We start from the raw sequence: 72,089 nt of genomic DNA on the forward strand, positions 1-72,089 counted from the left end.
TACAACGACGAAATTTCATCGGCAATAGAAAGAAAAGGAAAACATTTGTTTACCGCGCCCTACTTTACATCTTTTCCCTCAGACACCACGATCAAATTGGATTTCATCCTTTTCCGCCTGGCCCTCCATAATGTCACTATGACAGCTTCAGAAAAGAATTGTTTCCTGGTAAGCCCCGTAATGCTAGATGACCGCAAGTTAGGGGTTTTCTACGTGCAACACTACTTAAAAGTTTGGGACTTCAACTTAGGAACGACGACTAATGGCCCTCACGTTGTCATGGATTTGTTTGGATCTCACTTCTTAAATATAAAGGAAGAGGGACTAGAATTTGTCACGTGTTTTCAGAAGGGTTCATTTTGGTCGGCAAATTTCGGAAGATTGGTCAGTGCTTTGGATAATACAACGTGGACGCTTTTAATCATATTTGGGATAATTATTTGCGCAATATTCGCGTTGGGTTCGTCCCTCCCAATGATCGACGAGGAACATAACTTGTATTCTCTTAAATCAGCAGTTTTTGTAAACAACGTAATACATCTGGCCTACGGAACTTTAATGGAACAGAGCAATGCGTACTCGCGAAATGCAACGAAATACTCTGCGATGTATCTAAAATTCCCTTACATTTTATGCGCGGTTTGGATTCTTGGAGCCATAGTCTTGTCCAACTGCTACAAAGGGGAATACGTCAAAACTCTCACGGTGCCCCTTGAACCTCCAAAGTTTTCTTTGTTTGAAGATCTTATCTACTCGGGCTTCACATTTTTAACCACACCCTACGACATATCCGTTTATGTGGACGTCATGAACAGCAAAAATCACCCGAACATGTCATCCTTCTATTATATCGACTATGAGAAGTATCTTTCAGTGATCTACCTCAATTCTTCATCTTGAAGAGTAATAATGCCATCGAAAATCCCAATGCCAGACAGTATCAAACTCTACAGAAACTCGTCAACACCTCCAGCATTCCTGCAGGCTACACTAACGTCGTCCACGGGAAGCAGGCTTTTTCTTCGCTGATCTCGAATGGCGACGACAAAATTGCTTTGGCCTCATGGTCTGATGATATTGACCTAACATTCTATGAACTAAAGGCGAAACTCCCAAGTTCAGCAGTAATTAGTAAGAGTGTAAAACCCTTTGCGAGGATTGCCAAGGGTTGGGCAATCTATAATTGGGGGCCAGACCAAGTTCTACAACGGATTGGGGCTCTGTTAACCTCAGGGCTGGTGGAGAAGTGGTATAAAGTCGTGAAGGGTATAACGCACGAGAAATTCATCAAGGCAGCGGAAACCATGAAAGAAGGCTGGAGGCCGCTGGATTTCAGGGGGAACTTCTTCGGAATATTTTCTATTTGGGGGTGTGGCTTAAGTGCTACATGGATTATGCTTGGTTACGAATGTTTAAAGGTGACAATTTATAATTGGAAGAAATGATTCATTAACTGCTTGCGATGGTGTGAAGTGTAACCCTCCGATTTGGGTGAAATTTTAAAATTAGGTGGTCCAAGTCAATATAACCAGTTTCTAGAGGCAGTTTGTGCCATGGTGGGAAATAGTAAAAATATGTGAGATCAAAGTTGACAAATGACGATTTCTCAATTGGAAGAGAATATGAGTAGCGCTGGCTTCCTCCGTTTGGGTAAAAATCGTTCATTCTTCAACTTCGACTTCGACCTCAAATATTTTGACTACATAATTCCCACCATCGCACAAACTGCTTCATGAAACGTTTGTTATATTGACTTTTACCATCTGTGTATGTGTAAAGTTTCGGCCAAATCGAAGTGTCAATTCTTGAAGTGATTACCGAAAATTCGCCTTATTAAAAAATTTACTTCTTCTAAAACATCGTACAGAAGTGTGCAAGATATTAAAATGTTCATATCGAGTTGAGTTATCGATAATAAATAAAGCGTTTTTTTATAAAATAAAGGCCTACATACCATTATTATTTATTGCCCGAAACACCACACATTAATATAAATAAATAAAATGGTTAAATTCAATCGAGATGAAAATCTCTATTACAAGTATTATTCTTATCAAGTAAATATTTCGAAATTTATTTGGATCAAATTCTCCTTAGTTCTTACAGATCTTCAAAATTAAAAACCCCATACGGATCATATTTGTCAAACGTGGCGCTGGCCCTTTCAAAATCCCGCCCCAACTCTCTAGTAAGAGCTACATCCTTAAACTCATCCTCCACCATGTGCTTCATCCCATCTAGCACTTGGCCCATACACTCGGGCTCTTCTCCTTCAGGGGTGAGTACTTCAACCCAGATCGTTTTAGCATAGTCGGGATGTCCCTCATCCCCTCTAGCCATGGAGAGGGCGGGGGCCTCATGGTGCACTCCATCATCAATCGGGGTCACTCTGATCAACAGTTTGCTCCCTGGGCTACATTTATCTGCAAACTTTTCCCTATAAATGGCCTCGATTCGGTCCTTAATAAGGGTAACCTTATCCTCACTCGTTATCAAGGTTAAATGATGCATGGAGCTAAATCCTGCGGAGGTGTCGACGTGTCTATTTCGCATTTCGTAAGCTTCTGGGTATACATAAATGGTGGCCGAGATTATGAAAGTTCGTCCTTCGTGGCCTCCTAAAAGGGGGGAGATTTCAGCGGCAGAAGTGTTCCGAGCTAGAGTCATCATCTCATATTTCCCTGAGGTGGGGTTATACCCGATAAAATTCAGTTCCATAATGAGGTTCGAAATCGTTCCACTCGTCCCGGCGGAGGTATCCCCATGACCCCCGGTGCCAGCCAGAAGACCCCCCATCGTTACGTTGTGAATGTTTGGAACGGAAAAGAGGCCCAGTTGGTGATCAGCCAGCGAGGACAGCAATTCCCCTGAATAGAAAAATACATAATTAATGGGGGGAGGTTACGCAGTAAATTCGGAGGGAAATAAATTTGAAAATTTTAGTATTTAAAGGAGTTAAACATTATGTAATCCCAGTTTGGTCGTTGAATCGGAGATTCTTTTGGTAAAATTTAAAAAATACAAAATACATTTGTTATCAAATATTTCATTGCATTAATCTACGAACGGGTCTTCGCAATTTTTAATTTTAATTATGGTCGGAAAATTTCAAAATAAAAAAAGTCTCTAATTCAAGTGACCAAATTGTAGAAAAATTCTCAAGTAGATGCAAAATATTCCAGAACCTGCAAACATTTCTGATGGGCACAAAAACCAAGATAAATTGTTACCATTTTCGTATATTTACCTACCTAAGGTAGCGCCAGATTCGAATTTAACCGTACTCTCTGCTCTATTGACATTAATTTTAGTCGCAAATTCCATCGGAGAAACCATCAGGATACGGCTTCGGGCCCCTCTTCTTCTTTCAACGATCGCTTCCTTCTTTCAAAATGGCGTTTCCCCCTAACAAAAACCTTGGTGTTTTCTTCTGCCGCCCAGTTTACGAGGTCTAAGACATTTCCCCAACTTTTAGGAAGGGCTTTGCATAACTCTGTAACTTCGCCAGTAACGGGATGTTTCTCAAGGGATATTTCTGTTGCCACACCATCCACAAATTTTGGTGGAGGACATTCAAGCCCATTCGTAACTGAGAGGGCTAGATAACAAAAACTTAAAAATTGTGTTTTAAAAAAATCTAAATGTGTTTTAATAAAACTTACCAATGCCCAATGACAACACGGTAATAAGGCAATGATGCACAGCCATTATGTCTGCATTACTTTCAAATAATGACAAGAAAAAAGTTCCATTTAAATGAAAAAATTAATTAAAAAACACTTATTGCAATTATCCCCTTAATGGGCAATTAGGGAAATCCAATTTCTTAAAGCATGCAACAGTTAAAAGTTTGGAATATTTGTTGTAATCTGCATATTTAAATAAATAATTTCATAAGTGTTTTTTAATTAATTTTCAACTTAAAAAGAACTTATTTTTCGTCGTTATTTGAAAGTCATACATAATGGGGAAACACTATCCACGAATAATTTGAGTTCATGAGAAATTAGTAATGGATGATTTTGTGTGAATGATCGTGGTTGAGTTTTGGGGATTATTACAATGGGGACAGAGAGGTTAATATTATTAACAATATGACGATGAGTTTTATTTATTGTGGTAAAATCAATACACAACGTCTGCTTATATTAGTCACTTAATTATTTCTTGGGGTAATTTAATACATAATTTAATTTGAAGTTCCTTTCCCAATTTGCGACAAGTTGAGACATGAGTCACAATCTTGTGCAGAGTGTGCAGAATTAAAACTTTTCTCGAAAAATACCGTAATTTTCTTTCGTTTTTAAGACAATTTGTTTATTCCTCCAATAGCAACAATCGAGCCGTATTCTTAGCACAAAAGCATATGATTACGAGTGGAGTCGAACTGTCGATAAAATTAGTGCCAAACTTAATTTTTAAAGGATGACACGATTTCGCCATCCTACTTTTATCGCGTCCTAAGAGCAGGACGCACTTTTTCGAACGCTTATGTATCAACCCTCCAACTCTTCCCAGGACTAAAATTGTGAGCCCTGTCTCGACTGCAAATAGGGGAAATACAGCATTTCGCAATTCTTCGAATATTCCAGAGTTTATCGATACGGTCAAATAAGTTCCGAGCACGTTACAGGAAATTGCATAGAGTAGAATGGCTGGTAGAATTAGTCCCCGGAAGAGAAAATTTAATCGAGAAGTTAATATTTTCAGTCCTCTGTATAACCGGAAGTGTTCCTGTATACTGAGTTGTCGACCCTTGATGGACCTGTGAATTACAGGATTGGGATGACTTTAGTACATAAACTTACAGAGATTGTATATGTATAAGGGGACGTTCATAAATTATGTGTGTAAATGTGAGAGAGGGGAAGTATAAGGTCCCCTTGCATCGTGCATATTTGACACAGTTTAAGTGGGGGAGAGTATTCAGATTTATAAAATTGCGACTTTTGCGTTACATAATTTATGAACGGCCCCAAATACACGGACGCAATGTTGAATATCTAAGAATGCTAAACTAATATGGTCAAAAAATAATCTGGGCTGAACATGGTTTGCGCCTCCATTGCAGAATAAAATATATACCTTGTCAAAGCTGATAAAAATGCGGCAATAAAGATCAGCATGCCAAAAAATATTTGGACCACCATAATACAAAATATGTTTGTAATTATCATGAAATCCCATCCCTGGAGGAGTAGAAGGGCCACGTGTATGATTGTTTTCACTATCCGGCACGAATTTGTACTAGTCCTAACCAACGAGCCCAGGTAAGGAGCGTGGGTGGGGTCATACAACGCGAAAACGGTTACTGCCGCAGGAACTGCGATGGACGATATGACAGCCGAGATGTGACATATTTCGAGGCAGAATTTCCATATGGGAGGAACTTCTGTAATACATAGTCAAGAAAACAAAGTATCGCTTTAGAAGTTACAAGTATTCATTTAGGAAAAACATTTACCTACTGGTTTCTGTTCCTTAAAAATTGGGAAAGCTATTTTGAAACACATTGTGCGAACTTATACATTTTTAAAGCTACATAATTTTCAAAATCTCTGGATGTTTTTGGAATGAAAAAGCTCAATAAAAATATTTATCTCTGAAAAGTTACTTACTGAGTTTCGCGACAAAGTAAATCTCACAACATTTTTGTTCTGTATTTTTAATCGCAACATAAATTTGATAAAATAATTTGAATGGCGTTGTTCTGTAGTATTGATTTTGCTACATTTTTACGAATTACTCGGTCGATTAGAATCTCTACATATTTCGCGAGATATAAAAAAAATAAAAAAAACATCTTCTACAAATGTCTTGATAATGAATGGCAGATAGCATTCGAAATATTGACAAATAAATCAAAACTTTTTCTACGAGTTTCCAGTATAACTCCGTGTAATCCAATTATAAAAAAAATATGAACTCACCTAATTTTTTGAATAACCCAGCCTCCATTTTTAGCTGGATATTGAGCAGAGAAATATAATTCAATGGGCGTAACAATAACGGAACCACGACACACATGCCCGTCGTAAATGCAGAGATGAACATGAGTATAAAAATCTTATGGGAAATTCCATCCACTGGGAGGAAAACCAATGTGTACCCTCCATTCAGCACGATTCCACCCGTTGTGGCAAAAACTAGGAATATTTTCAAGTTAAGAAAACGTGAAGCCTTTCGAACCGGTTGGAATTCAGAGAGGTCAGAATTGTAGCAAGCCAGATCTAATCCAAACAGCGAGAGGGAGTTTAGTTGAACTTTTACGTATCGAATGCTTCTAGAAAAGAGCATTTTTTCCTTTAATTTTTTGAACTCATGGGAATAAACAAGTGCATGGAACGAAAGGAATAAGATAAATATTCACAAGTGGGGTTAAGAACAGAATGGACGCCAATTTTCACAAAAAGTCAATACTACCGAGAGAAATATTGTCCACTCAATAATTATCTATGTATGAGGATGGGAGGACAGGAATCAGCCTTCTTTCAAATTATTGAGTTATTGCATGTGCTGACGGAAAAGGTTGAGTGTCGAGTTGTGTTATGTATTAAATATAGCCAGTTCCTTGAACAACATCGTATCTACGTATGTACATACACTCATAAATAGAATAATTTTGACCAAAGATTTCTGCCTACCGAGGGACTTCTTCACATCTTTTTAGCCCGAGTCAGGGCTTATGGAACCGTCATGTCTGTCTGTCCGTCCGTCTGTCCGTTCGCACGATAACGTTAGAACGCATTGACCGATCGACTTGAAACTTTGCACACACTTAGAACATGCCAAATTAGGAATCAAGTTCGAAGATGAGCAAAATCGGTCCAGTGGTTGACCGGTGGGGGTCATAGGTCGGGTGGGGTCAAATATCAAAATCGTCGTAGAAAGCTGAAATTTGCTAATGGCTTCTAATACACAAAAATTCATTCAAGTTGGAAAAATTTTCATCTTGAGGGACCCTATGGGGTGACCCATACTGGTTTTTCAAAATCGCCATATCGAGCTGAAATTTGGTAGAGAGGTTGCCAATGGGTCCTATTGGAAGAATATGAAATGAAATTGATAAAATTCTTATCTAGAGCCACCCTATGGGGTGACCCATACCGTTTTTTAAAAGTCGTGAATACCATCTGAAATTTGGTATGTGGGCTAAAAACCACTTCTTGATAGCACATATAGCTTGTTAAAGATGCCCACTAAGGAGGTTCGCATTATTACGTCGGTCAATTCGGAGAAAAATCTAGAAACGGGCTAGGAGTCAAGGAGTCAGGACCCTGTCCCTGACTCGGGCTATATGAAGTTTGCACTGCAGGTTTTTTGCTGTAATAATTACCTCTCCCTTAATGTAGGTATACGTTGGGTGGGCGGGTACTAAAATCGAGAATGCTTGATGACGTAATATGTAACTTTCTCTACCGGTTTTATCATAATTTATCACCCAAAGGTTCGGAGAAAGACTAAATCCTCCACTGTCAACGCTTATGTAGGTAATACATAAAAATATCACCAACGCGTTTGTCACTTTTCGTATTAATTGTCCCATATGCATTTCGAGTGGCATAGTATCTTGGTAATAAGGCTTTCCCCAAATTATTAAGAGTGTGAAGCTATTGACACAATAATTATTCTTCGTATTTATTAACACGCCCCCGCAGGTGCAAATTATTGGCTTCCAGAACATCTCCCCAAGCAGTGGTGGGGATACCACGTTAATTACATATTTTGTAAATGTTAGGGGCGGTTTAATGCATGTGCTTAGAATAGAATTCTATTTATTCGTGGACAATATACATATGTAGTAGACAATATACACAATATGTATGTAGTATTGACATTGACAACAAAATTGTCCAATTTTACAGGATACCCCACAAATGTGCAACTGAAAGTACATGTCTAGTGCCGTTCGCACAATGAGCTTTAATGTAATCCACTTCCCGATAAAGCAGCGTCCTCGCGATGGGATGCAGTTGGGAACGTCCTGATTTGGACTAAATATTTGAATCTAGGATAGTTAACCCGACTGACCTGAAGAATCGTTAAAATTTTCGGGGAAATATTTATGACTGCACTTCTCAAATAGTACCGAAGTTATGGTATCCAAGGAAACGAGGTCCATTAAATTCCTTGGCTCGTAAAAGAGACTGGACCGAATTGACACAAGCTCGTAGCGGACGCCCAATAAATATGACACATAAATACTCAAACATGCGAAAATTAAATATACGTTTTGATAATATCTGGTAACAGGAGTTAACAAAATGTTTTTTGTTTCCGAAGGCATCCAACCATCGATATGCGTTAAGATCCAATCAGTTAGATTGGCACCTTCCCTATAAAATTCAACTGTTTGTTTATCTTTGCACATTAAATCTTGAAAAGTTGTCTGGACATTTGTCCCTAGGAGTGGGGAATTTAGGTCGGTGATCATTAGCCCACTGTAGCAGTTGGTTAGTATTACAACCATCAGAATCCATCCACTAACCACAATTCGGAAGAATTCTTGCTTTTCTAGCCGCCCCGGGATGTGTGTAGCTTCATCGAAAATATTTGATAAAATAAACCACCAAGGTGAAAAGTGCTTAACGTTTTTTAACTTTTGATACAAGCCGAGTGAAATAAAGACGGAGACAATGGCAATACAAAATCCTCCCCAAACGGCCGGTTGAAACGGGACTAGATCAAACTTGAACGATATAAATGACTCCGACTTACAAGTTATAAACTGGTAGCCGTGAAATTTATATACCAATTGTCGCATAGCTCTCCAATATGGATTGTACGTGGTAGACAAAGTGGTAACAATTTTTTGTACACGTAGAGTCGCACCATATTTGAGGTTCGAGTTGCAAAGGAAACCTATATTGACTTTTCGAAAAACAATTCCGATTACGCGTTGGTACATAGAATCAATATACCTATTTTCATTCCTTTCGTACGTCCGAAGTTGGGTTGCGACGTTGCCACGTTCCCTTTCGCTCGCTCGCTCCCTCTATCTTCCTGATGAACATATTCCTGATGAACATATTCACCTTAATCTTTTTTTAAAGAATTTATATAACCACGCTATCGTTTCGCTAATTAAAATTATTAAGATCATGGTATATCATGCCTTGCCTACATAGATATGCCTTGACATTTACAGATGCCAGTAGGCACGTAGTCAGAATTCGAATACTTTGTGTAATAAGGCCTCAGCCACATATGCGTTTTTTGCTGCGTGATGCGGCATTTTTTGATGTTGATGTTGATTTCCACATCATCCACATCAAAAAATGCAAAATCGTTCATATTTGCGTCATTTTTTTGCTGCATCATTTTAACGCCACATCTAAGATGCGGCAGTTTTTCACACTGCATTAATTTTGTCAAATGTGAATAGTTTTGCAACTCTTTCACAATATTCTCAACTCAATGGCATACGCACTTGGTGGGAAACTTAAGCTATACACATGAAAATTTTCACTTCTAGTCAAATCTTCAAGGCAATTAATAATTTTAATTAAAGAACGTCCGGGAATGAATGGGAATGGTCTGAAAATGTGGTCATAAAATCACAATGAGTTATCGGAATTTTAAACTTTTTGCATATGTATAATACCAAATACGTACCTACATAATTTAATTAATAGCTAAGGCCGCCACACCCCCGTTGGCGACTAGTTCGATTTTCTTGCGAAGATTTTTCATTAAATTTTTTCCCGAAGTTTTTGCCACTTCCGAGGTGATTTTCTTCCATCGTCCTTTGAATTTTCGAAAGGTGTCAGGCACATCTTGAAGCCGGGAGTATACTGACTTAGAACGTGCCCAGAATTTTTCGATTGGGCGGAGTTGGGGTACATTAGGTGGGTTGATATCTTTTGGTACGAAATCAATATTTTTCTTTCTGAGGTACTCGGTCACTTTCTTTGCATAGTGACAAGTGGCGAGGTCAGGCCAAAACAAAACTTTATCATTTTTGTGAAACCTATTAATAAATGCTTCCAATCCAGCCTTGACGCAATTTTTCAGATAAATATCTTGATTGATATTCCCTTCGAGAACTACCGGGTCTGATACATGTCCGTGACTGGAGATGCATTGCCAAATGCAATATTTCTTTGGAAATTTGTCTTTTTTTCGTACTTTTTCTTCATAAGCCACTTCAGAGGGATCCGAGCTATGAAAAAAATGACGCCCTGGAAGGTTTGAAGGGTCAACCGGAACATACGTTTCGTCACCCAGGATCACTACTTTTCCACGCATTTTCTTCAACAATTTTTGACAGCAATCCTTGATCCGACTTTCTTGTACGGGCTTGTAATTTGGTGCAGGTTTTTTGGTCCTTGCTTTGATTCCTAATTTATGGACCTTAATTTCCCCCAGGTAGCTTTTGGAAATTTTGACTTTCCTGGCAGCTACAGCTACTGACGTTGATGGCTTGGTTTTGAAAATTTTTTCAATTCTATTTTTCACTCGAGTGGTCGCTAGCTTCGCCGGACGACCAGCTGGCTTCTTGAATTGCACATTTTCGGAATCCTTGAACTTTTTTATGTAGGAATACACATTTGAACTTGGAATTCCTTCCTGCTTAAAAAAGTTCCAGGTCACCTTGGAGTCTCGGTTGGCTGTCGTGTTGTAGAACTCCATCACTCGTTTTGCTAACAGCTCCCTTTCAAACAAGCTTCTTCTACCCTTATCCATTTTTGAAATTTAAGAGTGATATACCAAATTGACCCTAATGAAGTGGGCTTTCAGAAATTTAAATTATTATAGTTCGCGGGTTTATTGATTTGTCAATATACTCGCTAGAGCGCGCATTCCCATTCATTCCCGGACGTTCTTTATTTCAAGTCTTAAGTGCCAAAAAATAGAAAAATATTTTAAAATTAGATACATCAGCATACATACATAAATGTGTCCTCATCCGTCCTCATCATGTGTTTAAATCCTGCCGACAGGATGTGCAAGAGAATATAACAAGTGTGCATGTCGTCTAAAAATCTACACGTACAATCGTCTAATATCAAGGGAGGCAATTAATGTGCCTGGAAGATGCAGCGTGTGACTTGCCAACTAATGGTGCTCTATTGGTACTCATAAATTGTGTGTAACTTATCAGCAGTAACGTCCGCGGTTGTGATAAAAGTGCTACATTTAGATGTTTGTACCACAATACGTCGTGGTCGTCATCCAAGCTTCCTCAAGTATGGGATCAGGTCGACCTGAAGTGATTTCAAGAAACTCCAAGCTCCAATAAGCATGGTGACAAATGAATCAATTGAAGATAAGTATAATCGATATAAATTTGTATTTGAATTAAATATAATTGTCAATCTTCTTAATATCGTTGTACTGTTTAACAGGTCGAGAGTGTCATTTGGGCAGAAGCGGTCTCCACTGCAATATCGTGCTATTTGAAAACGCCACAATCCCATTACTCAGCAATCAATTTATAGTTGACAGCAAATGTAATATAATTGAGTCGACTCAAATAATATCATAATAATATTCGTTAAGTTTGCTTTAGTAAATTCAATGTGAACATATTTGTCTTCGAAATTCAAAATAAAAAGTGCTTTTGTATCCGACATGGGATGTTTGTTACTTTTTTTCATTTTGATTTCCTTCATTTACTTGTTCGCTTCAGCTTTTATGTCGACATAATAAATCCAAAGATTGAAAAAGAAATTTTTGAAAACTATTTTGGCTAGTTATAGTGCATATTCATCAAAATCAATGAAAAACAAGCGAACTAACGTTTTTAAACAGATTTTATAACGATTTGACTAAAAGATGCACAATATTCTACTTTGCTGCTTCTCTGGGAGAAGCCGCAAGATTTTGAGATGCGCAGGAGGAAAATGAGTTGCGGCAGTAATTTGATGTTGCTGCAAAATTATATGTGAACAGGCGAGCAGCAAAAGATGCGACAGCAAAAACTGCGCGCAGCAAAAGTTTTGCTGCCGCATTTTTTGGCGCAAATGTGAACGATGGTGATGCGTGATGTGGCATCAAAAAATGCCGCATCACGCAGCAAAAAACGCATATGTGGCTGGGCCCTAAAAGACCTTACTGCTGGTTTTTACATGGACACACATCTACACGAAATTAAAGTTAAAATTATCCAGCCTTGTGTCAACTACCATTTATTATTTAACGGAAATGCAAAGCAGGAACGTGTGCGAGTTGCGTGCATGACCTTTCATGCTTTTTGACCATTTAAAATATTGATAACTACCTACATATGCACATCAATGGCCGTGCAAGCCGTGCGGACATCTGGGGACATTAACATTGCAGGGTAGGGGAAGGATGTGTTTATATAACGTGGGCAGCTGATGGGGACATCGATTAACAGTTTTAGACATTGTCCCTCTGTTCACACACTTCCGCGGCCACCGTATACCAGGACCTCCGAGGACGAGGGAAATATAAACATATTACTTCTGGTTTCATTTCAAATTTAATGCATTGTACAATGTACATTCCACTCCACTTATACTATTTGGATCTTAGCTCTAAAATTCTTCATTTTATTTGCTACAAATATGATTATTTATCCCTTGTTATTCTTAGTAGCATTTTTACCTCCACAAATTTTCACAACAGGGATGTCATCCCACATAAAAAAGTCATGGCTAAACTTTCCCACCAATGATGAGATCCTCGTATTTATTCGACACTCGAACCACTCCCGTCTCCACGCGAAGATATATTTTGCAGTTCAACAACATCAAATGTCTGGGTTTGTTCTAACAAATGATTATAATCCAAATCTGTACAAATTTAAGGCCACAAGTCAAAAGTACATTGTGGCCAAGTGTGTCGCCATTATTTCACAACTTGACATATCCTTGCGGTCAAAGTCCTTGTGCAATGTTGTCGGACTGCAGCAGATTTCGTCACATTGCGGTGAAAAATCGACCCTAATTTTGTCCGTGGCTTCCTCCCAAAGCGATATGGTCAAGCCCTTAGAAACAAAGCAATTGATTCCACCATTTATAATTCAGTCATCATTCAGGATTCTTATAATTACTCATTCTGCCGCTACGAGTGGTTATTTGGAATGGAATATATTAGCCGATTCTGCAAATGATAAGGCGAAGCAACTCGGGGTTCGCCTTAGTTCTGGGGACACCCTTTTCACCATAATTCCAAATCCAGACCAATTACATACCTGCATTGATTCCATATGGATTCTTGAATCAGACCAATATTGCAGTTTTCTCATCTCACTTACACAAATATTAGGACACAAACTTAACTTTACGTCAGTCTATGGTATCTCGCATGAAAGCTTTCGTGACGGGTATATCCGACACCACAAGTTTATTACGGATCCGGAATCGGTAGAGATGAATTCTCTTCATTTCATCCAAGCTTCGGGATATCATGTGGTATTTTGTGAAAATGGGAAGACCGCTGATTGGGAAAAATCCTTCTATTTTCAATTGAAAACATGGACTCAACCACTCCATTTGTGGGTTTGGTTGACAATCTTTTTCTCCTTGATTTTTGTGGCAGTGATACATGCAGTTTTGCTGAAAAGAACTTTTGCAAAAAGTTTATTTACAAGTTTTAGAATGATGGTAAAACAAGAGAACGATGGTTATCAAGGTGGAGGAAAAGTTCTCGTAATGTTTTCGATTTCCTCGTTTTTCCTTGCCGTGATGTACGAGTTTACTTGTGCAGAGTTTACTTGTTCTATATTAGTACCAGCCCCGTCGTATGTACCGGCCTCGTTACGTGAGTAAATACAGAATGGCTACACTGTAAATAAAAATGAGTAAAATTTACTCAATGTTGAGTACGATTTACTCAAGGTTGAGTAAAATTTACTCAAGGTTGAGTAAAATTTACTCAAGGTTGAGTAAAATTTACTCAAGGTTGAGTAAAATTTACTCAAGGTTGAGTAGAAAGGAGGATAACACAACCAAACGAAAAAAATTGTCCAACATTGTGCAAAATTTATCCACTCGTTGGCAAAATTGTACACAATGTTTGACAAATTTTGCGCATGGTTGGACACACACAATTTACCTTTTGGTTGTATCATCCGTTTTACGCAACTTTGAGTAAATTTTACTCATTTTTACTTAAAGTGTACTTTTAAATAAGTAATTAAATTTTAATTGATAATACAATATTTTCCACAGCTGAACTGATCAACCTCAACTATAAAATCGTCGTACCCAAGGATGCCGACCCTGTCCGGCATAGACTTCCAGAGCTTCAGCGACGCAAGATTTTTCAAACTAGTCATGCCGTCCTAAGATCATATTTCGTTGTCGTACCTCGTCTCGAGAACGCGGAGTCGCTATTCTTAAATAAAACAGAGAATCACGCCTTCATGGGCGTTTATATTCGAGGGTTGGATAAAAGCAATAAAAATGGTTTGAGCGGTTACATCGACAAGATTCGGCATCAGACAGGCAAACTTTGCCACCAATTTGAGGAACATTTCGCTGAAACGATGCTCTTCTGGGTGGTCGTTAACCCTCTGAGACATGCTATAATTAAAAATATTAAGTGGTTGGAGGCATTTGGAATTCCTGCCTTGTTTCGAAAGTATTACGCTTTGTGTAATGAAAGACGCGTGAGAGGGTTACACAAAAACGTGGAAGAATCGGAGACAGAGAATACTGTTTTTGTTGGCTTGAAACATTTAATGCCATTAAAAGTGTTATTTCTACTAGCTTTTTGTTCGGAACTTGTAATGTGGTTGGTTTTGGAGAGAATATGCAAGCATAGGAAGAATATATGAATCAATTTCGGAGCAGCCGAACCCTTGATGCTAGAGGGTTGTAATTTCTACACGATTTTTATATGAAAGTTAGATGAGTATCACAAGGAAATTACCCGTGTTCCGGGTGCAAGTAACCACCTCCAAGAAATAACCGCAAGAAACTGGTTTCTTGCAAATATTTTTACCCGCAAGAAATGCAAAGTGCAAGAAACTCCTTCCCGCCTCCATAGCGCTGTGTTTCTTGCACTTTCTTGCATTTCTTGCACCTTGCATTTCTTGCATTTCTTGCTTTGCAGTGCAAAAAATGAGAAAAACCCGCAAGAAACGAAACACTGGAAATTACTGAGACATTACTGAGAATTACTGAGACTCACATAGTGTCGACGGCGGAACCCCTTGAATGTGCGGCTATTCAATTTTGAATATTCTGTTCGAGCTTGCTTCATCAAGCTAAGAAAAACGATATTTTGCGCGCCATATTTTAACTGACGCGGAGAACGACACCCACTAAGCGTGTGGTTGTTAAGGTTCTAATCTTCTGGTGGGACTAGCCTCAGCGTGTGTCTCATCAAATATTCTGCTTCCGAACACTGATTTAATCCAAACTTAGAAATCGACGGGGGAAACTATTCATCGAAGCAAGAATGGCTTTCGATTTTTGCCTACACGACAGAATGTGGAAAGTTCTAAGCAAGCGAGGAGTAAGCTCCAAGTACTTGAGAGTCTTTACGTCAATATATAATAATGTAAGTGGACAAGTTCTCACTCCTAATGAGCTAACAGATTCCTTCCAACTTTAAAAATTTGTGCATGATCCCTGGGTGGCACAAGGTCTGTAATTGGTGAGCACCGTGGAAGAAAGTTAAGTTAAATGTATTTGCTCCAAATATTTTATTACTTTCCTGGTGAAAATTACTTTTAAGCATTCATAGTTAATAACATGACAATCAATGCAATGGGAATTGGAATCAATTCATTGGAATCAATGCAATGGGAATGGATTAATGCAGTATAAACAATTTTAAATTTTTATTAACTTAAACGGCCCGGGGTTTTCCTCCAAATTTTGAAATGTGTTCATTGATGAGGAATATATGTAGCCCACTTATTTTTAATTAGATACTGGAACATTCTTCCTTGTATAGAAATTCGTAAGGTTGGCTTCGTTTAAAACAAACATACTTATTTCCTGTTAAGCTATTAAAAGTGCACACTTAATTGCTAATAAAATCAATGCTATCGTCATAAGTAGTTTAATTCGATGGAAATTTGAACACATTTATGAACTGGTAAAAGTGACGCAAGGTTCTAAAAATAAGTATTTGTATTAAAAGCATGTGAAGAAGTAAGAGGCGTTCATTCGTTTAGGACGGCGCACTGGCGCACATATTTATTTTGTTTCAAGATAGGCGATAAAGTGGCAAAGGCGATCGCAAGGCGGGAATTTCATCGCTTCGTACAGTCGTACTCAATTACAAATTAGTGTGTGTTCGTTGTCATGCATTAAATGTGAGTGTGATCCTTGAACGGTGCATTTTAATGAGTGGCTTTCGCAAGTGCTGAAAAGGACGTTCTTAAATTATGTAACGGGAGATGGAGATAAAAGCTGCTATGATATTGTGCATTTTTCACATATGTTAAAGGTGGAGGGGGAGCGGGTTAGGAAATCGTGAATTCTTCATTGGATAATAAATGAACGTCAACTTAACTATACAAACATACTTGGTTGATTACATTTTTATTTTTATTATAATTTACTCACGTTACTCTTCTAGTGTTATGATTACATATTTCAAGGAGCAGAACTCAGTGTTAGTATAGCACTGTACAGTTACACATTACGCACATCGAGACAGATATCATAAATTATTAGATATGTAAGATTGGACTTCGTTTACATTCGTTGTATCCTTGCCATGCTTTTGATGCATCCTTTCACCATCAAGTTCCTGAATTTTTAAAATTATTTTCTGAGACTATGAAATTGAATTTTGAAATTCTGTCCAGTGCTTAGACCTGTTTAATGAGAGGTTCATGAAATTTTGCAATTATCAAGAGTCAATTCTACGGAGCGACCAATTGTATATAACTGATTCAATATATGTATGCTGACCTCTATGGAAAGCAGAAGTAGTAGATAAAAATAACACTTTGAGGAGCATACACATGTATTCACTTTTTGAATATTTTTGAAGAACTTATAACCACGATATCATTTCGCCAATTAAAATTATTAAGACCGCACCGTAGTCAGAATTCCGGAATACTTTGTGTAATAAAAAACCTTGCTGCTGGTTTCATGTATGTACATAAATATATACAAGTAATAAAGGCAAAAATTAAAACCCAGCCTTTTGTCAAATACCATTTATTATTTAACGGAAATGCAAAGCAGCAACGTGTGTCGAGGTGCCTGACATTTCATGTTTTTTGTCAATTTAAAATTTAATATAGGTCATTCAAATATAGAATTGTGTTCGCAGAGAAACCCCCTCCCTCGTCTTGCGTGACATGATTTATGGACGTCCCATTATTTTGGTTGGGTGGATTTGGGTGGGGGTAGAATTATAAATGCCGTCGATATGAGAACACGATTATCGTCTGCCTTTCATATCGAATAAACCAACCACTAATCCTAAAGTAGATACAAATTGATATATTTGAATTAATATATATGTATTCAAATTGTCTTTTTCTCATGCTTAATTCAATATTGTTTTTCAAGAAAACTGTTTATTGTAAGGCGACTTAAACAAATATGTGTGCATCATAAATCACTACTTCTTAATCTACATATTGAGCTGCTTACATAAATTTAGTATGCAATTTAAAAGTTTAAAACCAAATTTTGAAACAATTACTGCTTTGTATAAAAACATTGACTGTATCTCATTCCAATAAGTAATGTTAAACAAATTCTCCTTCTTTTTAAAAAATAATCATTTCAGTCAACCAAGAAGATACGAATAAGTACGGCACAGGGTGGTTAAAATGACACGTTACAATGGGAAAAATTCGCAAATTTCCATTAGTAATTCGAAATTTTGCTTCTGCAATTAAGCATTTTAATAATTTAGTCATTAGTTTTCCATAGATTTGACAGTAATTAACAAAATTATCAATCCCAAATTTTGTAACTATTGGAGATTTAGGGACTTTCCACTTAGCAAAATTTTCCCTTGCAGCGTGACATTTAAGCCACCCTGTACATACAGGGTGGTTTAAATGTCAGGCTACAATGGAAAATTTTTCAATGAGAAAAATTCGTAAATTTCCATTAGTTACGAATTTGGTATTGAGATTTTTATTAATTTTTATCAAAACTGATGACAAAATTTTTCAAATATTGAATTTCAGAGGAAAAATTTCGGCAACTAATGGAGATTTGCGATTTTTTCCCATTGAAAAATTTTCCATTGTAGGCTGACTTTTAAACCACCCTGTATATAAATGATTAATAATTTCTTCTAAAATGTCAACCACTCCTTCGGTATTAATTTGATCCATTGGTCAGAAATCATGGCAGATTCTAGAGAACTCTTGGCCAGAAAATTGTACCATGTAGCACCACAGCAAATCACTACCATGGGACTGACTGCACTAATTACACTAATTTCCTGACTGCCATCGTAAATCTCATTTTTGCAAACAATAATATTCGCGTCCGCCTTTCGGCTGTTGTATTCTGTTGTAATTAACACCTTTCTCGCGTCCATATCAAAATCGATGTAAATACATGGAGTGTCCCGAATAACTTAAGAACTTCGGGGAAGAATCGGAAATTTGGTAACACTGTTTGAGTTTAAAACGTTCAGGCACAGCCGGTGTTGAGGGGACAGACCAACTAACCGTCGATAAGCTCCTCACTAGAAATTGCCGAGTACGAATGCGGTGTATGAATTAAAACTCTTTCTCGTGACTTGATTCTTGCGATTCGTCCCTTAAAATCAAAGCTGGAACTAGTAAAGTCAATTACATTTACTTTACCACTTTATTTAATTAGAATCAATTAATTTGTTGGAACATAAATTTTACAACTTGTCATGACCAACTCAAATCCAAGAATAACTCATAAAAAATATTCACTCACACAAGAGAAAGAAATAGTGGCCCAAACCCAAAAAAGAAGTGGAAAACTCAAAATTACGGGGCTAAGAGACACTCAGTTACAATACAAATAAAATATGCATTTTCATACAACTACAAAGCATAATTACTTATGAAACCATATACTAAATTCAACATCCTCCACCTTTTCTTTCGTGAGGAAACGAACAAAAGAAAACCAGATAATTTTACAAACACATACATGAGTTAATACTGTAACTTAAGACACTAATTCACTGGTCTTCTCACTTTACGTCCAAATCGAGTAACAATCTCCGGCTCAGTTTCTTTCAACTTTTCCCGTGTCGACTCCTTGTCCAACTTTTCCCGTGTCGACTCCTTGTCCAATTTAGCAGTCTTCGTCACCTCTGGCGTCACTGCTGGCAACTCCCTCGATGATGAGATCTCCAATGGATAAAGACGCTGAACGGGTCGCAGGAACATTCCTCCCATAGTCTTCACTTTCGCCACCCGGGCTTGATCCTTTCCGAGGAACTCCACAATTCTTCCCATCGGCCAATCCAAACGCTTCTTATTATCCGCACCGATGAGAACCAGATCCCCAACTTCCAAATTATGTTCTTTCTTCATCTTGCCTTTATGGACCAAAAGCGCAAGATATTCCTTTCGGAATCGATTACGTAGTTGTACTCGCAACATCTTCAGTTTTGCATACTGCCTCCTCAGACCAGTCCCATCCAATACCGCTACTTCTGGAAATTCCGTCACGGTTATATCTTGAATAAACATAGCCGGCGTTAGAGGGATGAGGTCGTCTTGATCCTCATTTACAAAGGTTAAGGGTCGTCCGTTCACGACAGCTTCCACTTCACACAGACAGGTAAAAAGCTGCTCGTAGTTGTGAGCAGGGGCGACAGCATGTATAATTCCTTCATTACGGAAAAAGGTTTGCAGTTCTTCTCCAATGAATTCGCCACCACTATCGGTTTTAAACTTCTTTATATTGCAACCAGTTTGGTTTTTGAAGAAGCGGAAGAAGTGGATGATGGCACGACCTGCATCAGATTTCTTCTTTAAAAATGTTACGTAGCGAAAACCCGTTCTGTCATCTTTCAGCACCATGAAGTATTCTTCTCCATCAATGGACCTAACGGGGATGCGACCTGACAAATCAGCGTGAATTACTTCTCTAGGAGCAGTTGTACGTTTGGGTTGAGCAGGAAATGGGAGTTTTGTTGCTTTTCCCATGCAGCAGTCATGGCATTCGATATGTTCATCCTTCAATTCTGCAGCATTAATTCCCAGGACGGCTCCTTTTTGGACCGATTGACGAATGAACTCCATATTAATATGGCCCAACCTCCTGTGCCACACTTGAGTAGACATTGCTTTGTGTTGTTGGGGTATAAAAAGCATGATGTACACGTTTTCTTGCATGATGGCTTGTGGACCAAGTTTTCCTTTCTTGTAAAACTTGGTTCTTCTGTTCTCCTTAATGATGCGGTAGCCTTGCTTATCCATAACACCTTCACTGAAGAGATTTGCAGCATTGGGGATATGCATCACATCATGGAGAGCAAAAGACACCCATTCGCGATTAATCCATGCGTCCACTTCAACGGTTCCAATTCCCACAGCCATGACTTGACTGCCGTCTGTCTGGTTGATGGGGATGGGAGGAGACAGCTTTTCATATATTGTATACCACTCTCGATGACCAGTAAAGTGATTACTGGCTCCACTATCGCAGATCCACAGGTCGGAGGGGTTGACCTTAAGTGACTGCGTCATGTGAGAACGACAGTCAGGGACGTCGTCGTCATCGTTCCCACGGTTGTTTTTATTGTGGTGATTCTTGTTGCGCTGTCCGCCGCCGCCGCCACCGCCACCACCACCGCCTTGGTTGTTGCGATGATTACCGTTCTTCTGCCCCCCATTCTGTCCTTCATCCTTCGCCTTTTGTCGACACTCCCTCTCCCAGTGACCGGGTTTACCACAGAAGTTACAGTTTCCCTTTCGTTTGGGTGCTTTTTCATTCTTCTTCTTTCCTCCGTTGTGACGATGCTGCTCCTTCCCAGCAGCAAAAGCAACATTTTGGGTATTTGTGTCTCCATCGCCTGATGCTGAAGCAGCTTTCTCCCTCTCCATTGATTCCAGTTTTTTCAATCTCATGTGAAGATTCTCTCTGGTCTTGTCAGTCTGCGAAACAGAATCCCAAGCCAAAATAAAATTTTCATACTTGGACGGGAGTGCAGTTAGGACTCTCGAGATAATGGATGAATCTGCTTGCGCCACCCCCAATGATGCGAGGGCTGTGGCCAATTTCTCGATTTCCTCCATCCCCTCAACTGGAGATTGGTCCTCCTTCATCTTCAAACCAAAGAATTTTGATTGGGTCTCCTCTTTGTTGAGAGAAGATGAATCGTCGTACATCTTTTTCAATTTGTCCCAAATTTCCTTTGCAGTTGAATGGGAGCTGACGTGGACGATCTGCCTATCATCCAACAGAGGTAGGATACACCCCCTAGCCATCGTATCTTCCTTCGCCCACTTAGCTTTTTCAGTATCAGATGCCGATGACCAAGGTTTTGTAGTCGTACCTGAACACTGACCCCACAGTTCGGCCGCCTCCAACGCCGTGCTTACTTCGAGTTTCCAGCGGGGGTAGTTCTCTCCGTTGAGGGGTTTGATGTGTGACGTCTCGATGCGAGTCATGCTCACAGGATGTGTTTCGAATTTGTGTTATTACTTACAATCAAATTGTTTGGCGATTCACGTGTCCTCACAGTTTCACTCTTCAATCGTAAAAATGTAATGTGGTGTTGTTTGTCCTCACAATTAAAAATGTGGAATAACTTTGTCCTCACACTTAAATATGTGGATTCACTTTGTCCTCACACTTCACTCGTAAAAATGAAATGTGGATAACTCACTTTACACTTAGAAATGTAGATTACACGAAGATTTTTAGGAAGAGAGTCTCATCTCAACTTCCCCGTAGCTTGTGAGTGAGGATAAACTTTACGTTTTTACTTGACTAATGCCCACAAGGAGCATATCCAACCTCTCTCACCGAAACACAAATCAGAAATCTCAATTTGTCTCTTTCATCCCAGCACAGTAACCACGAATTGTTACCATGTACGATTTTGGATCGTGCTGGATAAGAATAATTACGTCGTGTAAAAGCAGAAGTTGTACATTGTACAAAAATTAAAATTGGAATGAATTTATTATACAAAAGTTCATCTATTAAATAAACTTATCAACGGATATAAGTATTAATAACATTGATCAGGGCAAAGTGTAATAAACCGTTACAACGCATGTAACCAAGGGGTGAAAGCAGTGTATTGTCCGTCAACCTGAAAATCATGTTGTTTTTGTCCGTTCAAAATTTGTTGAAATTTACATGTCTGACGTGTTTTCAACAATTCTGATGTATCCAATTTAACAGTTGATGAACTTGCTGCGACCTTCAAGTGAACTTTTGTGACCTATGAGGTCAAAAAGGAGGTCACCATTGAATTCGGGGTTAAATTTAAGTGCAAATTGATATGCATATGCCCTATGACCTTCAAATGACCTTTGAGGTCAAAATGGAGGTCACCATTGAATTCCTAGTTGAAAAATGGTTAAAATTATGTGTCACATGCCAAAACTGAAATGTGACACTTTTTCGTCACTTTTCGTCACTATGACGACGTCATCGTCACAGGTGACGACCAATGTCAAAATGACATGAATTTTCGAATTCCTCGTTGAAAAATAGTTAAAAATGATGTGTCACATGCCAAAACTGAAATGTGACACTTTTTCGTCACTTTTCGTCACCGTGACGACGTCATCGTCACAGGTGACGACGTCATCGTCACAGGTGACGATGTCACAGTGTCCATCTTCGAACTCGTCCTGTCAATTGACGTTAGGAGTTAACGTTCAAAATTTCAAGTCTCTATGTCTTTCCGTTCAGAAGTTATTGGACCAACGGACAGACGGACAGACAGACGGACAGACGGACAGACAGACAGACAGACGGACATAACGATCTTATAAAGGGCTTTCACCCCTTAATAACCTAGTTGGATTGCAAAGCGATAGAGAATTGTCGCAATTATTAGCTGACTAATTAATATTAAAGAATGGAAACAGAGAGTTTGTTAGCTCCTTGGCCTGGAATCTTTTTGCTTAATCTGCTGACACTACATTCTTATGTAACTGAAAATTCTCTTTTCCATAAAACTCACATACCAATATGGCCCAAAGGTTTTCTGTCGGATTTGAACACACACTATTTATTGGCCAATCCAGAAGACCAGCTTTTTTGTGGAAAAAGTACCTCCGGGTGAGCCTCAAGAAATGAAAATGTATGTTACCTTGGTCACAAACTCCATTTCGCTATTCCATTTTGAGTACCGCCTTCACTAGAAGTTTGTGAACCAGATTGCCACGTCAAGAAGGATCTATTGCACTTGGGATTCACAGGATATTGCCCTGACCCTAAAACCAAACGGTGGGCAAATCATGACCCATGCACCACCACGATTATTTGACATTTAGAGCCTTAGTTACTTCTCCTAACGGTTACGCAGAATGGTCGAGTTACAATTAAAATTTTCATTTTGAAATCACTGGGGTCCCAAGTCCAGGAAAAAAGAATCAAATTCAATAATTCATGGAAAGCGTGTTTCTCACCTGAATTAAGAGCTTTTTTCGCACTTTTTTCGCCACATTTCTCGTTTTAAACAATTGCGGAACTATTTCTCAACTAAATCATGAGTCGATGTCAAATTTTGGGATGCTCAAATTCTCACGCCACGAAGAACGTCACCATCGGTTCCCCCCCGAGAATTCGCCTCTATATATGCATTGGAAGAAGCACTGCCGGATCAACGACAATAAGAATAAGAGAGTATGCAGCGTTCATTTTTGCCAGAATGACTACACTGCGAAAAAGGATTTCGAAAAACTAGTCCAAATTGACCGTGCTGAGTTTCAATCAAATCATAAGCTGTCAATGAAGCACTTGGACGTACGAGGGCTCCAGAAAACCACAGTCTCTCTCGCTGTGCAGCTATTTTCGAATACAACAGCCGCATACATTAGAAGAGAAATACAGTGAAATTTATGCAGAACCCCTCAAGCTCTTCATCAAGACCAGAACCGTTATGCGGATCAAGTGCGTAAATCAACAGATTCAATTAGAGGTGAATTCTCGGGGGGGAACCGATGGTGACGTTCTTCGTAGCGTGAGAATTTGAGCATCCCAAAATTTGACATCGACCCATGATTTAGTTGAGAAATAGTTCCGCAATTGTTTAAAACGAGAAATGTGGCGAAAAAAGTGCGAAAAAAGCTCTTCATTCAGGTGAGAAACACGCTTTCCATGAATTATTGAACTTGGTTCTTTTTTCCTGGACTTGGGACCCCAGTGATTTCAAAATGAAAATTTTAATTGTAACTCGACCATTCTGCGTAACCGTTAGGAGAAGTAACTAAGGCTCTAAATGTCAAATAATCGTGATGCACCACCGCCCTGCCGGTGAAGATATATCTTGTCAGTAATGCCATTATACATATTTGTGCGGAATTTCAAGTCACCTGGTTCATTAATGTGAAAATTTAGCGAAAAAAACATTATCGCCTATGATTTTGCTCTGGACTGTAATCAATTTACAGTCAGTGAAGTTTTAAGAGTGGGAAGTTTAAAAATTTTGCTTCCTTCAACTTAAAATTGTACACATACATAATCACGGTGTCGCATTCTGCAGTAATTGAAACAAGCTAGGAATATGACTAATTGGGCAAAATTTCTGCAAGAAAGCTGATCAAATTTCTAGAATGCATTTACATCGATTTCTCAATTATGTCCAAAATCCAATTAAAATTGAGTCCTGTAAATTAAGTTTTTTTGCGGTGATACATAATGCTTTCAAATTTAATTAACACTCTTACAACTTCAGCACCCGGTACCTTTTTCTTGTAAATATTTACAACATTTCAGAAAATAATGGCACAATTTTGTATTACATTTTCAGAACGATGGTCAACCTCACCATTTCTGGGGCAATATGTCGTGACGAATTACAGGACATCTCACAGTTGAGCAATCCCCTCAGAAATCTATCCATTAAAGTGGTCATCGTTAGTGACGATGCTAACCCTGATATCATCCCTCAACTGTACAACCTCCTCTCAAAACATGCCCAAACTTTGGAATATCTCACCGCCGGATTCCTAGCCTGGGAATATTATTACGACGGCTTAACAATGCCCACTCTTTTTAACCTTACACGATTTCATTTGACCGTCCCGCTGCTAAAGTATACGCCAAGTTTTTACATGTCTTTTCCACCAGGAAACCCGAATTTGGCCGTGGCGTTTCCCCGCCTAAGAGAGTTCTGTTTAATCATGGATGTGATCTGGGATGGTGAATGGGCATCCTGTTTGGAGTCTTTGTTCAGTAATGAGTATCTAGTTTGTCCAAGTGTGAGGCACTTTGAGATAATGGATGCGTATAGGGAAAGAACGCGGGACATTGTTAACCGTGGGTATAAGATTGATATCAGATATGCCAACGTTTTAAAAATATTTCCAAACGCAAAAAATACATTTGTGGACGATTTGAGGAAATATTTTGAAAAGAATGGAATGTTGACTATGTAAATGTAATTATTTCTTCATATAGATAAATTTATGCATAAATCTGTATTTATGTATCAGGTAAAATTGAAAATTTTGTTTTATGCATAACCGTTTTATTCATAAAAGGTACTACGTAGTTCGCCTAAACAAATTTCGTTGAAGCCTCTTCCATAGAATTGTATACATCTGTAGTATTAAATCGTTTTCTACATATGGACATATTTATGTATTAAATATTCATTCCAGTCAGAACCAAAATGTATACATTTCCATTGACATTTTATCTTAATTTCTTTAAAGTTAGTCATCTTAACCTGGGTTCGGAAAACCTTGGGGCTTTTCTAGAGAAACCCTACCCCGGGGGTTTTTCCTGGGTTTTTGGGGTTTTTGTAGTTTCTGGGGCGGGTTGAAGCAAAATTTCTAAAATTACATATTAAGGTAAAACTTATTAAACGTTCGAAGTCAGCATGAGATTTTAAGCATTTTCACTGACTCGGATTTTTAAGTCAAAACTTCATGTTTAACATGTAAATTAAATAGGAATCCAGGAATATGTAGTGATACTTGAAAATTCAAGTCGGACATAAAAATGCTCAAAGTTTCCTGCTGAATCCAAAAATTTTACTTTAATTAAACAAAGTTGTAGTTTAAAGAATCTTCTTTCAATCTGCCCAAAATTTTACAAAGACCCTGGAAGAACCCGCAAAAACCCGCAAAAACCCCATTAACCATTAGGGTTTTTCCGGAGATTTGATACCCCAAAAACCCACAAAAACCCGGGGTAGCGAACCCTGATCTTAACTTTTTTATTTACATATCAGATCTACGAGTCACATGCATGTTGGTGGAACTGTGTATTGTATTTTGGTAAAATTGTAGTACTATCCCCTGCATTAAAACAAAACACGTTCACACAGTACGAAAATATTGACTTCTTTCTTCGATAAACACTCATCACAGTTTGCGTGGACAAACCATGGCTGCTTCATTCCTTCGCTCCACCCCTAATAAATATGATTAGTTTGATAAGCATAATTGGTTTATAAATAATTGAAATCATTACAGAATGTCGACGTTACATCAATTAGACCCAATTAGCTTGATTATAAATGTTTCCTTAAGGCTGATGTAAACGCAATATTACATTCCTCATCATGATCGACAAACATTTTTCTGAATATAAACTCGTATTCTATTCCCATGTTAATTTTTTTAGAGAATCAAAAATTAACTTTGTTCTAAAGGAGTGGTCCCACCTACAACCCACCAAGTGTGTTTAAATCCCAATTTCAGTTGTTGACACACCTTTCCTAGAAGATTTTTAAATTTGGGTCTCATTTAATGGCCCAGACTTTTAATTGAAATCGCATAACTAAATATATTGAAATTCCATAACTTGAATTTCCAGTACCTTTTGTACGATGGAACCATCCCTATAACTGAATCCACCAGACAAGGATTTTCATAACTTCTATATTAATTGAGATGCAAAAACCATTAAGAAAGTGACTGTTCAGGTAAATAATACCATCCCTCGCTCTTTCAACCAATGGTAAATCACGGGATCATAACCGAAGGGTTCCACGTAGTTGAAAACCGGAGAAATTAAGGAATTTTGCGACTACTTAGCTGTTAGAAATACGGTATACATAGTCACGCAGGTATTGATTTCTCGGTATTAAAGTTGTTACGTCTTAGTATTAAAATTATACCGGTCCGTAAAAAATTGCTACCATCAACCATCATGGTAAAATTTTAATACCGAGTTATTATTGCACCGTACCACCTAATCACAATCACTTTGGTAAAGACATGAATATCGCTTGGCATTATTATGATACTGGATTTCAAAGAGTGTAGTAGCATAGAATCTGTATAAACCATAGACACATAGGCACGGAAAAATAGAGATTACTTAAGTATAAAATTTATCGATCTTTGGGTGCTTTTTATCCTTTTTATGTAATTATTTGCGCCGACCCTGACCATTGGCAGATAGCGTCATTTACACATTGCATGCCATTGCATACCAATTAATTTTGTGATCGATGGACTCCAGTTTGGTGTCCATCGTGAGCATACGTTCGAAGACCTCCATTGTTAGTCATTAGTGAGCTAATTTTAAAACTTAAGCAACTCAGGGTGGTCAAACACTCCGTCTATGTAGTTTGATTTGCAGACTATTGTAGGTTGCAACATTTGTAAACATTTCATCGGAATTGTAAAAATACAGAAAGGTTGCACTGTCAGAAATGACGCCGTAACCGTTCCTTTGGGGACAAAGCGCCTTAGGGTCGCCCCGGGAAAGCCCGAAGGGCACTACATGCTGATTAAAATTTATTTCGAGAAGATTTTAAAGAACTTATACATGTTTTCTTTAATGTTTTAAAGGTAAATTGAATAAAATGTATGCTTTTGAAAAGTCTGGCAGATTTCAATTTTACAGTTTTTAAACTGAATTAAACCACTGCAAATTCAAGTTATGCGATTTCAATATATTTCGCAATGCGATTTCAATTAAAAGTCTGGTGGATTAAAAGTAACCCTTTAAATTTTCACGGAAACCCACTGTCGGACTGAACATATTTACATACTCTAAATCCACGCAGGATTGAAATTTCACAAAAACTAAGAATTCTGAGAAGCTACACCACTGCCAGTCTCAAATACACTCAAATCAAGTTGACGGGGAACTTTGACACTGGCAGTGGAGTAGTTTCTCAGAATTCTCAATTTCTGTCAAAGTTCAATCCTGCGTGGCCTCATAGTACATATGTTCGAATGCTTACTTATACATAATAATGCTGAAAAAATCATAATTTGTTTTCGATGATGAACATCTAAAGTATATTAAGCTTACATTACGGATCTACATTTCCCCAGTGCTCAAACTAATAAGCTAATGATTTCAATTTACAACTTTTCGAAACCAAATAATGTGTTCCAAAATTTTACCAAGACTAAATCAACGTCTTCCCTCGGCTGGATTTACCCAGCAGCTCGGCCCGTTCCTCAAGCTGTCCCGATGGTTTGGTCGATGTCCAATAGGGTTTGAAACTATTGTTAAAAAATCTAAAATTCAATACAGTTTCAACCTGACGACTACCTCATTTTTTCTCTCTTTAATTCTTGCCCTACTACTGAACGCTGTATTTGCAATTGCTATATTGAAATTTCAACACGATGTATTTCCTTCGGGAGGAATGTACGCAACAATTCTTTATCCATTATATGTACGTTACACTCTAAATAACTTTGGGGAATATTTTTACCTGCACAGGAAGGAACTATGAATAGTGCCGTATTTTTGGGAAATGTTTACCGAGACGTTATCTCATAAAGGGAAAATAAGTCAAAGCACACGTGACGTCGTTATTAAAAAAAATGAGATTTTTGTTATAACGTTTTTCTGTATCAAATTGGTCATTTTTTAAAATTATGCATGTACGACATCACGTGCGCATATTTTATACCAGAGTTTTTGACTTACATGTACTTCCCGTTGGTAACAAGACGTCTCCTACATACATAAATCGTTACCCAAAAATGTAGCGATCACTATAGTACCTCTGCGAATGACGATTTGTCTACAAATTATTATAGTGTACACTAAAAACAAAAATTTGTCAAATCAACACCGCCGGTGTCAATATATGACTTAACCGCCTTGGTTACAATTGTGATTCCGAGTGGTAATGAAATTTTTACAACCCGACGTAAAAATTTCATTACCACTCGGAATCACAATTGTAACCAAGGCGGTTAAGGCATATATTGACACCGGCGGTGTTGATTTGACAAAGTTTTTTTTGAGTGTATATAGGTCAAACTTGAATAATTTGGGTCAATTTTTTTTTCTTAGGTGGCCTCCGTCCAACCCAACGGATGAAGTTGTCAAGGGCCGCGTCACCGATTTTCTCTACAGTTTGATCAACTCCATCGCCACGTGGTCTGCATATATCGTCTTTGTCGATTACTTTTTCGGGTTTCTTAAAGCTCCCGAGTTGGCGAATTGGCTCAATAATTGGAACACGATTGAAGACGAGATGAACCAGATTGGCTTCCAGACGGAAGTGAAATTGGGCAGATTTGTGTATATTTTCATCCCCTTGTTTGAATTCGTGCCTAGCATGATCTTTGGGATTTTGGACGTCACCGAACAGATTAACCCGGATTATGTCATTTATTCATTTCTGACCGTAATTTATGGATTTATGCCGTACGTTTCCTACGCGATTGAAGACTCAAAGGCGCTCGTGATGCTGAAATGTTTGCAATTAGGATTTCACCGGGTAAATCATAATATTTTTCAAAATATACAGTTTTTAGACAGCCAGTGTTTTTTTGCCATGATAGAAACTACGCATGAATTTGTTTTTGTCTGGCATAATTTCTCCCACGAGTTCAAAAAATGCAACAAATATGTTTCATCCAGCATGCAGAGGCCGGGGCCATAGCTGAGTGGTTAGAGCATCCATCTCTCTCCGCAGAAGTCCCTGGTTCGAATATTAGGTTGTGGTTGGAGTTTTTGGTAAATCAACATTAGCGTACTGGATAGTTGTCTACTTGGGGATAGTCAGTGCCTGAAGAAGGCAGAAGCTGACTCCTAAAGCTAAAGAGCTAAAGACTCCGGTACGGTACATGTTGATGAGTGATACGTGTTTTCTCCAACCCAGTGATTTGCATTAACGCTACTGATATGATAAGTAGTATTATGCATTGTAACTGTCCAAATGGAACCTTAGACAGCATCGTCAATTAAAACTTACTGAAACTTACATAAAATTTGGAATGCCACAACGGTTCTGTCGGAAATTAATCCTTAATCCAGACGAAAAATTTTCACTCCACTAATCCTAATCCTAAATCCAAAAGCAATGTGAATTAATCCTATCCCAACCTACCCAGTTAAAATCTACCTGTCCTACCTATCCTGCCTGTCTGTGAGAACCATGAGCTAATACGCGTACGTTAAACCCCACCTTTTTTCATCCAGCATGCAAGGAGTCTCTAAATATCTATTCAAAGTTAATTATGCAAATAAATAAATAATTATTGATAAGCATATATAAAGGGTGGCCTTTTAATTTGAGAATTTTTGTTGCATTTTTTGTACATTGCGTTCTTTCCGCAGTGCGCTTTTTACACTGCCTTTTGCACCTTGCAAGTCTTCCGTTTTTGCAGTACAGTTCCAGAAATCGAGTAATGACACAGATTGCAGTTGAGCAATGCAGATAACTTGCCAGGTTTATGCGATTTTGCAGCAATTTTAATTTTAAAAAAACTATGCGACTTGACCCAATTATTATTCAACTAGGCATACATGTACATATTTCGCAATATTATTTTGCAATATTATTGTTTTACGAAATTTATTAGACTGCGAAACATATGTCGGTATTACTTGCATACTTTGTCGTACTCGCGAGTACGCCCTTGAGTACGAAAATATTGACAAAATTATGTTCTTATTATTTTCCCTAAAGATACGAACCGATATTGATCTCCGCCTAACTCCCCGAGAGGAACTTTTACCTATTCGAAAAATCCATTTAATTTTGATCAAGCTGAGGTCACAAAGCGAGAAATGTGGCGAATACTTGGCAACCCAACCCAGCAGCTCCTTTTAATCCTGCTGACAATGTATATTACGGCGGTTTCCTTCTTCATTTTTGTGGACGTAGTGCGTGATCCGGTCGGCGACAGTACGGGCGAATGGGTCATGATGGTGTTCGCCTCGTCATGGCCAATTTTTGGAATTACCCGGCTTTACGCGAAAGTTTGGATGGCTGTGGCGATAACTAAAGAGGTGAGGAACGACTTTGTATGTACATATGTAAATTGAGTAAGTCGTCAGTATGGTAATACGCTCACAATGGAACCTTTTTTCAAGCTACACCGGGATTGACGAACGAGTTATATCGACACATCAATCCAAAAATTAGTAGTCACGTGATACTTATCATTCCGTTGAATGGCCCCTAGGAAGAGAAATATTAGAGGTCAAAGTTCAAACGTCCGCAAATTTTCTCCCACTTTTTCCTCCACCGGCCGAAATCCAGCGCGGAGTGTTAACTTTGACCCCTAATATTTTTCTTCCTAGGGGCCATAAAGATAAGTGTCACGTGACTACTAATTTTTGGCTTGGTTTTTCGATATAACTCGTTAGTCAATCCCGGTGTAGTTTGAAAAAAAGGTTTCATTGGCAGTGTAGGTACACTCTTAAAAATAATATTAGCTTTTTGACAAGTATGCAAATGCGCTCTTATAGTTTAAATTTTTTTGAACTTAAAAAAATGACAGTGGAATAATTTTAACTTGATAAAGAGTAAAGATTCCTCTGAATTTATGATATGTAGTTTACTTAAAATAGAATTCAGACCGCATTTACTTCTCAAAAGGGTAACATTATTTTTACGAGTGTATCCAAATTTTTAGGAGAAGGCGATTGCATCTGCCCTGAGAATGGAGGAATTAAAGGAAAGCACAGAATTGGTAGGAACGGATGCATATTTTGCAGAGGTACGCATTTCCATACGTATTATTTTTTTAAACAGTTTACGAAATAACAAGGCCTGTTTTCCGGAGAAACTGGGGATCCAGATTTTCTAAATTTATTCCAAAATCTTTGAGAAGTGGAACAAATTTCGCAAAGGTTTTATGATTTGCCTTGCTAAACTATTCCTCGTACAGAATTATGTACATAATAGGCGCTCAACAAATGTTATCGCTGTGTCCAGAAAATGACTTTCCTGGACAATTTCCACCCTTTTTTTTGACTACATCTCGAGTTGTGCTTCCCCAGAATTTAACACTATTTTTTATTAAATTTCAGCTCAGTAAAGTTTACAACCTATTGACCAATCATCCGACAGAGGTTTCGCTAAATAATTACGTGAAATTAAATAACGCCTTGATTTTGGGGGTAATACATAAATACCTACTAGTGCAGGTATCATTTCAGTGCAGAAACTTATAATTGTGACGATGGTATTTTTAATGTTACAGGTGTTTCAGCAAGTTTTCACAATGTTCATTATTCTGATGCAATTTCGGAGATAAAATAAGTATGTTCAAATATGTTTACGGACAATTGTAATCCTCGATACAATCATTTATTCTTCTTTAAAATCTTTAACTACAAGCTTTTAACTTAACTTTAAATACTTTAAAAAACGCTGCGTGGTTATTTTATCCCCATTGGATGCAAGTATCTGTGCATTTCTGCCAAACCTAAGCATTTGTTTGTATAAGCATGCCTGTTCACTTTCATTCATGTGGCTTATGTATTATGATAGTATTATAATAGTACACAACCTCCCCTCCTCAGAAGTCGGAATGACTGAACATTGAATGAAACAAGTTTTCTTTGAACAGGTATGTGTATAAGGTAACGTTACAAGCTTCGAAATTAATATTAATCTTTGGCAAATTTTATATGTACTAATTAAATTTGTGATTGATAGAAAAAAACTTACAAAAAACATCAGACTCTTAGGGGATACAACAGAGGACATCATTGTCACGAGAGTCTTACAAATTTAGACATTAATTGAATTTCACTGTGTAACAATTCCACTGACCTCCCCATCTTCCCCGGATGGTTGTGGGACTAAGGAGAAATCTGGTCCTAACTCAGACGTCAAAATGTCGCAATTAGAAATTCGTTTATCCAAACCTGCCTCTTGACGGGGCTCTGATTCCGTCGTTGTCAAGTCAACCAATTTCTCCTCGATGGGCTGGCCGATATTTGAACACGCCTCGCACGGACACCCACTCCCACGAGGTCCGCTCCCCCCACATTTCTCCCCACAATCCCCGCCACATTCACAATTTCCCTTCCTCTTCTTCCCACAATACCACACTTCACCCTCTTTTCGGCACAGAACTCCGTCTCGATTCACCCTGAACCCAACCAACTCCACGCATGCGTGGCACGGACATCCACTCAGCGGCCCGCACTGCCCATCGCAGGTCCCACAGCGGCACGCCATCTTCCATTTCCCGCAGTAAAACAGGTTCTGTGGCGTCATAGCGGTGTCCCCACCGTCCCCCAGGGAACCGCCCGGTTTGGCCAGATCTCCCGCCGAATTGACTCTGAAACCGAGAAGGTCGGCACATTCGGCACACGGGCAGCCGGATTTGGGGCCGCAGACGAACGGAAACGGGCAGTTCCAACAGCGGCAGGATTTCTTGTCGGGAAAGGTTCGAGCACAGTAATAAATTGAAGCGGGAGGCAGCCCCGTGTCCCCGCCGGAAGTGGAGGAGGACCCGGTACCCAATTTGGCGTCGTAACCAGCCAGGTTAACAGTCTTTTTAGGCAGGGAGGACTTGCTCCCCTTCGTCCACATGGTGAAATGAGTCTCTGAAATGATAATTTTTGGAAACATTAAAAATATTTAAATGAGTTTACCGTAAACTTTTTAAATTTATATTACCCACTTAAAAGCGGGTAAAACATAAAATTTTGTAAAATTACAAAATTACGTAAGTATTGGATACACTTTATGACGCTTCTATGTAGAATATTTATTTGCTTTGTTAAACTTCCACTTTAAAGTTTACTGAATTTTCAAAATTTTCGGTCTTCAAGTTAATACTTCTTGTAAATATTTATGCACCTTCTAAAAATGTACTCTTTGTAAAATATTGTCAATCACACAAAATTAATCAGTGTTTTTTCGGCAATAAAACTTTAAAACTAACAGTTGCCAATGTGTGTCCGTGCAAATATTTTGCTAGACTTATTTACTTTCCTGCTTATGTATTATTAGGTACATACATATCTCCATAAAGTTCCAGGTGTGTGAGTGTGTCTGTTTGTTTGTCCATGCAGGTGATATTTTTCCAATCAGTGGGAGGTATTGTATGTACACGTAAATGGACTAATGAACGGGCCGTGCAGAATTCATGCAAGGAAAGTCATGCCGAACAGACCAATAATCAAATGTGTATATTTATGCATGTTCATACTCTACAATTATTCCGGCGTGGCACCCCATTTGCAACTTTCTTGTGGCAAGAGACGGAATTTACTAAACACGGAAATGTGTCTATTTAGTAAGATTTATGGACATTAGGTGACAATGAGTGTATTTATATATTTCAATCTTTACGGTTTATGGACGACCCCTAAATACTTCCATACTTTGAGGAACTGTATGACTCATTGGATCGCGTGCTTAACTCGCTCGACTCGTGGAATAGAGTAGGTAAATGAAATGGGATCGCATCGCATGATGTAAAGGATGTGATCAATAATGGGGGACTTTTTTACCTCTCGACATACATATGTACACGCGCCTAATGGAACCATTATAATGTGGATGTGACGCCTAGGCTACCACTTCCGTTAAAATCGGAGACATGCTTGATGTATGGTCCATCACGTGGACAAAAACGACAGGAGCTCAAACATTCTTATGTATGTATGTATGTACATATGCACCAACATTTGGAAGCTGGTTATTTGCATATGTATGTATCTATGTATGTATGTAACTCTTGTCCCGGTGGGTACATATGGTGAAAAAAATTCATGCAATTTTTATTTATTTTCGAAATTTCTGCGTCCAGCATTTTGCGATCAGCATCTACAAATTTGTTCTGATAATTCTATTCATAGTTGCAAACTTTAATTTCCTTTAGGTATAACACTTTGCAAAAGTTTTTATTGAAGAGCAAATGAGATTTTCTGGTAAATTTGTCAAGAACGTTTGCCCGCATTTATTTTGCTTTTATGCCGCGGACTCAAATTGAGGAGGACAATATGCCACACTGACAAATAATTATAGATCTTCGTGTCATTTGGATACGTGGTCATTGGCGCCAGAAGCAGGGGAAAGGGAACATTGTCTTCCTGAAGTTCAACAAAGTCGTATCTTTCCGATGTTACATAATATGTAAATCTCTCGTCTACCTACCCCCAAATGATAATGTTAGTATGATTGTTTGAGCAATCCAAGACCATTTTCTATTTTTAGCTTTTGTTTGAGAGCAGTGACCTGCGGGCATTGACCTCGAGACATTAAACTCCCAACCTTGACCCCGATGGGCGGTGGGGGTTTACCCTTGTGGGGGGGCCTGGAGATGTACCCCTGGGGGGTGCACCCTGTATGCAAGTAATCCTAAATGCAAAATAACCATGACAAAATATTTACACTTAAAATTGTATGATCAAAATGCGTATTTAATGAGAATGAAAATGCGTGCATATTGATGTGTGCGTGATTACTCATGAAAAGTGTTCCAGCCAAAATTTGGCACGAAACTAGTCGGATCTTGTCCGAAGCCGTTTAAACACGAGTTAAAGTTCAAGAAAGTTATTTTTAAAGTGATTTGGTGTAGTTCACGCAACAAAGAAAATGAACGAGAAAAAGCATAAACTTTTATGAGCAGATAAGCGTTTATTAATTTCCTTCTTACTAAATACTACATATAAATCTAACAATGCTTGATTATTATCCTAAAGCAATATTTTTCTCTTGCAAGCATTAATTTTATGAAGTTTTGAGTTTTATATTTTCATTGTGACGGCAAAAAGTGACGGTATAGCATGAAATCAACTCCGTTTCATCTATGATGGGGCCTCCACATATACGGCTAGGTGTATATTCAATCGTAACCTTAGTAAATACTGGGTCAACAAGCCCATCAATTGTGACTCCTCTGTATCTTTGTACCTCGACGAGAATAATGCTTGGCAATATGAGATCCAACTTCTCGGGGTCATAAATGAATCATTTGAGACGGAGGTTATTGAACGGCACACTGACCTATTTTGTCGCAGACCTATCTTGAGCATTAACCCCTTTGTGACCGAAATAATTGAAATTTGCTTTCCTTTGGGGATCAGAATTTTATCAGTTAGTTGTTGCTAACCACTAACCACTTTAATTTTAACGATGGTGTAGCTACATCACCAAAATAATATTATGGTGACCGTCATTACGTCACCGATTTCACTGTGGTATACAAACTATGAAGGACCAAATTAACTTCGGCAACTTTTGATGATTTTATTTAACAGGAAGGGTTTATATATGCATATTAGCAAAAAATATCCGCAAAAAACTAAAACCTATAAGTACAGCTTTGCTTAGCCCGAACCAGGATTGATTAGCAAACCCATATTTGTCAGAATGTTATACTATTCTTCACTAATCCTTGCATTAACTAACGTCAGTTGGTAGTATTACTTGGCACTAAATTCTAATTTACTGTTCTTTCTCCGTGACTAGAGACCACGAACAGGGGAGGTTACATAAGTAACCCTATAAAAATTTCGAAATTTATTCAATTTTAAACATTAAACACCAAATTTTAGCTGAATATATAAACTCTTAGAAATCGATATGGGTACCCCTTAGTGCCCCTCTGGTTACTTTTTGTTCATTTTTGCCTTCATATAATTTCATGACAAGCCATTAAGTATCACCGTTCCGAATTTCAGCTTTTTGCGACAAGTTCTGAAAATCGGTATGGGTCACCCCCTAGGGTCCCGGATATGAAAATTTTACCTATTTCACTTCATATTCTTCCATTAGGGGCCTTTAGCAGCCTGCATACCAAATTTCAGCTCGATTGGATGATTTTGAAAAATCGGTGTGGGCCACCCCCTCGAGTACATCCGGTTGAAAAATTTTCAAGTTTCACTTCGTATTCTTTTATTAGGAGCCATTAGCAACCTCTCAACGCTCAAAATCACGCATATTTTAAACCTTCATCTATCCAGATAGTTACACTCTTAGAAAAATCGATACCAGATTAATACCAGGCGGTATTCATGTGACTTTACCGTTTTGGTATTGATTTGTATTAATACCGTGACGGTATAAATGCGTGACTTGCGGTATTGATCCACAACATACGGTATTAACGCATGATACCATACAGTAAGAAAAATGAAGGTTTCGTACACCTTGGTATTGATTTTAACGTTATTTATTCAATACATTAACAAGTTAAAAAATAGGGATGACAAAATATTTACAAAATGGTGGAAATCAAATGATGTAATTTTATGAAAGCAACAAAATTATCAAATTCTCTTACACAAAATAATATGGAAGTGTTGAGATTGAGGGACCAGATCTAGAAGTACAATAAATCTCATATTTGTAATCAATTCACACCCAGCGCCACAAATTTATTGAAGATAGCTTTGTCAATTTAAATAATTTTACCTCTCAATTCTATGCGAAACCTACTGAAATAAATTAAAAGTAATTTGGTAATTAGTTCAAATTCTGCAAGATAAATAAGGTATATTCACGTCAAGAACTATTTGCGAATGTATTTACCAAGTAAAATTAGCTTGACCACGACCGGAAATAGGAATTAGTAAAGTCGACGATCTCGCTAAATATAAAAGAATTAAAGTAATTACTATAATGCGGGAAATATATCGACATTTTTTCACTCTAATTAAACAATAATATTAATTTACTTATAAATCAAAGGTAGAAAGATCAAATAAAAAACACAATAACAATTTGGGCTTATCCGTGAAAAAGAGTGCCAAAGTTTCCATCTGAGGAAATCAATTTCTTCCTCATCTTAATTATTGTTAATTATAAATTAATTTGGAGGAACTCATCGTTGGAAGCGGAACGAAAACTATAAATAGTGTAGTTTGCAAATCCCGCGCACGTATTTATACCAGACAGATTTGAGACTGGGTAAAAGTGGTATAAAATCGATACCAGTCAGTATTATTTTTACTATATTAGTATCAACTTGTTGATACTCTCCAAATATAAGTATGCGGTATTGATTTTTTGCAATATTTTAATACCAAACCGTGACTGGGTTTAATACCAGACGGTCGGTATTAAAATTTTACAAGGAATCAATACCCGGTTTCTAATATATATATATATTTGGATAATTCTTATTGGAAGACGACAGTTCAAACATTCCCTTTAGAATTTGATCAGGGTCACCAAAACAAACAAATTAAGATCATACAATACCAATCTTTCATAAAAACTAAATATTGTATTAAAATAAGACTTATATCGTGTTACATTTTGAACCCCTAGTAAACTGTTCTGTAAGGACCGAATCTTGTACTCTGCCCCATGCAAGCGATGGAACATGGAGAGTTTATGGAGTTCAGGGCTAGTATTTTTCAAGTGATCAGAGAAACTGAAAGTCATAGTTGTGGGTGAGTGGAGAGTCGACGAGAAGGTGTTGCCAACTCGCTCGCCAACTCAACTCGCCTGCACCAATCTCAACCAAGAGAAGAGAGGTATGTTGCAACACCGGACATATCTCAAAAACTCGTCAGGGCCGGCATTTTATTTAACCGGGATTATTTCCACGTGCAACATCTCAAATTGTGAAAAATTGCATTATTATTGAATTATATGCCATATTTTTTTTTGCGGTTTTTTGCAAAAACGGTCATATCGAAATTTTTTGTCGACATGTGTCGAAATATTTTGGCGAAACGTGTCGATAAAATTTACATTATATGAGGGGTTCAACAATTTACTGCTGGTAGTAAGTTAGTTTGATTTAAAAAATGACCTATATTTCGAATTCATAAATTTTGACATTTGGTCGAAATTGTCGTCGTTTGACCTTGTCGTACGATTGCCGGAAGTACAAGGATGACCTATATTTATTTATGAATATTTCTTGGCATTTATTTTTAATTTTTTAGACATTGACTTGTGAGGTTGATCTTAAGCAGTACGCCCCTGTTTTGCGACCCCACCCCCGAAACTTTGACCTCGTTTATCTCGTTGTGCCAGGATCGGGGTTCAGTTGAAAAAACGTCGATGATATTCAACTTTTAAAGACCTATTTATATAGATCGCAACCTAAAGAACCCCAATCCTGGCACATAGATTTTTTTGAGGTCAAAGTTAACCCAGTTACACCCCTAAATTTTGAAATACCGACTCAAAATTGGTCGAAAAAATTTCCTCAGAAATTTAGCTATGGTAAATGAATCGAGTGTTTTGACGTAACTCTTTTTTGTGGCTAGTTATTGTGCATTGTAATATTAGGATATAATCACTAATTAATTATTTATGGGGGTGGGGTTTGACCAATTTTAGAAACTGATACGATAAGTGTCGCTGCTGAACATATGCAATTTATGGTAAAAAATTTAGTAAAATTGGTGACATGGCCCCGCAAACAATCTGACCACTTGAAAAATACCAGCCCTTCATCAAAATTTTCCCGTGTCACCAGAGTAGGGAGACGAAGGTCACAAAGTTCTTGAAGAGGAATAATATTGTACTGCGCAAATGATTAAGAAGTTTTCAATTAAATTCGTAATTAATTTATGATACCCTCACAATGGAGATCTCGCAGCGTATGCACTCCGATTTTGAACCAATTAATGTCAATGGATCACACATTTAATTAGTATGAAATATGCAAAAGACACGGTCTCCCAATAGGCAGAAAAAGTGAAAATCCGAGGAGGAGAAAACACGTCGAAAAACTGACAAATTTTACACAACCAAATTCAATGTTTTCTCCTCCGTCGATGCAAATATCCCTGCCAAGCGTGCCCATTGGAAGATCTTGTTTCTTGCAAATTGTGTACTACTTAAATTTGTAACCGAAAGACACTAATTTGCTAAAAATTGGAGAGCATACGCTTGGAGACCTTCAATGTGAGCAGAACATTTTCTGCACAATTTGTAAATAATTATCATTGTCAGTCTCACCTTATCTGCTGCCCGGACTACATCGTCGACATAATTGCGCCACATTTCATCCAGCTCCCCTGTGTACACGAACTTAAGGAAAATCTCGAATCCCTCCCCGCTAAAGTCCGTCAACTCAACCTCGCCGTCATTCTTCTCCATCATATCTGTGGCGAACATTGCTTCGAACACATCGCTTTGCGCCGACAAAATATAGCGATGTGCCTGAACCTTGTGACCATCTTGCATCTGAAAACTGATGTCTGAATTTTTATGACGATTTTCCAGCAGTACCCTCATCGTGGCTTTGGGGACTGCGGAGCCCTTTTTCTTCACAATGAAACCTTCCACTCGAAGTCCAACCTCGATTCGAAGTGTGAACATTTGTTGGGATGAGTTGGCAACAATGTAGCCGAAGGGTTGTTGGGGCTGTCTAGTAATTGTGGTAATCTGGGAAAACCTGCATGCCGATTGTACGCCCAATTCTGATGCGACGAATGGACCAATTTTGATTTCTGCAAAAGAAACTGAAATGTAATTCATATCCAAGATTTTATAATTAATTGGTAATTTGGCTGGACATGCTACATAGTCATAATTTATAATTCACTTTTCAGTTAATTAGCGATTTTTATTGACTTTCTAATTAATTTACAATTTAAAATAGCTTACAATGCAAGTATTTTACGTGTATAACTCGGATCTGGTTGGGACCAATTTTATTTTGTTCACCACAAAAAATAAGCATACGTTTTTTTCATTTTTCCCAATGCGATAATTTGAGCGCGCGGCGCAAATTTTAAACAATTTTCCAGCCAAAACCTCGATTTTAAAAAATTCTGGAAATTTCCGAATTTCGGCGCGAATCCAAAAATTCTTGTCTTGTAGAAAACTTGTCTCTTCAGAATGACTTACTTGGCTTGAAAAATCCAATTGTGTCGAAATTTGAATTTCAGAATTTTTTGCCAGTTTTTGAAATTCATTAGAATTCTCAACTGTTTCAAATTTTTAGTTTTACAAAAAATAGTGAATGCGGATTTTTTGTAAGTCAAGTAAGTCATTCTGACGAGACATGTTTTCGAATTTTTGGATTCCGGCCAAAATTCGAAAATTTTCAGAATTTTTTAAAATCGAGGTTTTGGCTGCAAAATGGTTTAAAATTCGCACCGCGCGCCCAAATTAGCGCAATTAGGAAAAATGGAAAAATACGGGTATGCTTATTTTTTGTGGTGAACAAAATAAAGAATTGGTCCCAACCAGATCTGAGTTGTACACGTAAAAGACTTGCACTGTTAGTAATGGTAACTAGTAATTAATAATTGGTTCAAACATGTTATTCATTAAGCCAAATAATTAGAAACCTCCACTCATGTTTAAAGTACAAATTTTTAAAAATTAAACAATTCCATTACCAGATTTCCACATAGCGTCAGTATCAACAACTGAAAGATATATGTCAGCAAAGGGTGGTTCCGTTCTATCGTAATGCAATAATTGTACTCCCAATGCAAGCTCGTGTATAGTTTGGCCAGGGACGAAAAAGAACTCCCATTTTGTTTCGAAATCACGGCCAGCCGTAAATGAAAATGATTGCCGATCCGGGTGATCAATCAAGCCAGAAGCGTCTATAGTCCAGATTAATGAATGCACCGAATCGTGGGCCAACTGGAAAAAAGCAGTATGGAAATTAAATACATAAAAAGTCATTTCAAAGCGAAATTATTATATAACTACAAAATATAAACTTACGCCATGCATTGATTCCCGTGTAATTTCTGAAACGGCCATGTTAACTAGTAGGAACAATAATAATTACGTTATTTTTTGATCAGGTCAGGTTAAAATTGTGTGAATTAAATTACATTATATTCCTGTACCAAGATTAATAATTTCCAGCAAATTTTTTACAATGTTCTCTATAGTAAAGAGAACCTTTGATGGCGCAGAATTTAGAAGCTAGAAATTTGGGGTGAGTGACGAGCACGATGATAAGGCCCTATGAATATGTTTCGCATTGATTAATTATTTGTTTATTGAATTGGTTCATTTTCATTACATATGTAATTAGAAGCAACTTTAACTGTGTCATCTAAAATAGCAGTACTTTACACACTTAAAAGCTACTGAACTGAAAGCAGGCGACATTTAACTTACTAAATAATTGCTTAAGCTGTACCCATAGTCTGTGATTTGTTCATGATTTCGTCATGATTTGATGGTTTCTCGCATCCATACTCCATAATTTTCCAAAAATTATTTCATTCCGATTTTCTGATTGGTCGATTTTTTAAATTGTTATGGTGATTAACATGCTGAAATTATGAACCCGTGAAAGCATCACCAAATCACGAACAAATCATGAACTATGGATGTAGCTTTACCTTTTATAGGTGCCAGCAAATGGACAATTAATATAATTTTTAGTCGTAAAATTAGATCAAAGGTATACGTATGCAGAAAACGAACGTTGCTCAAAAATTTGTCAACACTGGACAATGCATCAATATATTCTGACTGAGTGAATTGAGAAATCCAACTGACAAAATTTTTGGATGGTTACAAAAGCTGGATTAAATTGAGACTGACCTTCCCAAAAATAAATGCATTTGTCTTAGTTTTTACATTCGTGGAAAAATTACACAAATTTCTCAGGTGAAGATTGTACACCATGCATACCCATTTCTTTCTTAATATGTACAGTTCAATCAGCGTACCGTCCTAAGCTGATTAAACTTAAAAAAATAATAGAGGAATGGACAACGGGCTTCATACAAACACCGTGTTTGAAACACGTAGGTACATTCAGGGTCACAGGCAAAGTCCAGCAAACGGCAAAACACTAAATTATGCCCTCCTTCCGCGCGATTTCGCCCACCTTCCATCCACACGGTTACTCTCCAATTTGAGCTCATATTTTAGCATAAAATTACTGTTAATTTGTTATCATTTATTTTGGACTTGAAATGAGTTCCATTAAAAAATACAGACAGACAACGTTAAAGCGAACTTTTAATGATGCCAGCCCTGATCAACTTGCACTTGATGTGGAAAAGTCACCCGACGGAAATCGTCTAACGACGAAAGGAGCTTGGGTTAGTGGCATTGAAAAATATTTCGAATTCAAATACTCGACAAAGGGACAAGGTGGAAGACTCTTCTGCACCATGATTTGCAAGCTGTGTGGATTGTCCAATAAGGATAAGGATAAGCCGATTAGCATTACTGATAAATCTAGTTTTGCATTTGTGAGGCATTTGAAGGTAAATTGTAAATTTAATATTCATGATTGCACCTATCGCTACACAGAAAGTACAACTCGAAATAAAACTAAAAAGAATATTCTAATGTTGTGGCTTCTCAGGTCAGATATGAGGTGGAACACGAGGACTTGATGAATATGGATGTCGAAAAACAAGGAAAATCACTTGAAAATAGCGTGATGTCCCGTTCATCCCCACTGAGTCGCCCAAATAAAACAGATCCATACCCACGGAACCACACTCTTCAAAATTCATTTGAGAAAAAACTGATGGAATTTATCGTCTTAGATTGGGTTCCGCTAAATATTCTTCAAGGGTCAGGCTTTAGCAGGATGATAAAAATGTTCGATCCGCGTTTACGTATTCCTCACAGGAGAACAATAGGCACCCTACTTGAAAAGAAAAGCAAATTGGTATACATATGTATAATTAACATAACAATGTATTAAAAATGTTTTGTTTTGTATTTTTTTAAAAATTATATGAATACAATTTTTAGGTAATGGACGTAATGCGTAAACAGATCCTCAACCTTCCAAAAGGATCGCTTCATCTTATTATGGACATCTGGACTTCAAAGCAGAAAATGTCCGTCATAGGAATCAAAGCGCAGTTTCTTGAAGGGTGGAAAATCAAACTTGGAATTAAACCTGACGATGTAAATTTACTATTATTTTTAAACATTCGCGCTTGATAAACTGGACATAGATTTTCACAGTTTAAATATTTAAAAAATTACTAGGTCGTTACAGTTAAGGCTGACAACGCAGCGAACATTTTGGCGGCGTTTAGGATTGACGGCCACAATTTGGAAGGGATAAATGAGGAATTAGAAGACATTCAAGGTCAAAATACAGATGATGATGACGACAGCGGTTCGGATAATGAATCCGAGGACTGGGAGGACCTGGATTGGGAGATGGCTTCCGAGGAGGATGACGTTGACGAAGTCGTTATTACACCCGAACCCCACAAATTAGTCCGCAACGGATGCAATTCGCACCTCCTTAAATGCGCTATTAAGGATGCCTTGCAGTCAGTTCCAGGGCTGTCAAAAATAACGAAAAAAGTTAACGACATTGTTAACTTTTTCCACCGCAGCAATTTTTGGTACGCTAAACTAAGGGAGCGGACAAATGGGTTGGGAATTTTAACACCTTGCACAACTAGATGGAATTCTCTTTATCACTGCTTGAAAAGAATTTTTAAATCGAGGCCAGAAATTGTAAGAGATCTTATCTAAGAGCAAAGACTTATACTTAATTTACATTATCTTATGTTGTTAATTATTTAATATACTATGAAATTTACAGTCCGTTGTTGAGAGTATCAATGCAACCTTAAGGGATGCTAGAATTGCGGCGACCATAAAGAAAAGATCCTCCCTCCCCTCAACACTGACGGAATCCGAGACCAAGGCTATGAATATCATGCTTAAAATTCTGCAGCCGTTTGCAGAATTAACTGATGATTTGCAAGGCGACGGAGTAACCTCATCTTTGCTCCTAATCGGACTTATTGATGCAATTGACAGTGCGTTCACCCCTATTTATTTTTGATATATTAATGTATTAACTGACAATAATTACGTGTCACCAGTAACATGTAGATGCGGAGAAGGTTGACTTTGGAACTGATGACGACTACTGTGATGACCTTGCTAGGTTCCAGAAAATTATTTGCTTATCGGTCGCGGATAGGTTTACAAAAGATAAAGAAAAAGGGGAAAGAATGGTCAAGGAAAATGGAAAAACCAGGAACATTGTGACACGCAATGTATTTAAGGAGGATATGTACATAATTGCGTCGATTCTAGATCCCAGAATCAAAACCGTCCCATTTCAAGGTAACTCCGCAAATTAAATGATCGCGGTTGTTAATTACCAGACTCCGTTAATTTATTTATGCCTCTTGTAGTTCGCACGCCTAGTTATTCAATGTAGTCTGGAACCCGTTTAGTAATGTGTACCACGGTCAAAAACAATTTTTCAATATTTTTCAATAAGGGTATTCATTTCGACTTGGAATGTTTACATCGTGACACAACTTTATCGGAATTGCGAATTTTTTGAAGCCTCGAAGTGAAAACATTTCGCGAATGACAAGTTTCTGAAAATTTCTTTTACGAATGCTTAGAATTTTGAAATGGGCAAAATTCGTTAATTTCCATTAGTTACTGAATTCAATCCAAAGTTCGCAAATCAATTTTCAAGCCAACTGGCGAATGTTAGTGTTTTAAAAATATAACTTCATTTTTTAATAAAAATATGAAATACATTCATTCGAGGTTTATACTACATATGCAAATATGTAAATATCCGGAGTCTGTTAATTACGCTTTTGTATGCAAGAGAATAATAATAATTTTGTACGTCTATTTTAGGTTGTTGTGAGGTTAATTCAGTCCTGAATGGTAAAGTTCCGAATAAGGAATTTACTGTCGAAAGACTTCTCGCTGCCGGTTCGAAACTTCCTTGCAACACGTTAACATCACCAACAATTCCGTCGGCGACAGATCGGGTCCACACCGAGGGGATCAAGCAGTGGGATCAAACTAACCCTCCACCCAAACGCTCAAAATCTGTAACCCAACTGATTCAAAAGTTAACCGTCGATCGAAATGCGGCTACATCGTTTGAAGAAGAGATTACGAGGTATTTGTCGATCCCCGTATCCGGGTGGGATGACATGCCATTAAAATATTGGGGGAAACACGAGGCAGAATTTCCCATACTTGCGTTATTAGCAAAAGAGTATTTGAGCATTCCTGCCTCCTCCGGGGCAGTCGAGCGTCTACTCTCCATCGCTGGAGCTATTGCTTGTGGCAGATCTAAAGAAATCGGATTTTTCACCGCTTAAACTCATTTGCGTACGTACACCACCACCATCGTGTGAATATGTAAATAGTGCCGTATGCGGTGCACACTATTAATATGCGTACTGGCCCATATTCCATTATTTGTTTTGTAACCCAAGCCACATTTTATTCCCTCCTGTTTCACTGCAGTCTTTCGCATAACCTATTGTGATTTACAGCTCACATAAATATCAAATTAAGACTCATGGTGGTTATAATAGTCAATCAAGAAAACTGATTTTGAATGTTTTGCACTTCTTCCAAAAAAGTAAAGTAAATCCTGACCTTTTAATTGGAAAACCCACCGAGGTAGCGGCAAAAGCCTTAAATATTGGTGCCGTTACTTTCTGGAGAATTAACAAGTCTAACGTGTCTACTCCAAAAAAACGCCCAGGTCGGACTCCAAAAATTCTAGTGGAGGACTTCGACAAAACAGCCATCCAAAATGTAATTACGGAGTTCTATAGGACCAAGTGAGTAAACTCAACTAAATTAGTGAGTCCCAGGCTATTAGGCTATTGATCGACGAGTTCATCTGGTCGAACAACCGAATATTAGGATATGGAGACAACATTTTATCCAATTTCTAAATCAAAATAATGCAAGTTCCACACCACGATCCGTGATTTATATAGATGAATCCTAGATTGGTTGTAATTCTGCCGCAGTAAAAGGCTGGGTTCCAGAAATAATGAAAACGAAACGCCGGAATTGAATGTAGATGGACATCCACAGCCTGCTATTCCTTCTAAATTGCTGAACATCGAAAAGGTTTTGAAAAAAGTGGACAAATCACCAGTTGGCTAGCGCAAAATATTTTATGGACCAACTATTTGTATGAAAGAAATTTTAATTATTTCGAATCATTTTATTTAGATACTCTTGGCGTACCAGTTAACGTCTGGGATTTGGAACCTGTGAAAGATACGGTAAAGCGGGATTTGGCTCTTACAGACCAAACAAAACAATCGGTAGATATTTCTCGGTTTAATACAAATTTATACATGAATTTAATCTGATGCGATTGAGTGTTTTCCAGATTGTGCTAAATTTGTGGGGTAAACAAGCTGAAGAATTTGAGGAGAAAATTTTCACGGTCATTGCAATTAGGAATCCATCGTCGTTCATGGGATCTGGCACTCTAAACATTTTTTCGGGAAGCCTACTCTGGGTATTATCCGCGTTAAATTAAATTATCCGCGTTATAGTAAAGTTTTTTGTTCTAACCGCCTCGAATTTTTTAACCTACAGGCCAACGCAGACCTTGATGAAGCCGAAGAACTCCGACAATGGTTTAATGAGAACAAGCCTCAATAATTTTTAAACATTTTTGGTTACATAATTGCGATTATTTAAAACATTTTCAGTTACTGAAATTCTATTATTTAAACTCTTACACAGAAAATTAAATCCGTTTTACAATTTTATATTAGTTTTTCTTTAAGTTATCTAATAAACCAAATAAAAACGTTGTAAAGTAAATATAAAATGAAAAACTGGATTATGAGTTATTTTGCAATTAATTCAATAGTTTTTCAAATTATTGTTATTCATTGATGGCTTGGGCCATACAATACAAATAGCTTTGTGATAGCTTAAGTACGATTCATAAAACCAGGCTTCGATTTCAGCGACATTCGAAAAACAGATGTCAATGTGAGTTCCGTAATCTGTAGAAGGATCTTGAATTGGTGGTTTTGAGGTACAATTCTTCGTTGCAAATAATTCCAGTAGTCCGCGACCTTCCCATTTCGAGAGATTTATGTTAGCATCTTCAAAAATTAGAACGTTTCCGCTCAGCTGGTTCAGTATTTCATCAAGTGTAGTTAAAAATCTTGATTTAGAAAATTCTGGGGATTTATAGACCATGACTACATTTACTCCTGAGATGACCCATTGGAGGAACAGACAGTGAGACGAACCAATTTTTTCCACGTGGAGTAACGGAATATTTGTTAATTGGTTCTCGCTTTCTTTCGCCATTATTGGAGCTCGTTCAGAATTTCTATTTGGCCCTCCGCAGTTTTTTCTGTAGATGCAGTGAAATCCGGGGACATCAACTAAATCCTGCGGCAGGAACCAGGGTTCCACGAACGCGAGTATATTGCTGAAATTAACAGTTAAATTAATTTAAAATTATAAAACAGCGTGGCCTTAAAATGAGCTTTTGCAATTTTTGGGCGACGTTAGAAATACCTCGCCATTGCACAATGATCTGCCCGGATGTCATCTCCATGGGAATTAAAAGATTGGATGTTTTGAAAGAAAATTTTTTCAACTTCATCTCCGTAATCTTGAAGGAATTTCATGGAGAATGCGAATTCCGTTGATCTTAATCTTGCCATTTCAATTGAAACTGGATCATTCGGTCCGGGAGTTGAGGGTGGCGTAAAGTCTCCATAAATGAATAGTCCTTCGCTAGAAGTGGGGCGACTACAACGTATAGCTCTTCTCGGGATAGCCAGTTTTTTCTGGACCTTTTCCTAGGAGGCTCATCATCGTCACAATAAGATTTTACAGCTACTACCGAGCAAATGTGTGTCGAGCCTTGGCTTTTTGCAATTGTAGTTCCATTTGCAGGAACGAGGGGGACTTGGGTTCGAATTATTTGGAGGCCTTGATGTCGCCCTGTCCTGCTGAGGTTACGAGTGATGCGATCTACTGCTACCAACTCCTCGTCGATATTTTTCCGGATTTGATATGTCCTTGTGGAGGCGCTTTTGTGCATTCCAACCATAGAATTATGAAAGTCGAGCCATGCCCTTGTTGGTTTTCCTTGTGCTTTTGTCGAATACTCGATAAGTTTCAAAGTACCGGTGGACCCGTTGAATAATCCGTCTTGTGCATCTACATTGGTGCCAACGAAATACTCCGCGCCGACTTTTAAATACGTCTGATAAGGAAGGCCGTCAGATTGTGGAGCGGTCAGTGTGGTGGCATATTCCAAGGGTCGTTTCTTATCTGCTTCAGAGGCTGACCCTAGAAGGTTCAACTTGATTAAATTAAATTTCATCCACGTTTAAAATATTTAATTTTTATACCCTGAATTTTATCGTGGGCAGTTGACATTGCGCCATCTGATACCAATTTAGCATGGACTTCAGAATTGTATTTTTGACATTCAGCGTTGGTCTTATAAAGACGGATTCCAGTATCTGGTGGCTGATTTTCTGGAGTGACTTCACGAGATTTAATCAGGGCAATGTCATCTTCATCCATTGTACCTTCAGCCATATTATTAAGTGCTTTGCAAAACTCCCATTCGCCACGTTGCTCATAATTTCCGTCAATTCATATAGTTGGAAGAGTTCCCAGAGATGGTTTCCAACAACAGCTCCACGGGGAATGTGAGTTCGTAGTTTAAAGACATAAGATCCGCCGATTGGAGGTAGCTGACGGAGATGACCAACGACCACAAATGACTTTCCACCAAATGGACTTGTTGCTTCATATATTTGACGCAGCCTTTGGTCAACATCATATAGCTGCTTAACGCTGACCATGGAAATCTCATCGATGATGAACAACTTTACGCCTTCAAGTCTGATTCGAAGCGTGTTTAGAATTCCCGATTGAAGGTCTCCCAATCCTCCAGCAGACTGTGTAGGGGGAAGCTGAAAAGTGCAATGCAGGGTCATTCCAAACACGTTAAAGGCAGCCTTTCCAGTTGGTGCTGCCACCAGGACGCAGAGTTGTTCGGGATTTACATTAGGAAATCTGATGGTTGGATATTAAAAAAATTTAGTCCACGTGGAAGTAAAAGTGATAGGCTTAATTTAAGAAAAAACTACTTCGAGCAGTATCGCATAAAACTCTGTGCAATAGCTGTGACCACGTGACTTTTCCCCACACCTTCCCCTCTGCTAAGAAAGTTGTGAAATGGAACTTTTCCGGTCTTCAAACTGTGTAGTACGTTGAGAACAAATCGACGTTGACGTTGGTTTAAAGATCTCATCATTTTAAGGTATTCCGTCTCATCCACAAGACGAGGGGGCAAGAAGTGCTCCACTTTTGACGTTGTTGGGGCAAAGTCATCCACGCGGAAGTCATTGAAGTAGTCCTCCGCGTCAACGCCTTTATCGTTCACAACTATAACCTTGTCATCGTCATCTTCTATTTGTCTTTCTTCTGCGTCGTCCAGCAGTCCTTGCAGTAATTCGTCATCGACATCATGGTTAAAGTAGAAAGGTTGGGAGTTACATTTCAACTGTTCTTGGTGGATCGAGGCAGATTCCACTTTGTCAACGTCGATGAAATCCTTTTTCTCATTACGCCAAGGGACAAAAGGCATTAATTGTTCACGTAAGTAGTTAGTTGGGTCTGCTTGCTTTCCGTAGTGGCGGAATCTGATAATTTTTCTAATTGTCCTTTTATAAACAGTGCCACTGCCATCGAGCAATTCATGCTTGTTTGCTGCTTTGCGTCCCTTGGTTGGCGTTGAAACTGCAACCAAATAAAAAACTATTCAATATTTTTCCCATTTTGCGTTTTTTTGTATTCTAATTCTTAAGAACGCTCACTCTTGGCTGTTAATAAAAGATGTACTTGGTAAAGATAAACTTGCTTGACTTCCCAGTAATAAGTCGTCTAAAAGTAACATTTAAAATCAATTTGGCACACTAATTAAGTATTCAACGAGGATGTTATAAGCTTACTATCATGTTGAATCGGCTCATGAACGACTAAGTTGGGATCATTTTCAGCGTCATCATCGATCTCACCTGAATTACGTAATTACGTATGGTTACATTATTCACAAAAAATATTTTTACTCCACGTGGATTACTTTCAAGATTAATGTCTCTTGCTGTCTCGTTTTCCATCTCCTTTTTCTTTTGAGAGCAGTAAAGTTGTTCATGGAAGCGAACTCTGCAAGGCAGATATCCTCAAGTTCCTTTGGTCTTTGAGAATAGTGGTCATTTAGACCTTTCATACAGATATCCTCGCTATCATCCCCCAATTCCTCGAGTTCTTCTTTCGGCTTCAAGAAAGTAATCCTCTCATCTGGCTCCGAAGTGTTAATGAAAACATCGCTTCTGCTGCAATTTGTGTTGCTTATTCCTTGTAGAAATGCGGCGGCCTCTTGAGCAGAAATTTCAGAGCCGTTGATTAAGATGCTGGCGAATTTCTTCAGTTTATCTTGGATTGCAATATTTCCCCGTCGAACATCCTGGTCTAGTGCTTGCAATAATTTTCACACGCCGCCATCAGACTTCAAAATGTATCCCACACAATATTTTGCACAAGAGTAAATATCTAAAAGGAATTGAATATCGAGATTTGCCTCCCATGCCTCCAGCAATTTTCGATTGTATGGGTTGATGAAGGACGCATTGGTTGAGCGTTTCAAAAACACTGTGGGACGCTTAATGGAACTTCTAATGGCGATTTTGTAGCTAGAATAATCCATATTTAACTCCACGAGGAAATTTTTGAAGCAAATGTCTTCCTTATAGGCTCGTCCCAATTGGTTCAACTTGTCCTGAATCTCAGCATAAAGTTCTTCTGCATCTTTAATTTCTTGGGGATTCCAGTCAGAAGGGAGGGGACGGAGAATCATTGTTGTTGGTAGTTGTGGCTTTGGAAATCCGAATCTGCATTTTTGACCTCTTTTCAGCTTCTTTTCACACGTATGAGAATGCTTGTGAAGCTGATAACCAATCAATTTCTCCATCTTTCCTTCTGCACATCGTTGTGTAAGAAGTGTGGTGAGGAGGGCGCGGTATTTGTGGTCAAAATGAATCATGCAGGTGACAGGATCCGACCTGACCAGCTCTGCAACTTTAATGAATGGTAAATCAGCTGCTTCCTCTTCTGTGATTTCTTTCCCATCAATCAGCTTTGTTAGCATGATCTAGAAGTTAATTGTCATTATTACTCCACGTGGATTTTGCAAAATATTTACACAAAATGAAATATAAAATCAATTTTTTAACCTACAATCATTTCCGTCCATTTGGCTTCTGCTGCAGAAAAAGTGATGAAAAATGTTTCCCTTCCTAGCGGACGAATCATCCCCAACACCCTTTTGGTTTTCTCCTTCAAATAGGCTGGAGATGACCTGAGGTCTTTAAAATGCAGCGTCCATCGTCCTTCTTGCAAAGATTTTCAACGAATCCTGGGGTCAAGGTTCCCGCTGTAACGTGTCGTGTCCCAATTTTCTTTCTCATGCAGATCTGGACTGCATTGACTACCTTCTCATTAAAGGACCTCTTGAATGCATACAATAATTTGGTTGGACGGCACGCTCTTCGATCATACCGGCGGATTTCAGTCCTGGCTATATCCGTGTAAGTTACCCGCACCCATTTTTTGAATGACGGGGGTACACCAGCGTAAATTGTTGGAAAAGACAGTAGTTCTGCATTTAAGTCCCGATGCATTGGAATTGGAATATTTCCTTCAGCTGGTGCGATGCGTATCCCATAAATATCGAGGGAATTTCTTCGAAAAATTAGAGTTTCGTCAGCCCCAACATTGGATCTATCGGACACGCTTTCTTGAGCTTCTCCTTCCACGCAGATGTTAATACTGATGGCTGCTAAAAATTGAATTAAATATAGAATAATGATTTTTGAATAGTTTTGCTTTTAATTAAAAAAATCTCGAAAAAATATTTATACGTAATATAAATATATGAACAATTTAAACTAACCGGCATTTTCTTCATCCGTGTCGACTTGTGAAGGCTCAATGGGGTCCTCAATGTCACCGCATAAAAAGTCCAATATAATGAGTATGAATGACAAATAGTTAAATCACATTAGATAAGGTAAACTTTACTGATACTATTTTATTTATTTATTGATTTGATGAAATATTTAGATTAATGCCGAACAATGAGGACTGTTTTGTTTACTTCCTTCCTTATGGCTACTGGCGACAGCTTATACCCGGGCCAACTGGAGCATTACTGGACTTGTTCATCTACGTGTTCATCTGCGTGGATTATGTAATTAAATTTTCAGATCAATAGTTCAATGTGATGTCACGTCTTTACAACATCGAAGGCCTGCAAAAATTATGCCCACGCGGAAAATACACAAATTTTAAAAACTTCACTTTTTCAACTGCTTATGTAATTGCATTGAGAATATTCGTATACTATTGTCTTAAACTTAAATTTGTATTTGACCTTTCATTATGTGATCTTTTATCCCGAAATTGAGGTCATCATTGAACTCGGGGTAAAATTCGGAGTTAAATTTCAGTTCAAATCGACATATCTATCAAAGTGAATATTTAAAGACCTTTCTATGTACTTTCTTCACCTTGAAGGCCAGAGTCGATGTCACCATTACAATCGGGGCTAAATTTCCCGTAATATTGATATATACATGCAACTTGAACTTGAAATGACATTGCGTGATCTTTGATGGCCTCTGAGGTCAAAATCGAGGTCACCACGGAAATCAGAGTTAAATTTTAATCCAAATTAATATATATACCAAATTTAACAGTTGGTGCGATGTATGTGCCCTTTCGTGACCTTAGAGGTCAAAATGGCGGTCACCATTGAAATCAGCGTTAAATTTCCTGTCAATTTGACATATATATGCCGTATGACCTTTAGACGACCCTTGAAGTCAAAATGAAGGTCACCATTGAATTAGTCGTTGAAAAATATTTAAAAACGATATGTCATAAGCCAAAACTGACAAGTGACACTTTTTCATCACTTTTCGTCCCCGTGACGACGTCATCATCACACGTGACGACAAATGTCAAAATGACATGAATTTTAGAATTCCTCATTAAAAAATAGTTAAAAACGATGTGTCATATGCCAAAACTGACAAGTGACACTTTTTCGTCACTTTTCGTTACCGTGACGAAGTCATCGTCACACGTGACGACCAATGTCAAAATGACATCAATTTTCGAATTCCTCGTTGAAAAATAGTTAAAAATGATGTGTCACATGCCAAAACTGAAATGTGACACTTTTTCGACACTTTTCGTCATCGTGACGACGTCATCGTAACAGGTGACGATGTATCAGTGTCCATCTTCGAACTCATCCTGTCCCATGAAGTTAAGAGTTTACGTTCAAAATTTGTCTCTAGGTCTTTTCGTTGAATAGTTATCGGAGCTACGGACAGACAGACGGACAGACGGACGGACGGACATAACGATCTTATAAAGGGCTTTCACCCCTTAATAAATACATCGAACACTATGGCACTCTGACAAATGTTCAAGGGGTCACATGCCACAACCCCAGAGGGTGTGGCCATAGGCACCCTATCAATTTCAACGAAACCATGTCATGTGATATATCATTCTTCTCTGCTCGATGAGTAGATTTCGACCTTGTAACTAAAATTTTGAAACCACGGCCTTAGTGGGTGTGGCGAGCATGGAATTTTCGATTTTGGCGCATCCATGTCATGTGACCTACCAAAACTCAGCTCCTCTAGGAGGTATCTAATGAATACTTATATTTGACGGACCACACACCCAGTGGGAGTAGTCCTCGGCGACTTTTCGATTTCAACGAAAACATGTCATGTGATGTATTATTTTACTTAGCTGGATGAGTTGATTTGGAATGAGTAGCTAAAATTTTCAAACCACATCCCAGTGGGTATGGTTCTCGGCGACTTTTAGATTTCAGCGAAACCACCTACGATGGGCCCGAAACCCGGGCCCTACGATTAGATTTCGGCTGAATACTTACAAATTTAGGACCCTCAATCCTGTGTCTTTGGTAACACGATATCATTTTTTCTAAGCTCAATGACTACATCCCGACTATGTTGCGGGTACTTAAAATTGACAAACCACACTCCCAGTGGGTGTGATCTTCAGCTACCTTTCGATTTGGATGAGGCATAATTTATATTTATGAGATATCAATTTTCAGGTTGTTGGTTCTTGAACACACTTACATACGGGCCACACCCCGTTGATCCAAACCTTTGAACAATGCCCTTCAACCAGCTTAATTGTTGATTTTACTTTTAAGCTGGAGGACGGGTCGACGTGAAAATAAATTGTATTGCAAGTGAAAGCAATTCCCTATTACTAATGCTATCAAAGTGTATATGTGGGACGCGTTTCTAATAAGTTATTGCTAACAGTGACATTGTCAGTATCGAACAATGTCAAGAAAGGTCACCCCACCCTCATGCAAACCACCGGCAATCATAACTTTCAATCACAATTTTGGCTCTCGCATCGATGGTACCTACGATTTTGTCTAGTGCATTTTATCTGTTCGACATAAGATATAAGTCGATCCGGGATGCATCGGTTCAGTGGATAAGCGGGCAAGATTCTTTATCTTGCTTTTTTAGCCTGAATCGCCAGTATTTTAAATTGTTTCGTCGTATTGTAGACTATTTTAAATGTTCCTTTGCGTAATGTGAGGTTCACTGGCTATCATGTAGAGCGTGTGATTCTATTTCGCGAAATGTTAAACCCTTATTTTCAAAAGCATCCTTATTTTAAGCGAGAATATCTGTCTGTAACGGAAAGAAAAGTAAACCTGTCCGTCACGGAAGTTTGTTCGTGATGGAAGTGAAAGTAGGGAAAGCCAAGATTCCACCGGCGCGAAAATTAAAAAACTTTAAGTGAGTGTTAGACAGTGGTTATCCGGTCGTTATTGTGGGATGGTGGTTATCGGAGTGTGCCAGCCGGATTTATCGAGGCTTTGCTGCCTGGTTATGGGGATTATCGATGTGTGACGGCCTGATGGTGGTAACCGGGGTGTTGCGGCATGTTGCTTATCAGGTCGTTGTTGCTTGTTGATGCTTACTGGTTGAGGTTATCTGGAATCTCGGGCGGGGTGTTTGGTGATTGTAGTATATGTCATGCAGGCTAGCATTGCCAGCGCCGTAACCAGTTGGCCTTGACAGACAGAAGTAAGCCAGACATAATTACACCATATTCCGATGGCAGTCTTAGGGGCACAAATGCAGAATCTAATTGCGTGCCACGTAAGGGTACTATTCGTATCGTTCTCTGTGTATTCGTTCGCCCTGCGTACTCTAAATGTGTCCTATGCACTGTTTACCATACCTTGCGTACCGTAAATGTGTACTACACACTGTGTATAATACCCTGCGTACTGTAAATGTGTACTACAAATGCGTGGCGCACATGACATGGCAGCTTGGCCAGAGATGATTGACCCAAGTGGGGATCCTAACGCACTGAAAACGGCAATGATTATAGCAATGATTTACACGTGAGAATTGTTTGGAGATGTTTTTTTTTCTTCTATCGAATTTTCTAATTTCACATTCGTTTCACTTCCGTCCACATATAATTTCAACTTATAATAATGTACAAAACTTATAACTGGGTGCAATTTTAAAAACCAAATCTACTGTCCCCGGCAGGAGACAGGTTTATACGCTAGTATATAATATTCGAAACACATAATTTCTTTCCGAAGAAGGGACAAGGTCAGAAATTTATAAACCACGTAAAAATGTTCGACGCATACGTAAAAAATCAAAACGAAGGGAATGAAAACGTGGGGAAAGTGTAAATCTGAGGACCATACCCACTGGGGAATGGTTTAAAAATTTTACTTCCTAGGTCGAAATCTGGGGGCGTGGCTTCAAAATTTTAGTTACAAGGTCGAAATCTACTAATCGAGCTGAGAAGAATGATATATCACTTGACATGGTTTCGTTGAAATATAAACGTCGCCGAGAACCACACCCACTGCGGGCGCAGTTTCAAAATCTTGGTTACAAGGTCGAAATCTACTCATCGAGCAGAGAAACATGATACATCACATGACATGGTTTCGTTGAAATCCAAAAGTCGCCGAGAACCACACCCACTGGGGGCGCAGTTTCAAAATCTTGGTTACAAGGTCAAAATCTACTCATCGAGCAGAGAAACATGATACATCACATGACATGGTTTCGTTGAAATCCAAAAGTCGCCGAGAACCACACCCACTGGGGGCGCAGTTTCAAAATCTTGGTTACAAGGTCAAAATCTACTCATCGAGCAGAGAAACATGATACATCACATGACATGGTTTCGTTGAAATCTAAAAGTCGCCGAGAACCACACCCACTGGGGGCGCAGTTTCAAAATTTTAGTTACTAGGTCGAAATCTACTCATCGAGCAGAGAAGAATGATATATCACATGACATGGTTTCGTTGAAATCTAAAAGTCGCCGAGAACCACACCCACTGGGGGCGTGGTTTCAAAATGTTAGTTACTAGGTCGAAATCTACTCATCGAGCTGACAAGGGAACCTTCTGAGGTGCCCGTCGTACCCAGGGTACCCATTATGTTTTTTAGAATCTACTAAGGCCCTAGATTGAGGATCCACTCATATTTACGTGCAAAACTCATATTTGGCGCCGAGCCGTGGCGCCAAACTTAAAAATTCTCATTTTCGACCAATTTAAAACCTACATAACTTTTACAGTTTCCGTAGGATACCCATAACTTTGTACTTAAAATGATCACAAAAGTCGAAATTTTAAGAAAAAAATAAGAAATCAAAAATTTGGTACTTTTGAGAAATTTTTACGATTTTTCGACGAACCCCCATTTATAAGAAAATTGCGAAATTTTGCAAAAACTTCAAACCGACAATTTTTTGAAAAATTTCGTGCCAAATGAAAGTTAAACCCTTTGTCATGATTTTGGTCAAAAATTTTAAAAATCCCTCCAAGATTTCAAAGGTTATGGCTGTTTTAAAAATAAAAACATTCAATTTTGGCGAATTTGGCGCCACGGCACGGCGCCAAATGTAAGTTTTGCACGTAAATATGAGTGGACCCTTCATCTAGGGTCCTAGTAGATTCTAAAAAACATACTGGGTACCCTGGGGACGACGGGCACCTCAGAAGGTTCCCTTGTGAGAAGAATGATATATCACATGGCATGGTTACATTGAAATTGATAGGGCGCCTATGGCCACACCCACTGGGGGTGGGGCATGTGACCCCTTGAACATTTGTCAGAGTGTCAGAGTGTTCGATGTATTTATTTGACATGCAGTACGAGTTTTGTGCTTTCAAATTCCGGTATATTCATTAATTGTATGTAATGTATTTTTTGAACTTGTGAGCTTAATGTATATTTCGCCAATTGACCTGAGCTTTCCAAAACAGTCCCCATTTTGAAAATCGGTCAACAATTGGTAAAGTAATGCTAATTTTAGTCGCCAATGTTGTTAAGCATTACGGGGTCGGCCAACAAACCTCTCAGCAAAAAATGTGCTTAATTTTAATTCCTCTACCATAATCGGCTACCACTCCATGTAAGAAATTTACGTAAGAATCCCAGACGTTCGGCTTTATCCATAACAACAAATTTTTTCCTTGTTTCAATCGACCCATTTAAATAGGTGAGTTTTTCGGATTGCTCAATGTTGCGAAGAAATGTTTTAATAGACCCCGCGTTCTGGTATATATTCATGATGACAAGCTTATCGTCTAACTGCTTAAACATTCTCGACACATGGGGCATACGTCGGTATAAAGAGATGTAGAAAAGTATAAGTCCGGATTTCAAGTGGGGTGTCATCCTGTTCCCACTTTTGTCATTAATACTGTGTCACACAGTCTGTGTGACGTAGTCACCTGTAATAATTGGAAATTCGGAATCCACCAGATCTCTCAAGGTAGATGGAAATTTGGGTGGTAGAATTGCACTTATTAAAGAGAAAATTGATCCCGTATATAAGTTATCCATGATTGTGTAACGTCCACCCAAAAACCAGACAATCAATATCGGCACAGCGACCCATTTCTTGTCAGAGAATATCGCAAAAGTGTTACCATTCCCTTGCCGGAGTAGGATACACGTTACATTAATAAAACCCCAGACTAATTCGCCAAATTTTATTTTATCCTTGTCCTGACTCGAAAGTGTAATAATTAAAGTGATTGCAACACAGAAGCTAAGTAAACACAACCAAACTTCGTAATCAAATGCATGCAAGAACACAGGAAGTCCATTATACCCAGTGGGAAAGGGGGTGACAAATAAAAATTCGAAATAATCATGCTCAATTTCCCTAACTTGACCTGAATTAAGCCGATATTCCAAAGTATCGCCGGGCGCAACGTAAAATACTTCACCCATCACAGACCCACGGTTACTATGTACCACTGTTAAATTCGACGCTTTAGCAACTTAATAATCTTGCATTTATCAAAATACATTAAATTTGCCACGTTAACTTCTCGCTCGTTACACTGATGACCTCTAACAGCTCTACTAATAATCAAAATCTTTCGATGGAAATTATTATTTAGGGCGAACCACAAACTTTTAATTTTTAAGAGGGAAAAGTCTGATTCTAACTTTTTAGGTGCTGAACTGCACACAATGCAAGGAACGAACACGTGGTCGAGAAGATTAAAATTGAACAAAACTAGGACTGCTGTCCCCATCTAGTTTGGGTTAGGATACATTGCGTAATTCGCTTTACTCTCCGGCTTACCGTTGTGTTGAAAGAGATAAGCTGCATTAGTATATCTTAAAGCTGTCACTTGCATATATATGTAAATGTTGTAACGTCCAAGTTTATTCTTAAACGTTGTTGTCTGCAAGTTTAGAAATGTGACCGGGATTGCCCTCGAACTTGCGTGTGTTCCAAGTAGTGAATTATCAGAACTTATGACGTCGTGGTCCGTTTCATTACATCGTGGCCATAAAGTTTCTGAAGAGGCAAAGTATAGTTTCAAACGAGTGTTATTTTTGCAAGGAACAAATTTTATTAACCAAATCGGTTATAGCATGTTATGCACAAGGTTTGTGTGTCTCCCAGATGAATCTGCATGTCCTGTAGTTTTGCCCTAAAAATTTCCGATGGATTTTCTAAAACTATTTTGAGAATTTTTTTCAAAGTGATTTAAAAAAGTCGAAACTTGGAAGCACCATAGCTTGGAAATGGTTTGTCAAACGCCTAGCTTTTGAATTTAGACCATAAATTTTTCATTGGGTTCAAGTCCGGGTATTTTCCGAGCGAACCCCTTTCGCCAAGATAGTAAACGACCGTCACTCGAAAAAGCAAATGGTAACATTTGAAATGTGAGCCTGTGTTCAATTATGTTCATATGGAACTTCTTTCGAATTTGGAAAAAACTGCTTGGTCTCCATGGTATCGAAGTACATCACGCGAAGCATCAGCGAAGCACGCCTAAATTCATCACGCTTCGAAAGTAGCGCTCACCATAAGCCGTTGCATGTAGCCTTTATTTTGGAATCCTTGTCTCGTGAACTCTATTTCTATTCACAATTTGATACCTTGTATAATGATGATTTGCTGCAGGATGACCATGCGTTTTGGTCTTCTACATATAGAAAATTGCTAGCCCCTTTTCAAATGCAGTCAAGCTGCCGTTTTTCTCGAAAAGAATCGCCAAAATTAATAAGATTCTGAATGTTTTGACCGCAAAAGTGGTTCGTATGGAACTTCTGAAAGCTATTTGACCAAACTCACTGCTTTTTGCATGATTCTGGATAGTGGGAGAACAAACTTGCTACCGCAATCCATTAAATTGATCTGTTTGGTTAAGGACGGCTTAACACTTTATTGTCGAAGTACCAGATTTCCGGCACATTCCTTTTAAAGCCGTGTTCCATACGATGTGCGGGAGTCTGGTGGGTCATCCTGCATGAATTTAGTTCCATGTTTACTTCCGGTTCCTACAGAACTTAACGCTATTTCAGGCAACCCAAATTTTCTGGTACACCCTGTCAGTCCTCCAAACGTTGGGTTATTTTTATAATATTTTCCACAAATGATGGTAAAGGTATTGGGGACATTTTCAGGAAAAAGTAGTACCTAAAGGGTGTTGATTTAATCCGCGAACATTTTTTGATTGAAAAATAAAATGCTTGTTTTTCAAAAGTAAAGGTATAACCAAAGCCAATATTTTTTTTCAGAGATACCCCTGTATGTAGGCTTTCCACCACGGACTTCAACCATGCCCTCAAATTTTTGTTGTAGACCCTGTACTCATTTTTCCAAAGTAGATTTTGGAATTAAACTCCGCAGGTCTCGAACTTTGGTCACCATAGCTTGACCTGTTCAAGGTTTTGAATCTTGTACACTTTTTCCGTAAGTTTGTATGACAGGTTATCCAGGAAATTCGCAGCGAGATTTTTATCACCCCAGTACCATTTTGTAGGCCCAGGTGAAACTAGATGTTCGATTACCCTCACAGTGGATTGTTCGATGTTCTCTGTGGCATAGCACTGAGGAAAATATTTTTTATCTTAAGTGGCAATAATTCCTTATTTGGTAGCCTGTCAGACTGGATAGGTCACATTTGCCCATATATCCTGTTGCGTCCATGTTTTCGCATTTCCATGCAATATTTAGAGGTGTCCATGCTACCCGCCCAAGGCTACTGGCACCACAACTTCTAAACTAGATTTCAGGACCCTCATTACAGATTGATCCGGTTTGTTTGCTGTTCTGTATCTTACAATTTGCCATTGTAATTTTGGATCGAACCCAATCTGACTCATGCCACTCATGGTTAAAATTTCTAAGAAAAACATTAACAGGATCAATAATTACAGCTGGGTTTGTCTCGAGCTTAGGCAGAAAAATCGATGTTCGCGGATTAAATCAACACCCTTTAGAACATAACAACGAAACACTTCTGCGCGCGGGATTGAAAATTTTTTTGAGTCGTCAGAAACTTTATGGTCACCATGTAGTATGCAATTCGTTCAGGATAATTGGTGAGAACGGATTTGACTGTAGTATTCCATGCAGATATGGAAATGTTTGCTAGTTGTTTCTTATTTGTAGATTATTCCCCCAATAGAAGTAAGTAAGGTGGCAATTTTCGAATAAGTAGGTATTCCATAAATAGCTAACAGGGAAAAATGTGCCGAACACAAGATGAGTGAATATCATCCATTGCACTGTTTCCATCATTGTTCCATACACTGTTCAAAATTTGATAGAGTCGCAGATATGTTGCGTGCTGGAATAGGTTTCGTAATAGTTACCTACCAGATTAGTAGTAAGTTCAAGCATGCATGGTAAATTTTTAATTCTCAGAACATCACTATGTTATTTCCCAGGCATTCTGGTATTCTGTTCTGGTGCTATGTTTTTCAGAAATAAATTCCACAATCACTTGTTGGTTTCTACAAAGACAGTGAGTTACTTCTAGCGAAGGCACAAGTTCCCAGTTGACAAAGGTCACATTTCTAGCTACATCCTTAAAATATCTGGACAAACAAGGAATTGTGTATTACATCCGGTACAAGGTAACGGTATGGCGTCAAGACTACAAACCTTCAGGATATAATAGAGAGGTGGAGAAAACTTGCACTTCGACTGTAGACTGTACTGTGGACTCTAGATGATGACGCCATCAGCTTTTTGTACTAATTCTACAGTCTACAGTAGACAAATTTAAACACGGGCTCAGTTTGTATTTTACTCTGGAAATCAAATGTTGGTGCGTCAAATTCTCTCCTTCCCTTGGCGCCAGGATTAAATTTATTTACTCGCTCATCCCACTCAAATAACTCTTCATAAGTTTATTTTGAAATAAAAATACGTATAAAATGTCTGATGTTGAAAAGGTAATTACAAATTTTAAATTTTAAGACGCTTTTGCATACACATATTTAACTAGGATTTGTTGCAACTTGCTTTAATTTTTCTTTTTTTAATTTGCAGGGCCCAAAGACTATTGACAGCAAGTCTAACTCAAAAGAGGATGGGGGTGAACCTACAAGCGCATCACGACGAAAGCCGCAGTTTCGTTGGAACTACGAAAGGGATTTAACAATGGTGACCGAAATTGAAAAAGTGCAGCCCTTCACAGAGTCATCCAAAGAAAGTGTGAAGTTGTGGTCAGCAGTCGCCGATGCAGTCAACAGTAAATACCACGGCGCCGTTGATTCCATAGGGGTTAAAAGAAGATTTGAAAGAATTCTTAAGACATTCGAGAAAGAAGATAAAATTCATCGTGATGAGTAAAATATTTTTGTCTGTAATGTTCATTATTCATTTAAAATTTACCCATTGTAACTTACTCCTAGAACTGGAAAGGAAGAAGAACCTTCTGAGCTTGAGGCAAAGTTGGACAATCTGAGTCCGCTAGTTCGGGATTTAGAGGAAATTAAGGCAGATTCGAAAGAGAAGAAAAAGCACAAAGTAGAAATCAACAAAGAAAAGGCGGAGGAAATACGCGGCGCCGCGATGTCAACTTTAAAAAACAATGGTTAGATTTAAATTTTACACATGTACAAACGGATTACATTTGATACGAAGACATTTTTTTAGATGATCTCGGTACGCCTGAGTCACCTCAACAATTTACCCGTAAATTAAAGCCAACAGGTGATGGTGATCTGGTCGAATTATGGAAAGAAAAGCAAGAACAGGACAATAAGAAATTCAAAGCAGATCAGGATATTAAGGCACAAGAATTGCAATTGAAGAATGCAACTTTACAATTTGAAAAACAAAAATTTGAACACCAACGCCAGTTGGACATGGAACGGATGCAAATTGATAAGGCCAACCACGATTCCGACCAGGAAGAAAGGCGCCTTCAGCTTCAAACTCAGAAATTAATGCTGGAGCTTCTCATGAAAAAGTAAAAAATGAACATGGCAAAATAAATTACCGTCGTCGGTTTATGAAATATTATTTATTATAAGTTTGGATCATTATTGACATAACTTGATAATGAAGGAGGATTTAAACCGAAATACATTGATGTTTGTGACCCGTTTAAGAATGTTTTACCGTTTTTTAAAATAGTTGCGACAACCATATATTTCCCCAAAGGCTGTAAATATATTTTTTGATTTTTTTTAATCCAGGAAGGCAAACTGCTCAAAAAGTTCGCCAAGTTCCTATTCAACGCATATTCTCATCTGGCTCATCACCAGATTAAATTGTCGATGTTGTGGGGGTAGGTCATTTCCTTGGTACGGTGTGATAAGATGTTGCTGCAACGCATAGCCTTTGTCCCCGTATAAATGAAGATTCTCGGCGCCGAGGTGGTTCTGAAGATTCCACATTAAATTACTTTCTGCCAACATGTAAGAATCGTGGCGTCGTCCGGTCCATGCAAATTAGCAATTAAGCCGTTAAGTAATACCACCGATTGGTACTTGAGAACGTGTTGGCGTTTGTGACCACTGTAAACCTCCTGTTGATTTCAAGTTGGTCAGCACGTTGCATGTAACGTTCCTAAATACATATAACTCGAATTATAATTGTACATATATGAAACCTACGCTAGTCATTCTACCGTCTATAAATCCGAAACAGGTTTGGAGTGCCGATCCCTTTGCTGTAATCGCAGCGCTGTACGCCTTAAGGTTATCTGCATGAAGCCACCATTGTTCCCACAATTCTGTTAGCCATCTAAAGTGGTTGTAAAGGTAGTCCAGGACTGTGTTAAAGATATGAGATAATTCTTCTTCACGTCTCCCAAATATGGGTTGCAAATCAACAAGCCGATTTGGATAAGCGAGGCGCCTTAGAAGTATGAAGAATCCTGTAATATGACCATTTTATGTATTAGAAAGCATAATTAAATTTATCTTACTCTTAATTACCTTCGGCGCCGACAAACTTAAGCCCTTGTTGGGTGCGCATTTCATTTGGAATTCGTAACACTTTAACAAGATTCAAAATCTCTTCCCGGGTAAACCGAAAATCAGTATAGAAGCGGAAATCAGGATGTAACGCAAAATCAAACAATGGTGGAAATAACTTTTTTCGGCGCCGAATAGATTCTGCCCCCAAAAGCAGGGCGAAATCATCTTCAGATAATAATGCAAGTTGTAAAAAGGTTCCCATGTCTAATCTTCTCAATTATTGACTGCACATGTTTCCCGGACTTGTACAGTCAAATTTCCTATAGTATAAAATAATAGAAATTCTCCAGGTCTTTTGAATTTTGTACTAATTTTTGTACTGTACTGTAGCCACAGTAAAGTACAAGTAAAAATCAAAAAAATCTCCACCTCTCTAATTTCCTCAACATACACACACTCGAGTGTGTTTTTGTTTAGATCTAAACAAAAATTTGTCAAATCAACACCGCCGGTGTCAATATATGACTTAACCGCCTTGGTTACAATTCCCATTCCGAGTTGTAATGAAATTTTTCCGTCCTGCCATAACCTTATCACTGCCGGTATTCATAATCATCATAACTCGGAATCACAATTGCAACCAAGGCGGTTAAGTCATATATTGACACCGGCGGTGTTGATTTGACAAATTTTTGTTTTGAGTGCACACTCGTAAAACCAGGCTCACCCTCGTCAAAAGTATTTAAAGTTGTGATTTCAATGCTGTATTAACCTCTTTCGCACCATTGAAAATTTCCTTTCGCTACGATGTTGATTTCTTAATTTCACCCGATAGTAACCAATTAAACTTTTCAACAAGTTTTTAATTGCTGAGATTTTCATGAAGAACGCGAAGATTCACTTTTTAACATTGGTTGGTATAGGGAAATTCCCAAAATTTCAGAAAGAAAATGTCGGAAAAAATCCACCTTTTAATATTGAGTTTTCCACAAAATACATACAGAAGAAATACTCTTGTTTTGGAGATATATTAGTGTCAGGCAAATTCATGCAGTCAACATACATATTTGTGTATTTCGTCATCAACGGAGAACAAAATACTACAGAAAAATGTGTACTTCGTTGTTAAGAGGTTAACTTCTTAAACCATCCTATATCCCGAGTAAACTTTACTCTTTATCAAGTTTACGCTACTCTTGATTGAGCATAAAATGAAATTGAAGGTGCATTTGGTCTTCAAAATTATCAAACTATTTTTAAAAGTGCGATCGATAAGTTGATTAAGCTAAACAAATATGCAATCAAAATAAATGCATACATTTCGAAGGTAAAAACGAAGTTAACGAAACGAAAAACGAAGTTAAAAACGTGGTCAAGTCATATATGCATACATTCCTATGTATGTAAGGGCGTTAGAATTGTTAGGGTGAGATGTAAGGGTATAGGGAACTCGTATCACAGAATAAGTCAGAACAAAGCCCGAAACAGTTGGAGGTAGATTGAGACAGAATTTAATTTAATTTAACTGCGCCAACCCCAACTTTCAAAAGAAGAATTGCAAAGTCAGGAGCGTCAGAACCCCGTGGTGGATTGTTCCTACTTTTTGTTACTTCTTGTTTTTTTTAATTTTTAAATCGACGGATTAGGACTGGAAAGTGAATTACGACTTGGCCGCTCACGCGCTCAATATCACGCACAAACTACGTTATTTTAGATGACAGAAATTTGATGATGCCAAAATGTTACAATCAGCTGCATATGATTCATTATTTAACTACCCGACAAAAATTTATTTATGAGGTACATATACATACTTAACACAACCGACCATTAGGTACATGTTCATATATTGGGCTAAATTGCAAGGGGTTATATTACTTAGCCAGAAGATTAAAACGAGTATATTTCAGTAGCTTAAAATTATACTATTTAACATTCGCATTAGTCATTTGAATTTGAATTTATTTATTTATTTATTTATTTATTTATTTATTTAGTATGATTTATTTAATCCAAAAGAGAGTTTAAAAAAATACAAACTTTTCATTATAGAACTCGTCAGACCCCATTGCACATGGGAAATTACCTGATCGAGCATGTCATTCATTCAGTTACAAATATTTCTACTAAAGTACAAGTACATACATACCTAAAATATAGTAATGGACTTTTCTTTACACATAGAAATGATGCTCGGTAATTAGTCAATAAAAGTCAATTAAAATAGCTGGACCTCAACTTCTTTTTGAAAACAGCATAGCTCGACTCACATTTTAGCTCAGCATTCAACCCGTTCCATAAATTTACACCAGAGTAATTAAAAGTATTTAGACCATGAGAAGTCCTCGGTTTAACAGAGCTAACCAGAGCATTATGAGACCTTCTGGTGTCATGATTATGAACATTACAAATTTTTGTAAAATGCTCCTCAAAGTATGGAACAGAACTATTTTTAGTTATTTTAAACATTATACATAGTGTCCTAAAGTCACACAGGTCTTTGGGAAACATCCACTTAAGTTCATTTTTTATGTCTGAAGCAACCGGATCAAATTTACGTTTGGATAGCACTAGCCTAGCAAGGGACCTTATCACCTTTTCAACAATACCTAAATATTTATCGTATGTTCGACCCCATACACAAACCATATAGCTACATATTGACAATACTACTGCCATACCAATAATTGCTAAGGAATTTTTAGAGAAATATTGCTTAACAGAGTACATTGATCTTATCCTACAATATGCTATTTTTGACAGGTGTTGAACATGTAACTTGCAGTTTAGGTTGGGATCAATAACAAACCCTACACATTTTAACCTATCTGAACAACTTATCACAGTATCCAATAAAGTAAAGTTAAATGTGTTTAATTGCTGGAGATTTTGGGGAGTACCAAGTAACAATAATTTCGTTTTGTCGGGGTGCAGGGTCGTGCCATTTAATTGAACATATTTGGATAGATTATTCATGTCCGCATTTATTCTAGTTTTAAGTGATTCAAATTCCTGAACCCTCCCAGTATTGCAAATCCACCCCCTCGAGTAAATCGGTCCTTTCTATACATTGCGTAGTTGGTTGGTATACAATACTCCGTATCAGGTCTAAACCATGTTTATTTTGTTGACCAATTAAAATGTTACGCGTAGCTGCTACTCAGTTCCATTGCCGCTTCCACTCGATGTATTTTTGGCTGCTGGGAGTCCAGCTCACCATCATTGTGCCATTTTGAAAGGCGCGTTCCCATCCGTGCTGCCGATGTTGCGCCAGAATCTTTGGCAGTCCTCCCCGTGGACTGCTCCTTCCACTGAGCCTGCTCTTCACGCCTCAGGTCCTTCCGCACTGAGATGGTCTTAAATTCAGTCCTATCCGTCAACTTAGAACAGTTTTTTAGAGCCTGACTTTTTTGTTCGACTGTGGATAAGTTGACTCAAATGGGACGAGGCTTTCTTCCTTCTGGGTCACCAATGCGGTTTTCTTGTAAAGGGCCAACCCATCCAGGGACAATTGTTTTCATTAATTGCGCAGCAACGTTCAATCCTTCGGTTGACTCAGGTACTCCCATCAGAATAATGCACATCCTTATTAATCTTTGTTTCTGCTCAATAAACTCCTCCCTCACCTCTTGTAACAACGTGTCCTCAATGGAATCATGTGAAAGTTTGCCCTCAACATTAGACATCCTTGCCTCCATTGAAATTTGTCCCTCTTTCAGGTCAGATAAGTCGACTTCAATTTTGTCTCGCCAGGCGTTTAGGTCCTTTACTACGTCAGGTAGTGACGTCTGGATCTCTTGCTGTTGGTTTGAGAGAGTTTCCAGTATGTTTGCCTCCATCCCCTCCATTTGCTTCTTTAAGACGTCCATGTATGGACCAGAATGAAATATTGATTTGCCAAATTACGAGAAGATTTACAAGGATATATCAAGTTGGAAATCAAAAATTGGTGAAGAATTATCTTGCCTATAAAGGCTCTTTAAAGAGCATGGAGATGGGTTTACAAACAAAGAGGGTGACGATCATACTCAGGTCACTCCCTTGACATGGTAATCCACCTCCCCCTAAAAAATTAGGGTAAAAACTTGTCCCACGGCCAGATCCGTCCACAAAAGAGTAGTTTGTCCGGGGGTGAGAAGAATGAATTGTAGCAGGAGCAGGAGTGAGCACCACCACCTTCACTTGATTTATTACTAGCAGTGAAATAACTTTCAATTGGTGAGCACTATCAAAATTGCGGAATTATGGGGATAATTTTTGTTACTTTATGAGCAGGGAGCACAGCTCTTTAAAATGATATCAATTGCATCTTTATAGTGGCAGTTTAAAATTTTTATTTTAAATTTTTTACTAGAGGTAGATGGACAATATGTACACCACTGCGACACGTAGATTACTAAGGCCTAAAATATCAAAGCGATATGACATATAGCGACTAAGTTTTAAGCTTCAAAATCGCCCCATTTAACGTAAATCACCGTTGGGATTTATCTAAGGCTACATAATTATCGTTGTTTCGTCAAAATCGGAGCGAGACCGCCGGCGTCATCGCATTTTTAGTAAATTTATCTTAATAGGTATGTATCAAAGGACATTTTGTTCGAGATGAATTTCTTGTTGATTCTCCGTCGTATTTAAAATTAACCTTTGTACCTTTTATTATTTGAATCGATAAATATTTGGACTATACGAATAGCTCCATATAATAAGCATATTAAAATAACCATTATATGGTAACTTTTCTTCATGTGTGCGAGAAAATATTTCAGCTTTTTCTTACTTATTTGGGAGAACAGTTTGATGAAAAGTTCAACTAAATAGCAAAACGTGGAAAATCCAATACTTGCTCCAAAAATCCCGAATACTGTCAACAGGCTACTCTGCAAGGGGAGTCTTTTGGCAACATGACCTTTATCAAACTTTTTAGGATCCTTTGCAAAAATCTTATCCGCAATATTTTTCAAGACCTCTGTTTCCGTTAGATCTTCTGTGCCTAGCTCTAGTTTTTGAAATATCCCTACCTCATATAATCCTTGTAGAATTTTCGTTCAAGATAGATTTATCTTTTAGTTCTAACATATCACTTTTTAGTACACGCCAACAAGGTTCTCTTATATTTCCTACATACACAAATATCCCGTCTAAATTTTCAACTACACGACATTTCAAACTATCCTCGCGTATCCATGTGTATCGGGAATGATCCCAGCAAATAGTGTTTGATGGCAACAAGAGGAATTTGAAGTTTATAAAATAAGCTTCGATGTACCTATTATGGTACCAGTACTCAAGGAATTCCGGCCCCGGTCGGTTAGGTATAAATATTCCTATAACTTCCTCTTGAGCAATTAAATCAAGATCGTGTACTAAGCCTAGGTTTTGTATGATTGGAAAATACCTTATCAAATACAACAGATTACGGAGGGAAAGATTCTCATCGAAAAATTGCATGTCGTTATAGTAAAGTACTGCAGCGATACAATTCCATTTTTTATCTTTCAAAGCCTGTAGTGCATTCACGTCTTTTGTATCTAGTGTTCTCTCTGAAAATCTGTGAAGACGAAATATCTCTATTGGAGCGCCATTTGTGTGCTCTAAATTTTCCGTGGACAACCCAAAACTTAACACTATTTGTCTACAGTTTGGCATTGGGCTAATTATATTGTGGAGTTTTGGAGAAGTATAAGTACCAAAGTCAATCGAATGAGAGGAGATTGGATAGAGAAAAAAGAAATTTAAGACGAATAGTAGCACCGAAATTGCCATAGCTAATGTTAACTTTGCCCGTTCCAAGTAAAGTAGAGACTTAAGATGGAATGGTTCTGGATTGGAACTATTCCACTTTCCTGTCGCCATACCACATAACATTTGAACGTCTAGTGCTTTGTGGTATATTTTTCCTATGATGCTTAAAGGATGTTATACCTCCCATAGTGAATTTGTACTAAAGTATTATTAGCTTACCTTTTCAGATTATATAAAGTTTTGCGTGTTTTTGCTAGTATTTTAATTTTATACTTAAAAGTCTTATGTATGTCCTCAACTCCTCCAAAAAGCACGCAATTCTTTGGAAGTTTTTAGGTAATTAAAAACAATTTCCTAATATTAGAAGGCCCCTTCTACGATTGGGAAATATGATACACCAAAATCTCAGGTTTATAATGCTGATGAAGAATACATATAAAAAATGTTTGACCGACAAATGTATATTAAGGGAACAAATAAAAATCAAACGCAAACATAAAGAGGTTACATAAAAGGTTAAAATCTGCGGTATAAAGTAATGTCAAAAATTGCAAACCAAATTTGAAAATGTTAAAAAGCGTGCAGGTTGCACAAATAGAAATAACCAACATTTCGGAAAAATTGTATGACAGGGAACTCCAAACTTCGCATTATCCTGTAATTTTTAAACAATTTCCACAATTTTCAACATCCTATTATATTCCGAGAAACTATAAATGTATTATTAAATCCTTATATCTCATCTACAAACGCTGCTGGCTAATCGCGTCTATCAAAACAAATTTGAATTTATGTTGAGGCGAAATGCATAGAAAAAATATCTGGAATGCTTTAATCATTACCATGTATGAAATTTTGGAGTGTTCCGAATAACACACTTGTGTATTTCGAAATATGTTACATATGGCTTGGGGGAGCATTCAATCCTCTAAGCCTCCTTCGCAATTTCGAAAAAGTTATGTTGCGATGCAAACATTCGAACTCATAATGAATGATACGGTCAACAGTGTGCAAAAAACTTCACGATTTATGGACAGCCCCTACATCCACACATCGAGAAAGGGTAGGACTTATAGGATCGCGTGCTTAACTCGTGGAATAGAATATGGGACGCATATAAGGGGCAAGGCATAAAGAATGTGATCAATACTTACAGTTTTTTACCATATTTTTTACCTCTTACCATACACACAAGTAATGGAATCTTTATCATGCATGACGCCATGGCTATGCACCATCTCCATTCAATCAGCCACATACCTAATGTACGGTCCCTCATGTGCACGGACGACCAAAAACGGCAGAAGCGCAAACTCTATGTAGTAACATTAGGAAATTGAGTATTTGCATTAGGAAATTGGGTATTTACATATGTACATATCGTCGTATTAATTCGAAAACGACGTAAGTGCAGTCGTGTGTTAATTTGAAAAAGACGTAAGTGCAGTCGTGTCTTAATTTGAAAAAGACGTAAGTGCAGTCGTGTGTTAATTTGAAAAAGACGTAAGTGCACAAAAAAACTAGTAAAAAGACGTAAGTGCAATTTCAAAATTGTAAAAAGTGATTACTTGTTCAACATTGTCCTGTCGA

The 72,089-nt window shown here is 38.1% G+C and overlaps 4 protein-coding genes across 6 annotated transcripts; all 4 read right to left on the minus strand.

The window, feature by feature from the left end:
* Positions 1-2,092: 2,092 nt before the first annotated feature.
* Positions 2,093-3,707, minus strand: LOC118433281. The gene is made up of 3 exons (XM_035845057.1): positions 3,663-3,707; positions 3,252-3,598; positions 2,093-2,867 (listed from the first exon to the last, which is right to left on the minus strand). Exons 2-3 carry the CDS (start codon positions 3,334-3,336, stop codon positions 2,101-2,103), a joined length of 852 nt encoding a protein of 283 aa, XP_035700950.1. The 5' UTR covers positions 3,337-3,598; positions 3,663-3,707; the 3' UTR covers positions 2,093-2,100.
* Positions 3,708-4,207: 500 nt separating this feature from the next.
* LOC118433286 lies at positions 4,208-6,356 on the minus strand. Its single transcript, XM_035845068.1, has 3 exons — positions 5,931-6,356; positions 5,086-5,392; positions 4,208-4,765 (listed from the first exon to the last, which is right to left on the minus strand). The coding sequence occupies exons 1-3, from the start codon at positions 6,295-6,297 to the stop codon at positions 4,318-4,320; spliced, it is 1,122 nt and encodes a 373-aa protein (XP_035700961.1). The 5' UTR covers positions 6,298-6,356; the 3' UTR covers positions 4,208-4,317.
* Positions 6,357-32,532: 26,176 nt separating this feature from the next.
* Positions 32,533-34,260, minus strand: LOC118433269 (keratin-associated protein 5-4-like). Of its 3 annotated transcripts, none has more exons than XM_035845030.1 (2): positions 33,932-34,260; positions 32,533-33,809 (listed from the first exon to the last, which is right to left on the minus strand). In XM_035845030.1, exon 2 carries the CDS (start codon positions 33,793-33,795, stop codon positions 33,004-33,006), a length of 792 nt encoding a protein of 263 aa, XP_035700923.1. In that variant the 5' UTR covers positions 33,796-33,809; positions 33,932-34,260; the 3' UTR covers positions 32,533-33,003. The 3 variants fall into 3 exon arrangements, with proteins under 3 accessions (XP_035700923.1, XP_035700921.1, XP_035700922.1); XM_035845028.1 differs by having other exon boundaries at positions 33,887-34,260; XM_035845029.1 differs by having other exon boundaries at positions 33,883-34,260.
* A 5,224-nt stretch (positions 34,261-39,484) lies between these two features.
* Positions 39,485-40,659, minus strand: LOC118433270 (ARM REPEAT PROTEIN INTERACTING WITH ABF2-like). The gene is made up of 3 exons (XM_035845031.1): positions 40,138-40,659; positions 39,598-39,700; positions 39,485-39,537 (listed from the first exon to the last, which is right to left on the minus strand). The coding sequence occupies exons 1-3, from the start codon at positions 40,657-40,659 to the stop codon at positions 39,485-39,487; spliced, it is 678 nt and encodes a 225-aa protein (XP_035700924.1).
* Positions 40,660-72,089: the final 31,430 nt, after the last annotated feature.

The sequence above is a fragment of the Folsomia candida genome, unplaced genomic scaffold (assembly GCF_002217175.1).
Source record: "Folsomia candida strain VU population unplaced genomic scaffold, ASM221717v1 Fcan01_Sc046, whole genome shotgun sequence".
Lineage (NCBI taxonomy): Eukaryota > Metazoa > Arthropoda > Collembola > Entomobryomorpha > Isotomidae > Folsomia > Folsomia candida.

Coding starts and splice junctions, on each gene's coding strand:
- LOC118433270 (XM_035845031.1), bottom strand. CDS start 40,659: ATGAATTACATTTCAGTTTCTTTTGCAGAAATCAAAATTGGTCCATTC. Junction 39,701..40,137: donor TAGTCCGGGCAGCAGATAAG/GTGAGACTGACA, acceptor TCATTTGCGCAG/TACAATATTATTCCTCTTCA. Junction 39,538..39,597: donor ATTTTTCAAGTGGTCAGATT/GTTTGCGGGGCC, acceptor GCATATGTTCAG/CAGCGACACTTATCGTATCA.
- LOC118433281 (XM_035845057.1), bottom strand. CDS start 3,336: ATGGTTTCTCCGATGGAATTTGCGACTAAAATTAATGTCAATAGAGCA. Junction 2,868..3,251: donor CGAATCTGGCGCTACCTTAG/GTAGGTAAATAT, acceptor TTTTCTATTCAG/GGGAATTGCTGTCCTCGCTG.
- LOC118433286 (XM_035845068.1), bottom strand. CDS start 6,297: ATGCTCTTTTCTAGAAGCATTCGATACGTAAAAGTTCAACTAAACTCC. Junction 5,393..5,930: donor TGGGTTATTCAAAAAATTAG/GTGAGTTCATAT, acceptor TATGTATTACAG/AAGTTCCTCCCATATGGAAA. Junction 4,766..5,085: donor TTTTTATCAGCTTTGACAAG/GTATATATTTTA, acceptor TGTAATTCACAG/GTCCATCAAGGGTCGACAAC.